Source organism: Scatophagus argus, chromosome 1 (assembly GCF_020382885.2).
Source record: "Scatophagus argus isolate fScaArg1 chromosome 1, fScaArg1.pri, whole genome shotgun sequence".
Classification (NCBI taxonomy): Eukaryota; Metazoa; Chordata; class Actinopteri; family Scatophagidae; genus Scatophagus; species Scatophagus argus.
In genome coordinates this window covers 7,036,841-7,091,750 of record NC_058493.1, presented here as the reverse complement: position 1 = coordinate 7,091,750, position 54,910 = coordinate 7,036,841, and the positions used below count along the sequence as shown (strand labels likewise).

Genomic DNA, 54,910 nt, shown 5'->3' with positions numbered 1-54,910 from the left:
CTGAAGCATTAAGATTTCCCTTCACTGGAAGTAAGAGGCCGAGCCCAACCCGTTAAGAACGGCCTCATAAAGAGGGGTGTCTGGATACTTTTGTCTATAAAGTGTAGCTTTGTTGAATTACACAGAAACGCCACAATTCCACTTATGAGCCTTTAAAACATAAATGACTGCACTAAGGATGATTTTGTCATAGCAAAAGGCACTCACATAATCAATCCTTTTGTTTTTTATATTTGTTCTTAATTTAGATTGAACACTTTTCACTTTGTCATGAAATGGTGCCCTCCTGACTTGTGTAAAAAAAAATATTACTCCATTGTGATTCAATGTTGTGTTACAAAACAACATGAAAAGGTCCACAGGTGGTGAACACTTTTTATAGACACTCAAATTTCTGTCAAGTCCTGGTGGTTTCAAGTGCTCCTTAGCAACTGTGCATGTGTTAGAAAAAGGAACACAGAGCAGGATCTTTATAGAGTGGTTAGACTTTGAATTCATGTGGTTATGGCATTCTGTTCATCCACTTGTTGTTAGATATGCTATCTCCTGTAGGAGTGAGCATAATGGAAGGACACAATCTGTCAGGCGGTGTTGGATACAGGGTCAGAACCGGTGCTCTAAAATTCAGAGCTGCGATGGGACTAAGTGGGATTGCATAAGAGAGAGATGAATAAACTTTTGTTCTCCTCTTTGCATGATTAGCAATTCAAAATTAGGAAGTCGTGATACCGTCTGTCTTTGACAGACAATATATTGGCTCATCTCCCAATGATTTTTAATAATTTTAATTTTAATACTGTGTATAATGACTGTTTGGGATAAGTACCACAAAATTAAACTATTACTCTCACAAGAAAAAGTTATATATAATTATAATTGAGGATAGTTTCAAAGTCGCAGCAAACCAGAATATCACAGAGACAGATAATAGCAAAACCAAATACCACCCTGGCTATTACTTATAATTGGGCAGTACCCATTGATGTATGAATAAAAAATTATGTAGTGCAGTAATTTAGCTATTTACTCCAGACTTGATTTTTTTTTTCAAACATAATAAGTAAGAGGTGTTGGTCAGATTACAAACTGAAGAGCAGAATTGTCTAGATTTGTATTTGGGCTTAGTATTGTAGAAGTTAGTTACTTAGTATCATGTCATTGTGTGTTCAGCATTGTGCTATACTAAATCATCATTACATTATTTATCATACAATTTTAGATGCATGTACCGTAAAACAATGAATACATATTTACAAGCCTATAGACAAATACATATACAAACACAATCAGTAAGCCTAAAATGTACACATTGACAGGTAATAAAAGTTGCCAGTGCAAACACAATCATACACTATATTTCAGACAAACTGAAGTCATGCTGGCACAGGCAGGAGCAAAAATCACAGGGAGTATCTAAAGTAAGGGAGAACAAAGCCCTTTGTCAGAACTGAATTACAGGTTACCAAAAGATGACAAAAATCACTTTGGTCTTCTTGCAGAAAATAAGTGGGCATTTCAAGTGTCCTCTTTAACTCAGATTACATGACAAACACTTGCATCAGTCTGTGGGAGGGAGGCCGTGAGTGGGCGGTGTCAGATTTGAGGAACTAGAATTAGGGTGGAGTAAATTTACAACAGTCTCATCAAAGTAGCCAATTGGAAAAGTCGACACAAAGCACAAGAAGTTACTAGAAAGGAAATGATTTTTTTTTTCTGCCCCTTCATATTACGTAAGATGAGTTCAGATGTGTCTACATGAACTGCTGAATTAAATAGTGCTCTTGTAGAAACCTGTGACGGATCACTGTCACTCTCTCATGTTTAACCACAGTCTCTGGCATTTCAGTGCCTTACACTATAGCTAAAAGGAACGATCCTTACCAGCTTGGTCTTGACCCCCCTTCTTCTGTCAGACGCCTGTGGGTAACGTAGGCTTCTGGCACAATTCACTGTGTTTAATATGAGAAAAAGCACAGATGTCTGTGAAAATGACCTCAGCTAATAATAGAGCTATGAAAACCTATCAGAGACTGCATGAAGAGCAGCATTCAAGAAAAAAAAAAACCTTGTGCTTATTTGAAACAGAGCACCTGCACAAATTGCCTCTACTTAAATGATCCTAATCTCTTTCTAAAAGATATTTTGACAGATTCAGAGAGAAAAAAAAACGAGCGTTTTGTCTAGGATGATCGTGTAGCTCAAGAAACAATAGTGCTTTCCTTCCTTCCTCTTAAATTAACACAAGAAAGGCTGCATTAGTCATAACTTTTGCTCTTTTGAATTTAGTACTGAAATAGCTTAACTGTCAGCATGTTGTTTTCAACACAGAGACAGTAGTGTGTTAGGTCCCAATTGATGGCTTGTTCACCCTTTCTAATCCCTTCAAAATTCCTTGGTCTTGTTGCAAAGTCTGACCAGATTGTGTACTCGAGCCACCAAAAAGCCATGGTACTCATATATCCACTGCCAAACCTGTTAGCACTGCATGTACAATTAGATAAACACATACAATATTTCACAATTTTATTTACATAACTTAAAAAGGTCATTTACAGTGTTTCAACAGTTTATAATGACCACACATTGAAGAAAGAAAACATATTTACATGACGTGAGAGGTGAGTGCATTTGTGCCACGCATTCTCAATCTCATCTTACAGTCTTACAACGATATCTCCAACACGGGAAACGGCAAGTAACTGCAGTTTGCTAGTGCAACACACTGAAGTGTTGCAATGTTTATCATGTACAAACATACTGAGAGAAATTATCATCTGTAATGATCTGTATCTGCAATTCCCAACAATCTGATTACACGTTGCAGCAAGTGACAGAAAGTAAAGTTCTTGCCCCTGCACTTCTGATTCTCTACCAGTTCCAGTTTGAACATAACGTAGCTCTTATATTATTTATATAACATATGTATCAATGAAATTTCATTTTTTCAACATTTGATTTGAGCTTTCAAAAAGCCACAGTATCATTTATCTAGACTTGAGAGCAATTTTCTGATGGTCGTGGCCTGCACTGCTGACTAAATGTATGGGGAAAACCTAAGTAAGAACCACTGAGTTCATCACCAAGAACAACTATTTGTTTTGAATAAGAACACCTGAACATATTCCCTTCTCCACATTCATGCTTACTTTCAAGACATAAATATTACCTTTCAGCTTTTCTACTGTGTCTGGTATCATCATAAATAGCTCTGTAGCCACGGTTAGCATTTCACCCCATCAGTGCTTTTACCTTGCAATAAACGAGAGGCAACACACAGCTCCAAGGTGACAGGATGTCCATGAAAGCAATGCTGCACAGGAAACCAAACCTATCTATATATCAGCATGAAGGAGTCTAACCACCAGTTAAGTCAAATCAACCAGAGAGCCAATAATTACTGTCTCCTCATCCCCCAGCACAGCTCCATCTGCAGAATCTCAACAGGAGACGGACGCAGAATGATTGGGATAGATCTGATGGTTGTGTGGGTAGAGTCATCGTTGGTGTAGTGAGGAAAACACTTCCTGCCTGAGCAGATGGGATGAGGACGTGTTGCACAGTGAGCTTGGACAGGCAAACGTGCTAAGAACACAGCATCGCAGATCTTCAGTCTTTGAGAGTCAAGCGGTGTGAAGCAGAAGAGGGCACAAACCATATAGCCATGTCTCCAGAGCTTTCCTTCAGATGTAGAGCGAACCGTCAGCAGGTCCCACATAACCGACCCCGATCAGGAGAACATCTATCAGAGTCCAAATGCCCAGGCCTCCAAAGCTGAACAGTTTGCCCAGACCCTCTCTCCACTGGCCCAAATAAAACCGATCTGCCCCAAAACCACCAAGTGTAATGCTAAAGAAAGACACAGGAGAAAACACAGATGAAACAAAACTAACAGGTGCATTAGTGGACACGTCTTGATTTCCTGTAGACAGTTTCCAGGATCTAAGATGATCATAACTCTGTGTGTGTATTAGTGACAGGTTTACCTGAGTGCTAATGCTGTTGACCACTTGTATCCACCAGTCCAGTTACAAAACAGACGTTTCTGAAATCGTCTTCTACCTACAGAAGATCAAATATTTAGTGGACAGACAGTGGTGTCCTGATCATGACATTTCTTAAACAAATGAACAAATCTAAAGCCACCACCACATTTCAGGAAGACAAATTAGCATGGCTGACGACATATTTCCCTGAACAAATGTGCAACATATGTAGGAATTAGAAAAAATTGTAAAATTGTAAAAATTTGGTAAATACTGTGTTTTTGATTTTCAGTTGGATTTGTGTAATAATGACAAGCAGATAAGCTCAGGAGCTACGATGAACTGAACACCTAAACTTTTCTTAATGCTACTAACTAAAAGTGTCCTTTTCTCAAAACATGTCACTTTAATCAACACAAGGACATGTCTTATGTTTCATGTCTTATTCCTGTTCAAATAATCAGCTGATGGCACACTCACGACAAAAATACTTCAGTACAAAAACTGTTGCCAAATCGACATGCAAAATGTGAAAAGTGATCTGGCTAATTATTATCTTGTACACCTTAGGAGTGCCATCAGCAAGCTTGTAGAAAAGAACACTGACTAACACTCTTGTGGACAAGGACTGAAAACAGCATGGCAATAGTTACTCAGAACTGAGTATTATTTTTAGATACCACAGCATCATAAATATCTGTGATTGTACATACACCTATATATTAATGTTTTCGCTCAGAACAACTGTTTTACCTACCATACTGTTCTGCATATATGTTGTGCACTTCCCTATGAAGCTGTGACATCGTCATAACGATGATGAATCATAATGATTAACAATTCACATTTTCTGTTTAAAAACACTTTCTAAACCGAATGAGGAAGTGTGTAAAAGTCCCTTCCAAAAACAACCATGCTTGTTGTGCTTGACTGAGATAGTCACCTCACTGAAAGTAAAGAAACTCAACAGGATTTACAGCAGAACCTCTGTCGTACCTAAACAATGTACGTGGTCTAACACGTCACAGGTGGCGTTGTAGCGCTTGCGTGGGCAGGACACTGTCATACAGTTAGTAGAGTTTGAGCAGCGGTATTGGGATGGGTCCAGTTGCCAGCAGAATTGACAAGAGATGGAGAGAGAGAAGCTGGTTTGTTGCTGTCCTGACTCTCCCTAAAAACACAAAACACAGAAGGCTATTACTGCACAGTTATCACTAAGACAAAGAGCCTCAGCAGCTGCCTAACATCTCTAATTCTATGACCACACACAACTACTGTATGTGTAGCAGGGACTTTTGTCAAGAAATGTCTGCATGACATAACATCATGTTTCATCCCCTTTTTAAATCTTACACCCTTACTCTACCTTTAGGCAGCATAGATCATCACAATATGAACTGTTACTCACTATACAGTGAACTCCTTTTTTGGGTTTACAAGTGAAAGAAGCTGGTTTCTTGTAGGTGCAGTTGTGTTGGTAATTGCAGTGAATGCAATCAGCTGGCAGACGGCTGCACAAACCCCCACTGGGACACTTGGACGTGTAGTTCTCTTCATCTGCAGGAGACACTGCAAAACAGCTGACATAAAGTTACAGAAGTTCTTTCATTTCTATCTAATATAATCTGTGTGATGTAACAAAACTTTTACTTAAGGCAATTTTATGACTTTATGTCAACAGGCTTAGGACTACAACCCTTTGAATCTCTTGCCAAACAAAGAAAATAAGGCAGTTGGACGTAAATGACTAACAATCTGCCGTCAACGAAAAAGGTCTTCAAGGAGGCCTTGAGCAAGGGATAGCCCCATTGTGGCAACATGTTGGCTAGCACCAGAAAATTGTTTTTAACTCTTCATAGCTGACACAAGAGTGATATTCTCTTTGATCTGATACGGGGGAATGAGGAAAACATATTGTAAGTTGAAAACAGAAAAAATGCACCTGAAATTCAACTCTAACTACTAACTGATACTCAGGTCTTGTTTGTATGTTGTTATATGGACAAATTAAGTTTAACGACAAGTAAGACAACTAAATTACTAAAAAATAAATACAATTACAGAGGTACGATAACCAGAGCGCTGGTATAGATATGCACAGATTTGCGGTTTATAAACACAGGACATCTACATGAGGAATCACTGTCCATACTATTGTAACCTCCCATGTAGGAAAATGCTCTTAATGGAGTTTGTTAGCATGAAAACAAAAAAAAATCAAATCTGTAAAATGTCAGCAAGTTATTAACCTGACAGTTAGGTTATCTACTACTCTCTCATCTACAATGTAACAGTGGGCCTCTGATATTTTGTCACTGTATCTCAAACTCTTGTTAGATAGATAGATACTTTATTGATCCTGAGGGAAATTCAAGCATCCAGTAGCGCATTACAGCAGTGTAGGTTAGTCAAAAAGTAAGCAAACAAACAAACAAGGCCTAACTGTTAGTAGGAAAAATAGACTAACCATACACTAAATAAACTAACACATGCTACATAAAGTACAACAGAGTGCAAAGAAAGCAGGTCGACCAGATTGACTGTGTGTATAAAACAAGAGACTAAAAGCTACAGTGTAAACATATGTAAACGGATTGCTACCCAGAAATGAGTTATAAAGCACAGGTTAATTGTGCAAAACATTTAAGTTAAGGTGCACACTGGATGTGTTGTGGAGTCTAATGGCCTGGGGAACAAATGAGTTACAGATTATAGTCAGTATTATGAATGCTGATTAGTGACTGGCGTTTACCTGAGGCTGCAGCAGGGACTACTGGACTGGTGATTACAGGTCCATGCTGAGCATCTCTGGTGTAGGGGGGCTCCTGGCCAACATGAGGAGAGCTCAGGTACCCTGACAAGCAAACTCACTCAATAAGGAAAAAATCCAAATCATTCATAGACACCTTATGGTGACAGCGAAAAAATGTTGATCAAGGGCCATCACATTCGCGTATTACGAGGCAGAGATGCCAATAACTTAGTTGTAAATACAGTAAATGAGCAAAGAACGTGTGTTAGTAACTGCAGATGTAGATGCTTATATTAATGGAACATCTAAGCTAGTTAATGCTTCACAGCAACTTTAGCGTTACGGCGAAGCGTTAAGCAGTAGTTCTTGAACATTAGCGGGGACAGTTAGCTAACAGTGTACCTCTCCTGTAAATTAAATCCTAGACACAAAGTTGACTGTTGAGTTAAATAAACAGCTGTTCAATCAGCACTATTCACTGTTTCCGTTGCTAACCAATTGGTTTGCTAGCTAACCAGGTTTTGCTAACGCCGTGGAAGGAAGCTAACGACAATTAGCACAAATGTAAGCTAGCCATATGCGTGAGCCAAGCTGTAGTAAATTTATAATCGGCTCCAAAAACATACCGTTAACACATTGTAAGACCAGGTCCATAAACAAAACGACAATGATTCCATAAGTTTTGAAGCACCGTCCTCGATCCGGTCTCCATATCTGACAGTTAGTGGCCATTGTTGCTGCTGGGCTAGGCAAAGCTGCATTCAGGTCATGTAGGAAAAAAGAACTGTGATCAATCCTCTGCTAGTCTGAGGCGTGGGAAGTTAAGAGCTCGTGAATATGGCACCATTTCACGGCTGTTTGATCGAAAAAGCCGTGGTTGTTCCAGTGAAGAAGTATTCCGCTGACATGAATTCCTCCAGCAAAAATTATTGTAAAGAAGATCAACATGGACATCTTCAAAGTGATCTTATTAATATAACTTCATTGTTGTGACTGTCCATTTTAATAATATTTTCTTTATCTCCATCTATGATTTCGGGGTGGTGGAATCAGCATTCAATAAGTTGCTAAAACTGAGTCACCAAAATAATTGTTTTAAAATAGAAAAACTAGACTTGTCCTCATGTTGCCACGCCCACCACGCTCCACCCACAAAACCCTGTGATCTATATATTACAAACTGTCAACATTTTATTCACGTTTTTCCTTTAATGTCCCATTTCTGGTCTGAATGTTACTTTTAATTTGGTGCTTGTAGAATTCTGCAAACGACAGTAACAGTCCTCTCATAAGCGCACAGAGCAATAATGTGAATAAGGGAAAAATGGAGAAATAAATTTCACTGTGTGACACTCATATGCCTGTCATCGCTGCATGCTGTGTAAGGATGTGGCTCTGTATTGCACAGCAGGTAACCACAATCACTGATCAAGGTTATATTTCCAATGAATGAGAAAACCAGTGAGGCACTGCAAACTCCTGGAAGGCTGCATGTCTCTACAAAACAATCCTACGGCTTTTTATCATCACACTTCATTCTGGTAGAAACAGTCATCTCTTCTGGTGTGAAAGTAAAAGAACAATTACTCACTTTCAGTAGAAGTATTTTATTTTTGAGTTTCCTCTTTGTGAAAAAAAATCAGTGCCAAATTCACAATCTTTATTATGACAATGATCACACTGTGTTCTTAATTATTAAGCAACGTCCCTTCAGACAGACTTAAACTGCTTGGCCATAATTTAATACCCACACCACATAAAAACAGTTGTCCTTTTTCTGCCCTTCACACATGATCATGTGGACATTCAGTCATTTCCATTTATTGCATTTACTTACAGAACATCAACTCATCAGTTTCCCTGTCTGCTTTCTGTTCTATGTACTACACTTTCACTGTACCATCTTGACATGAACAATCATTTGTCCCTTCACTGCTCATCTCACTGTAGTTGAGGTATTCAAATGCCAAAGTCTGAATTGTTCTTTGTCTTGATCAGAACTCCTCCTCTGCGTTTTGACAGCGGGATTGTTTGAGCAGGGTCAGGCGAGCCAGCACCTCGGCCACCAACAGTTCTCCGTGGACTTTGTTGTCCCTCGTGCGCACATTGACGCTCTTAGTCATCTTCTCCTTCTCTCCGACCACTGACAACATGTGAGAAGACACAACAGCTTGACATGGGCCAAGTCACACCACTCATACACAGCTACCCTAACACGTTCTCTGCTTTCCTTCGCTGAATTCAACAACTGTGGGTGGTAAGCCAGCTTGGAGGTCCCTTTGTTTTATATTCAGCCAATTAAGACTCATTATTATTATTATTGTTGTTGTACTAATGGTGAGCCTGCTGATGACTCCACATTTAAAAAAGAACCATAATAGTTTTTTTTCATGTTTTAGCCCATTTACTACAAATCACACATTCTGTACATTTCTCAAAAACAGCATCATGTCTTGCTTGAGTTGCCTCATCTTAACTGATCCAAAGCATATTTTGGTAAAGAGTGGTCCCATAATGTTACAGCCACTAAAACCATATATAGTATACATCCTCTATCGAGACTAATAGTTAAAAACAGACCACTTAAAAGTGGAGTGGATTACCCAATCAGTATCGCAAAGGAAAAAAACACTTGAACTACCTTAAAAATACAATAATACAAAAATAAACAGTTAATATTGTGGGAGTAACTACTTAAATGTACATTTAAAGTGATTGCAGGCAAACCACAGAGCAGGAAAAAAAAGGATGCAAATGCTCTCCAATCAGTGGTCAGTCAGTGCTACGAATGTACACAGGGCAGAAAAATTTTCTCACCAAGAATGAAGTTATATTGGGCCAACTGAGCGTTACGGATTTTCTTATTTAGAAGACAGCCTGAGTCTAGGTCAGCATCCGCCATAAAACCAGCTTCTGTAAACTGCTTACACACCTGACGGGGGGGATCGATCACAGATATTATACAAAGCTTAATGCCACAGATAACTATTCATATGATCATATTTAAATATGGTCAGAATGGAGCAGTGGAAGACTTACCCTCTTGGCGTAATCCTCACAGGAGGGGTTCACAGGCACAACCATCACCTGACGTGGAGAGAGCCACAAAGGCCTGGTGGAAGGACGGAGTATATTGAAACAATCTTCAACAGGGATACACGGTTATAAAGGTATTAAGGTTGCCTCTTACATTTCTCCCTGACAAGAAGAACCACTGGGTAAAATACTTTATGGTATGTTCAAATTATGCCAGAAAGAGAAGACCGTATTGTTGTCAAAATGTGACTAACAATACAGTGGACAGTTTGGCATTAAACAAGATGGCATGCCACTCAAAAACTACCCAAAAATAACACAAGCTACAATTTCATCTGCCAAAATGTCAAAGCACTAAGCTAAATCAGCTTTCTGGATTATGGTTAACTTTTTCATTTTTTGAATTAACAACATTGTGTAACTGACGTTCTCAAGTGCGCTCACCATTTCCCTGCGTAGTTCTCTGTGAGAATGGCAATCATCCTCTCCACTGAACCCAAGATGGCACGATGGATGATGACTGGTCGGGCTTTGTCATCTCCATCCTTCCTGTAAGACATTGCATCAGAAATAATAAGGATAACAAATGGTTCCTGTGAAATGTGTCAATATGAATAAAAACACGAGTTGTTCTTGACTGTGCGCATTTATTATTTGTCTTGAATTCAATTGGAATTATTTCTTTTACCATTAAGATCACAATCACCATATCACCTGCTTATAGATACTAGACCTAAATCTAACTGTCTGCAACTTAAGTATCAATATTTAATGACCTACACAGCTACCTGTTCCCTTTCCATATGTAATACTGGGTTGATTAGGCTAAAGCACAAGCCATTAATATTATTAACTGCATGCTGTCTATTGCTGTAAAGGTTGTGCATTTTTATCTCCTGCTGGGTGCACAAACTTAAGTTCTTGTTAAGGCGATAAACCAGCCTGCCACCTGCTCAGTAAATTCAAAGATATATATACAGCTCTTCACCTCTGAAATACACAACTGTGTGGAGCACAGAACACAAGCTGAGACATCTTATTCAGAAAGGAATTAACATATAATCCATGGGGCAGCAAAGCACATAGACTCAGCAGTGTGTCAGTGTTTTGATTAGGTGACTCACCCCACAAAGGTCAGGTTGAAACGGATGGGTAGCTGGAAGTCCAGCTGAATGGTTGCGCACTGGTGGTAACGTCCAATTGCATCTTTGATTTTAATGTCAATCTGCAATAGTACACAAAGAATTACAGCGCTTTCCAGACCTCGGTGACTTTAATCGATTTGCCGTTTTGCAGGAAAATATCAAGGCATTATCTGACCTTGGGTCCATAAAAAGCTCCGTCTCCAGGGTTGAGTTTCCATGGCTCCCCAAACTCATTCAGACTGTTTTCTAGTTGCTGCCAAGCATGAGGCACAGGTTAACATATAATTTAAGTTCAAACAATAGAAAGCAATTACTGTGAAATGGGCAGTCACACAGCAGTACATAATTCAGTACAGCACCATCTGCACCTTACACTGCCTAATGCACTAAACTACATTTACGCTTCAAGCGATGCCCTTATGCAGCAGACATCTGGACCGATTTACTAACAGATCATGTCACACAAATGAGAAATATCATTTATTGACAACATGCCTCCTACAGAATCCAAGGAACTTCACAATGACTCACAGACCTGATACTACTGTATGATCACATAGCAGTGAGCCATTGCTTTCATCAACAGTGCCAAGTCAGTGTCAACATGAGCATTTAATTGCTAAAAGCTACGCTGCAGTCCCTACATTTTATCTCATATGCCAACAAAGCAGTGTGTCATACTTAGACGACAAAGCCAGAACTTCTGCTGAATATTTACTAGAATTCAGGTGGTACCTGGAGTCAATATTCCACCAGAAATCCTAGCTACAATGCATGATGCAGTTCACCTTCTCAGCTTGGTTCCACACAGCAATGTCACCCAGATATTTCTCTGGACGTGTGGAGAGGTGAAGCTGGAAGGAAAATCCAAAGACATCATAAACACAGCGGAGGAAGTCAAGACAGCCCTTCATCTCTGACTCGATCTGTAAAAAAACATACGAGATGATTCCAAATTTTGGAAAAATGACTCATAATGAGTAGGTACTTGTTTTTCAAATGTGTTTTTCACAAGTTCAAAGTCCTTCAAATTGCGTGTAAACTACTGATGTGGTCACCTGATCCATCCTGCAGAAAATGTGGGCGTCGTCCTGCTGGAAACGTCGAACTCTGGTCAGCCCAGTAAGTGTCCCCGACAGCTCATTTCTGTGGAGGACCCCGAAATCTGCCAGCCTCAGAGGAAGCTCCCTCCACGAGCGAGGCCTGTGGCTGAACATCAGACTATAGAACAACCAGAGAGCAGGAAATCAAATGACTGATGTGAATTAAATACTGTACATTTGATTGACAGCATTTGGGAAACACTTTAAATGTTTACTCTGAGTGCACTAAATTTACCAGTGCCCTGGGCAGTTCATGGGCTTGAGTGCAAAGATGTCTTCTTCCACAGGGAAGGAAAACATATTTTCACTGTAGTGTTGCCAGTGGCCAGATGTCTCCCACAGTTTGCTGTTATAGATGTTGGGGGAGGCTACTTCCTGAAAGCCTCTTCTCCAGTACTCATCCTAGAAAAACAACAAAACCACGTAAACAAACTAAATCTGTCATTTGGCCTGCACAGGTACTTTGTTGAGCTGAGTTGCATCAAGACTTCTGGCACAAATCTCCAGCTACTGCAATGGAAATCAGATCCTGTGGGTTTTTTATTTGTACATTTGTTTTCCTTAAGCAAAACATTTCAGTCCAGTTGAGCTGTTTAGCAGCCAACACTGGTGTTACTGGAAAGATTTCAACTGCGACAAAAAGAAAGTGTGAAAATGAAATGGGAAGGAGCTTAAAAATATAATGTGTGCTCAGTCAGCTTCTACTGAATAAATATGATTTACCAGAAAAAGAGATAGAAAACCTGAAAGTTATGTGCCAATACAGTGGCTCCCAACGTTTTTTGTAAGATGTACCCTCATAGCCGAGACTGATTAACTCAAGTACCCTTCATCAGCAGCACCACCAGTTATATTCTAAATGTGTTTATTTGATTTAACTTCAAATTGGATGTCATTTAACTTTTAATTGTAAGCTACTCTACAATTTCCCTGCACTAGTTAACAACTGCCTGCAACTCTTCTGTTGCATTCATAACAAGTCAGCCTCCACCATCCATAAATATGAGCAGGGTTTCCTGCCCAGCAAGTTCTCGCGATATGTCATGGATGCAAATGCATAGCTTTTTTTTTTCTTTAAAAACACAGTGATAACAGATTGCAGTGACGTGATAACGATCTTGCACCATTTCTGTAAAGTCTGGTGTGTTGGTGTGTAATGTGAAAGTCTTCAAGATGTCAACACATCTCTGCAAGTACGTCACAGAGACAAGTTCCTGTACAGTCACTGAACCTGGCAAGAGAGTTCAAGTCATTCTCAAATATAAAGTTTGCTCAACTTTGGACTGTTCTGCTTTTAAATAAAATCTTGTGCCCATCCTTGCCATCATGGCTTCCAAAACGTAAGTAATATCCATGGAGTCACTCTGATCAAAGACACGCCACGATTGAGGACTGCTGTGCTGATGACAAGCCCATTAGCACCACAATCTGAATGTCTTTGCATTTTTGGCTTTGACATTTCTGAGCCTATCATGTTCAGTTTGTCACATATTTGATGTTTGAGTGAACAAAACATTTTAAAAGTTCAGACTCCATAAGGACTGGCCCAAGCATTTCCGGAGCTCTGAGCAGACTTTCAACTGACTGAGCAGAAATTCTTAAACTCAGGGCTTATCTTAGTCCTTCCTGGTGATTGCACGTTTTACAAAAGTTAATGGACTGCATTTCAGTGAGATGGCAATCAGGCCAAGTGGGAATGTTAAGCATTGCCTGCTCCTCATAGACTTAAGAGTGGTTCCAAGTAATTCAGTATCCCTGGAATAATTGTTCTTTAAAACAAACTCTATACAGATGCTGATTCTGTTTGTAGTTTTTTGCTCTCATATAAACTGGAGTTTAGTGATCTTGACAGTCCAGAATGTCCCCTGTCCCAAAAGAAGTGCTATATATTCTAAAAAGGTCTAACTAAACAGCCAACATAAATCATTTAGTGATAAAATAATTACCAACCAAAGCTTATTATGATGAAGAAAAGCATACTATAGGATATTAGACATCCTATTATATAACAGCAAAAAACAGACAATGGGGATCAAAGTACTCAAAATCCTCCTTCACATCTCTTTCTCAATTTGGCTATTGTAATTAATTTATAATATGTGCAAATGAATATAATAATATTTAGGTACAGTGAAGCGTTCACACTTTTGGAAAAAAAATAATGAGAAGGAGGAGGTCATTATCTGAAGGTTTCTGTACGTTACCTTTGTTTTGACTTAATTTGCTATTGAAGGTATAGTGAAACATTTCTTTCTGCAAAAAGAAAAAAAAAAAAGCACTAAGAGGCCCCCATTCCTACCCTGATGAACTCGACGAGGGTGTTGTAGATGTAGGCTCCACGTGGCATGAAGAAACAACTGCCAGGGCTCAGGTCATGGAAAAAAAACAGTTCCTGATCCTGTGAAGCAGACAAAGGTATCTTTTTAAAGACTTCACATGTCCTTATTATCTGCAGGTACAACCGGCAAGACACTTCTCCATGCACAGCAGAGAGTTATCCAATCATCACACAGAAGGCCATCTGTCAGGGACGGACAGCTGAAAAAAAGCTTAATGGACTAAGAATAAAAGAGACTGACAGGGTTTGGTAGCCTGGTGGGTGGACAGCAGGAAGACCATTTCCTTCCAGTACTGTGAACACATATCTCACAATGACTCTGAAACACTAACCTGAGATATCAAGCACTGATACTGATACACTGATACCAATACACTCATACTCTAACTTAATATTAACATGCAGATGTATAAAATGCAATGTACTGCAACAGCCTTGAAATCTCAATAGGACCCCAAGCAGATTATTAAGTTTATGGCAAGTTAATAAGAAAGTTAGCGTTTGTTAGAAACTAAACTGCCCGTCAGCTCTATCAGTTGGATTACATCAATGTTAGTTTGTGAGGAACATAACAGCCTCTATATGGTGGAAATTCTGTTCAAATATATTGGAACTGGCTGCCTGCTCTTTATATTTTTTAATAGATGGATATCAGAATATCCATCTCTTTGATTTTGTTTAAGACTCAAAAAGATACAAAGTCAGACTTTAAGAACACAGTAAGTGTAGCTTTCATCAAATATGGTAACTTTGTGTAAATGTGCAGCGACCTTTGGGGAGGAACGCAGTATTTCGGTCAGACAGACTGATTGTACCAATAGTCAATACCAACCTGAACCTGTCCAGGGTGATCTGGGCTAGTCTAGGTTATTTAAGCCTCCTTTATGAAACAGAATTTCTTGAAAATATGCCTGCTTTATGAAACACCACTCTGGAAATCTTGTTTCTGTTTTCACACACCAGTGCTGTTATTTTTTTCTAAATATGTCGGAACTGATGAGGTATAACATGTTTGATCATTTGATTATGGCAAATCGATATGCCAAAGAAGCATGATGTTTTTTGTTGTTGTTTTTTTTAAACTTCAATACTAATTATCGATTAAACTGGATTGCATCTAGAAGCTTTCAAAATGTCGTGCTTTCATGCTAATGATAAGGGTCAGCTTTGAATCCTGCCACAGAGCACCATCTTTAAAGCAACATGTCACTCTTGTCACCTCCCTCCAAATGGCATCAACAGCAGTAGCTTGACTCTCACGTTTAATATGGAACTGTGTTGTTACTGGTGCTGACTGAGGTGCTGCCGTCTGTGTCTTCCCTGCTGGGAAACCAGCTGGGGTGCTCAGATGACTCACAGTTGTCCCAAATGTGCCAGTATGAAGAAACACAGTGCCCTCAGCTGGTACAAAGTGGCATCAGTTGAGTTAAAGCAGAACAATGCGGTTTTCATGTTCGTGCTGTTATGGCCTACTGGTTTGGACTTGAAGAATTTTAAATAATGCCAACTGGGCTACACTGGGAAGATAATCTGTTTGTATACTGTTGCACGCATCGTTACAGTTTCATGTTTGCCTGAGTCTGTGTTCTTTGTCCAGGTTCTTTTCAGGGGTTCACCACATCTATAAAACCACAAACCTCTCACGAGGAACAACTCCTACGAAAACCTCAAAGGAGCTGTGTCAGCCATCACATTATACAATTACGAAACAAAATTCACTTTGTACTGGCTTCCAGTCATCAACTCTAGGCCTCAGCCAGCTGGGTGGGCTTGGACATGAATCCCTTCAGTGACTCACTTTGCCAATCTTGCGATGGTCTCTGTTCTTGGCCTCCTCCTGAAAACGCTCCCACTCCTTCAGCATCTTCGAGTCTGGGAAAGAAATTCCATAGATCCTCTGCAGAGTCTCCATGTCAGAGCGGCCCTCCCAGTAGGTTGAAGAGTTCTGATGACGGAGGCAGAAAAGAGTAAAATACTAACATTTTAGCACAAGACTGCCTTTCTGGAAAACATTCGTATTATGAACCTGGATCATAATTTGTATCGTGAAGTTCTGTAAGCTGTTCTTGTTCTCGTCCCTGTCTGGAGGTGGTGCTGTCTTTTCTGCTGTATTTTCTTGCCCTGTTTCTGAGTTGCAGAAGGCAACTGCTGATTGAAGGGGAGACTGATGGCACCTCCTTTAAAATGGCACTTTCAATGTGAGCTGGTGGCTCCTTTTCCTCCTGGCTTCTAACCTCACCATGATAATCCTGACTTTCGCTGTGCCGATGAGTGCTGTTTGCTACTACAGGTCGTTTAAAGCTTGCTCCTTTGTGTAAGTATTATAAATAGTCCTGACCAAACAGTCGGCCCGAGTATCCGTAGAGATGGGAAGCTCTTTCTGTTTAATTCTCCTTTTTCTCCTGTTGCTAGTTAGGGAGTTGGGTAAGTTGATTATATTTTATTTTGTTTTGTCTTTGAGCAAGGAAAGTTAGCTTGGGTTATTTCAAGATTGTTTTGCCTGTTATTTTGGGCCGTGCTCGGCCTGATGCTTTTACTTTTTTCCATTCATTGTTAATTATATCAATTTATTTTATTTTGGACTACACCTGCCATGGCACTGGTCATGCTTGGGAGATGGGAAAAAGGGGAGTCCATTTTTATACAATGCTCAGGTTTCCTTTAGGCCAGGTGTAACAATTTTTAAATAAAATCAGGGGCGACAAACTCATCTGAACAGCATAAATAAGCTTGAGGATTGTAGTTTAGGATCTTGTGTGTATTCCCCATGTACCTTGTAGATCTTCAAAGCCTTGATCTTGCCTGTATGTCTGACATGGGGACCTCTGCACAAATCAATCAAGGGCCCACATCTAAAAAGGATTTGAAAAATTACACAACAGTTAGCATTAATTAATTAATTAAGCGCAAAAAGCACTCGCACTTCTTAGAATACAAAGATTAAATCCTTTCCTATCCTTGTTCATCTTAACTTACCTATAGACTGTAGTAGTGGGAGTGCTGACTTTCTCATTCAGAATACGGCACTTGAATTTGTTGTACTGAAAGATACAAGCAGCTTGGTTTAGATTTGATTTAGAGATTTCACTGTGTTAAATACCCAAATTCCATGTATGCAGATAATATATATTCTATAAATCAGGCTATGCAAATTTACAGCTAGAGGACATTTTTCCTCACCCGTTTCCAGTTCTGACAAACACATGATGATTTATTCTTTCACACAAGCACAGGATCTGCTTACAATGAATGGGAGTTTTCTTTCTTTCCTGCTCACCTTAAACATCTTCAGCAACGTCTCCTTGCTGATCTCGAGCCTTTCGAATGGCTGCTTTTCCTTCATCACAGCCTTACACAAAGTCTCCAGGTCGCCAAACTCAGTGCTGGACACTCCCCTAGAAATGGGAAGCATACTCAGTTAATTAAAAGTGCTCATGGTAAATGCTGCTCTGATAAGCAACCTGATCTTTCTCTAATTAAACATGAAGATTTTGCTGTGTTTGATGCTGTAAGCACTCCCTTTGGGCCCAAAATAGTAAAACCATCAACAATTGAATTAAAAAACACTGAAATACACATGCAGTACACATCTGATGTTAAGATAATCCATAAAAATTTGCACAGATGAGGAAAGCTGGACAGAAAAGAGAAGACACTGATAGTGAAAATACTCACTTCTGTCCATCCAGGAACATGTCATAGTAGAAACCATTCTCAATGGGGGGTCCATAACACAAACAACCTCCATAGAAGCGCTCCATTGCCTCCCCCAGGATGTGAGCACTGGAGTGCCAGTACACCTGGAATATGAGATGAGGGATGTACTCAGCAAAAATCTGTTTAGTCTGTTGTTTGGATGCTGTGGTTGCCTGGGAACTTTTCGATATATCAGACAATAAGGTAGGACTGTATATTGCTGAAAAGAAAAAGTGAAATCCAATTCAATTTGCAATTAATTTGTCATTGAAAACTAGTTTTGCAGATCACCAAAACTGCAGTACAACTGAATACATCCCCAAGGTTTCCCTCTGCAGCCACAAGCAACTTGTTACAATATTTTTGTTTGTTTTGGTTAATTTTGATTCATTAATTGGTAAGTTGAAGGTACTCACAGCCTGAGCATCCTCACTGTCAAAGCGCAAGAGCTCAAGAGAGCAGTCCTGCTCGAAAGGTCTGTCCAGGTCCCAAAGCTCCCCATTCACCCGAGAAATCACAGCATTGTCAGCCAGGCCCTGGCTGAAAGATTCAGTGCAAGACAGTTTCCTCAGAAATGCTGCGTCAACATTTAACAGTGATTTCAACCATTATAATGAAAACAATTTATTGGACTGATCACATTTGCAGCCATTAATTGATGATGCAAATGTAGACTGAACATTAGATCTGGCCAGCTGTTTATGTACCAACCTGATATCACAAGCCAACTGGTATGGTGTGGTGATCCAAGCCTTGCCTGTCACCTTCCGTCCATCTGGCAGCTCCACAGTGATGGGTTTACTGTCTGCAGCTTTCTTTGCCAGCAAGGCATCACTCTCCCTCTTCAGCTCATCATATAAGCTGAGACGCTCTGAAATGTATCCAGGCCAGGGCTTCAGCTGCAGAGAAAAATAAGTAAAACAATAAAAGCCAAGAAGTTTTGTGAAAGACAGGGACTCTGGTGCTGTTTGTGATAAAATGAAAGGTGATATGTTATAATCCTATTGGTACAAAGGATGAACACAACAGCAAAATAACATCAAGGTGTTGTGCTTCTCTAGTAATCACCTCTTTCACACCTCCACCTCCTTGTCCCTTATCCTGCTTCTTTTCCTTTTTGTTGTCACCTGGTTTGGTATCCGGGGTTGCCACCTGTCCACAAACAGAGAGGGGTGTGTGTGTATGTTTAATCCGACAATAGGCGCTTATCATTATTTCCTTTTGAGCCACATTATCAGCCCATTACTAATCGCAGAGGACATGTTAAGTATTCAGAGTGTGCACACACTGTGACACTGAGTGGACAGCTATTTTTGGAAATGGGGTGGTACAGTTTGTCATTTGCCTTCAGAGGGTAGAGGCCCGCTACTTATAATGTTGCAGCACTACTACTACTACTACTACTACACAAACGAAGCTGTTTAAACCGGGTAACATTTACTGTCCCGGTCTTTATTAATACCTTATTATGAGCCCGGTTGTTTGTCTGCTGCACTTTGCTGGTGTTTTTCTCCGGAGGTCTGCCACACTTCACTCCTTGTTGTCTCTGGTTCTGCGCCTTCTCCAGCTCCAGCTCCGCCTGCAGACCCCGTCGGAGGTGCAGTAGCCGGTACCTGAGCTTCTCATTCTCGGTCCGCAGGCACTCCAGCTCTGGAGAAACCTCCACAACGCCGGCAGCATCTCCGCCTCCACTTAGGCCATCGCGGAGAGTGGAGATTTCCTTAGTGAGGAAGCGAATTTGCTCCTCCTGGGCGGCCAAACGTGCAGCCAGGCACTCCGCCATCTTTAAATGACCACCAAACTCACAATGACAAATTACTTCCGGCGAGGGTTTTTGAAAATAAAACACAAGCAAGCAACCAGAATAACAATCCCCGTAACTGATATTGAAATAATATGAATACGCTATTCGTTGTTTTTATTTTTTATGTTTTTCTGTATCATAAATAAAACTGATCACAATTTTATGATACATAGGACGTCGCTATGTGTTTCAGAAACAGACTAATCAAATTACAGGTACATTTTCTGTGGACCAGGAGAGAGATTTATTTGACAAAATATTATGTTATGTATTGTGAATTAATTAGATTATTATCATACTATGCGCCCTAACTATGAGGCACTAACATTTTGAGGTGCACGTAAGAGGGTCTTTCAATTTTAGACAGATATTTCTGGTTTCGTGCTGGAAAGAGGTTGATATTTTGCAAGCGTCGCATCTTGTTTCATCCACATTTCCTCTGGTAATTTGCAGTAACGGATAACCAACGTTAGATGGCAGTAAGATATTTTCTGATACATTTTACTGTCAGTGTGACCAAGCTTGTCAGCAATGTAAACATTGACTTTTCATTCATGCGGTTTGGATTTGTTAGCCGACAGGTAAGTCAGCTATTTTCATGTCTATTTTAAAAACTTTTGAGTAAACGCGGGAAGTTCTAACTGCTTCTGTTTCAGTTTTTGGCTAACGGTGGAGTAACACTACGTCTACTGTAGCAGTATACATGCTAACTTAGCTAATTCTTCACTGTCAGCACAGCAAGTGATACATTAGCTTGCTAGCTCTTGTAGCTAACTCCCAAACGGATGTACACAAATACTAGCCCTATAAACTGTCTGTCTGCGCTTATCCTGCTCATCAGAAGACAAATTCATGTCAGAATAAAACTATTTCGAGTCTGTCTGAAATTCAACACGTATTCGACATACACGATGTGACAGTAAACTAAACTTTGAACAGCAGAATAAGAGGCGCTCCTTACATTAAAATCATGCATTAGTAAATGATGATGACGTCTGTTACCTTGTTACCTGTGCAGGACAAGAAACCCATAGTGTGTTTACAGGTCAGCGGATAGCGTCACTCTTCTGTAACTGACCTTGACCGTTGACGTCCTGATAGAAAGGAGAAGATCAGGCCATTAATTGGGTTTGATATGCGTATTGATCTTAATTTCCAGCTCAGATCTGCCAGGGAAATTTGATGTTGCTGTCGTCAGCATGGCTTCAAACTCCAGCTTTGCTCCACCAAAACTGGCTGACTTCATCCTCACAGAGCGACTGGGTAGTGGCACCTATGCCACAGTCTACAAAGCCTACAGAAAGGTGAGTCTGTGAAAGAGTCAGGGGAAAGAAATCACATCAGGTTAGTCTCATGTTTGTATTTGAGTTGAGAACAATGAGGTTCCCAGTACTTGACTTGACTTTGCTTACCATGCTCAATAAATATTATATTGTAATGAATGTGAAAAGTGTGAGTCATTGTGATTTCTGACCTCATAGTTTCACTGTCCACACTGAATGTATTTGCAGTCTCACCGGTATTATAAGTTGAGTAGGGTTTTGTCAGTAAAACTGAAAGTGAAAGTTGAAGTTTAGTTCTTGACTGATATTGCAGGGGGACAGCCGAGAGGTGGTGGCAGTGAAGGTGGTTGGGAAGAAGACACTAAACAAGGCATCTACAGAAAACCTGCTGACAGAGATTGAAATCCTCAAGACTATGCGTCACCCTCATATAGTCCAGCTAAAAGACTTTCAGGTAAGCTTATTTAAAGCTATGAGCACTAAGTTAGTTCATACAAGGGAACTGAAATTCTTTTCGGTCCATAAGATGATGATATCTTATCCATGCAAGCTATATGTTGATTTTGGGAGTCATGACATCATTTATGGGGCTCTGCTGATAGAGATCGTTGCAAAGTTTATTTGTACTGAAATAAATGCAACAGTCCTGGTCTTGCTTCTAATCTTTTCCCAAGTTTCTCAATTCCTCTGTCTCTCTTCAGTGGGATGCTGAGAATATTTATCTGATCCTGGAGTGGTGTTCTGGTGGAGATCTCTCCCGCTTCATTCGCAGTCGTAGGATTTTACCTGAGAGGGTGGCCCGGCGGTTCCTGCAACAGATAGGTCAGTCATGTTTGTGCTCAGTGCAAACTTTAGGACTGCATGAAGTGGGCCAAGTTTAATATCACAGTGTTTCCCTCATCGTGTATTTGTATGTGTGTCTGCACACACAGCCTGTGCCCTCCAGTTTCTTCATGAGCGAAACATCTCACACCTGGACTTGAAACCCCAGAATATTTTACTCAGTGGCTCTGTCCTCAAACTAGCAGGTGATCTCATGCCCACTCGCACAGCAAACCCATACTGATTTGCATGTGAGTGAAATAATTTCAGCTTCATACCAGACTGAAAACAACTGAATCATTTTGATGTTATTGTTCTGTTACATTGACAGAGTAAGAAAGTAAACTTTTTCTTATTCAGCAGGCCACAGTTACTTGTTCAGGTTGTGTTAACGTCATATTCTTAAACTTAATGTGAATGTATGGCTCCAAACAAAAACACCTTTGTACACTCTGCATTATGAACATATAAGGTGATAGAGCTATGCAGGAGTCTAACAGTTTTGGGAAGATTGTATCTGCTGGAATCTCTGAGTGAACATACTGTTTATATTCTGGTTTGGTGTCAGATTTTGGTTTTGCCCAGTACATGTCACCATGGGATGAACAGAGTGTCCTGAGAGGTTCTCCTCTTTACATGGCTCCTGAGATGGTGTGCAGACGCCAGTATGACTCAAGGGTAGATCTCTGGTCAGTAGGGGTCATTCTTTATGGTGAGTACTCACCTTTTAATCTCTTTTGAATGTAGAATGCCCTCAACATAAATTATACACAACTTCAGACAATCTGATAATTGTAATACTGTTTTATAGTCAGGTTTGTTTTTATTGGGACAAGTGTTTTGCCATTTGGGCCCTGTATATCACCACAATGAATCTGAAATGAAACACTCAAGATGTGAGCGAAGTGAAGACTTTCAGCTTTTATTCAAGGGGTTTGACAAAAGCGTGTCATTAACCACTCAGGAATTACAGCCATTTCTATGCACCCACTCCCGTTTTTGGTGGCTCATAAATGATGGGATGTATGTTCTGTTACCTCATTTTTCAGTATTAAAATGCTTCAGACATACTTGTGCCATTATTCATGAAACATCAGCCTAGTTTGTTCACTTCCTAATTGGGCACAGAAATTGTACAATAATAGTACAGTAGATCAAGCTACAGTGATGGCTGTGTGTGGAGGGTCAAATAGCATGTAATTTACACACTGTTGGCTGCAAATTTCTCAATAAAGACCAACATCATTCATGTTAATGACAAGTTAAGTGTAAGAGAAATTCAAGGAAGATAAACTAAGATCATTTTTAAATACAGTAGGAGCGTTTGAGCCATAACTACCCTGTAACTTAATGCCTGGTGGGTGTATTAGTTTTCACTGTTGAATACTCTAACATAGATGAGCCCTTTGGAATAGTCTAGTCAACAGTGTTTGTGTGCGTGCAGAGACACTGTTTGGGCGAGCACCATTTGCATCAAGGTCGTACGCTGAATTAGAGGAGAAGATCCGGAGTAACCAACCTATTGAGGTAAGAGTTGAGCATGAATGAATGAATCGTTGGACTGTCTCAGACAGTCAGCAGTCCTGCTTAAAAAAATGAATGACTCACAGCTTGCACTGGTGCTCTAAAGTGGGGGGGGGTTCTCTCAGTGTTTGTGATTTTTCATTATTTAGCCACTTGATGGCATACTTTCACAATATATCCCTCTAAACTAAACCTTAAATGAACAATATGTGATACAAATGATAAACAATCTTTTACATCTGTGCAAACAGGTGTATATCATAACATTTAATTACAAAACACAAATAGGTAATGTCTAATCTACATGACAGTTTATTTAATGATTTATATGTAAAAACCACAGCATGATTTAAAATGATAACTGCATGTTTTAAAGACTGTGAACAATTTTTGTCTTGAGTTAAATATGTTGAAATGAAACTGATCTCTTGCAATTTAAAGTCATGGTCCTGATTCACCTGCTGCGTACACAAACCAAACTTGACTTACAACAGCACAGCAGCAATTAAAGTTAACAGTATGTTTAATGATAGAGGGCTTTCAAAACACTTGAATTCCTGTGTCAGACATTAGGCTTGAGCTCAATGGATTGTATTAGCATACGGTCCATTACCCGGGAGTCACATAGAGAGACTTAAGGTCATCTTTTGATGAAAAGTGGTGATGTGAGACTAGAAGGTCTCTGGCAACAATCTGCTGTCCTTTTTCCCTTGGATTGTCCTGTGGATTGAGTGAAACATAATAAGGTCATTTTCTGTGCATCAGCTCCCTCCTGGGGCCAGGGTATCCAAGGACTGCAGAGACCTTCTGTTGCGGCTGTTAGAGAGAAATCCAGATGCCCGGATCACCTTTGCAGAGTTCTTCACCCACCCTTTTGTGGATTTGGAGCATATGCCGAGTCCAGAGAGTCTAGTGAAAGCAGTAAGAGAATAAGTAGAAAGGGGAATGTGTGCATGGCTTCTAGATGACCATGAGTAATGTGTGTGTGATTGACCGAGCACATATGCACATGTGCTGGGTTTGTGCTTATGCCTGCCCCACATGTGCCTTCACACATGACTCTGTGTGCATGCATAAGCAATGGAGAGCTGCTGCAGTTTGCATGGAGTGAAACCACTTCCTGTTTCCTCTTTTCAGAAGGAGCTTGTCCTGCAAGCAGTTCAGAAGGACCAGGAGGGCGAGAGGTCTGCTGCACTCTCTCTTTACTGCAGTGCCCTTGAGCACTTTGTCCCTGCTATTCACTGTAAGAGCAACAACCACTCTTATATCCTGTCTGTGGATTAAGCCCTTCAACATTAGCCTGGCTTTGTTCCACCACAGTAAACTGGCCAAGTAAACACACTAAATGTAAAACCAAAACATCTCTTCTCTCTGCCCTCTCCAGACGAGACAGACCGACAACGTAAAGATACCCTCAGGCAGAAGGTAGGCCTGAAAACACTCCCCACATTCACTTTCATTTGGATTTACAGTCCAGTGGCTTTCAGTTGGAATGAATTCTCCTCTATGAATACCATATGGTGTGGATGGAGAGCATATGGCGTGGTTGATATGATTAAGTTGAATCAATGTAAGAGGACTTCCCGCAGGTCAGCCAGTATGTGTCCAGAGCTGAGGAACTGAAAGCCCTGGTGGCCTCAGACAACAGACTGAGCTTTGAGGAGGCCCAGACCTCCAGGGATGTCCTACGAGGTAATGAGCTGCTCAGCTCAGAGGCAGGAGCAGGGCCATTGTATTTGGATGTTAGCCTCATCTGGTCAGGAGCTGTATGACAGGACAACTTGAGTAGTGCAATGTGTGTTGATTTTAATAAAATAGATTAAAGATTATGAAGCTGTATGATTATTACACACATCCTCAAAAATGTGTTTTTAGTAATGGAAAATTCCATTATATAAGAAAGCAAAAATGCTTGATCTATTTTACTTCTTTAATTAATCTAAGTAATGTTTAATTTTCTTTTCCGCTGCCTTAGAGGTCAGAGTCAGCTACAGAATGGTCTCTCAAAGACATATGCTCAGTTATCCCTAAAATAAATATTATAAAATCTTAAGAATCTCAAATCTGTCTGTCTTCTACTGATAGACAGTAGAACTAGCATAGTGTAGTGTTTTCTGTTTTCTTTCATCTCCAGAAATGTCTCGAGACCAACCACGGCTGCTGGCTGCACTGGAGATGGCCTCTACTGCCATTGCTAAGGTTAGATTTTACCACTGCTATAGAGACACACACAAAAGCTGGTTGAAGCAGAAGTAATACAACAGAAAAAGACAAATTGGCTGGGCACAAACCAATCCCATTTCATATTTTCAGAGACTGCTTTTCAGACTGTGACTTTCTGATCCTTTACATTGCATCCTTGGATGTATAGTGCACCTACATAACAACACAAGTATATGCCCAAAACAAAGTTAATTTCATTGTATTCTTACATCAAAATCTAATCATGTTTTCTTCCTGTAAAAAAACAAAAAAAAACAAAACAACAACATGTGCTTACATATGCTTGAGCAATAGTATAATGATTAAGATTCACTGGTTAGCTAGCTAGCAACAGTGTCTTTGTAGTCAGATTTAAAGCAATATTATGGCTCATTTTCAACCTTCCATTGTAGGAGGAAAGTGGACTGGAAGCTCACGAGGCTCTGGATGTATACCAACAGTGCCTCGGAGAACTATTGTTGGCACTGGCAGGTAAATTAAACCTCTTTCTTTCTGTACAAGATTGCTTGAATCAATGTCTTTTACTGCTGTTGGCTACTGAAGCCCAAAGTCTAAGTGCCTTGCTCATGGACACCTTAGCAGTAGTTGGTAGCTGAGCAACAAATTTCAAATAATATTGTAGTCCTACATGTGGTACATGGTGCATTCAGAGACATCACTTCAGCTTGGAGTGCTTCAAGTATTTTAGGGAATGGCTGGAAAAGAGAGACAAAAATAATTTGGTAAGGGAGTAAATATATAGAGATGCTTTAAGAGAGACATAACTAGAAAGAGAGAGAGAGAATCTGAACAAGACAGGGAATTTGAGAGAGATAAATGTAAAAAAAAATAAATAAATAACTCAGCGAAAATATTGGAGAGGTGGAAAATAACTTAGAAAAGTCATTCAGAAAAAGACAAACTGGCAGAGACAAAGACAGACAGAGTGAAACAATAGACAGGGAGAGATGTGGACACTTAATAAGCAAAAGACAGACAAACAGACCTAGGAACTACAGAAGAGAATCCAGCGACTTTCTCTGTGGCCTGGCGTCCATTAGGCCAGGCTCATGAGCTCATCTGGAATATCAGCCTAATGGAAGAGGTGGGATAGAGTGATCCAGATGTGGCTTTGAGCCGGGATGAGACCCAGTGCCAGCACCCTGTGTGTGGTATGAAAGCACGGCCATCTGCTTCCCATTCAAGCAGCACACTTTACTTCTTTGTGTTATTACACACTAGCATCAAATAAAAACTATTACCTCTCTTTATCTGTCTTTAACCATTCAGCCAGTGCTATCGAAGTTCATCTAGTGGAGGTTAAACAACCGACACTCCTTGACTTTAGTTGGGGGTAGATTACATTTATATGTATATGTATGTATTAAACGTGTTAAACAGAACCTCATCCTGTCAGTCAATCACTAATGTAAGACATACTTATCTCATGCCATCCTAACCAGTCTCTCTCCCCAGTGTCAGGAAGCCTTGTTGTGTGGCACTGCAGATACCAACAGAGGGATTGTGGGGAGAAAACATTGGTTCTTTGTTTGGCTAAGGGCTCTTTGTTGCACAGCTTCCCAACATGCCTTGCCACCAGAGAGCTCTCCTCCTCGTCCTCCTCCCCTCTCTTGTCCCTCTCTCTCCCCTCCAGTATGGCTGGCTGTGAAAACACTGGCCTACATTAGAACCATTTCCAGCCTTGAGCCCCCAGTCTACACGCTAGTGAAATCCAATCTTGTATTTGACCTCTTCTTGAACAAACAAGGTGATTAGGTAGGAGACTCTCTTATTCCTTCCTCTCCTCATTATTCTCTGTGTCCTTTTTTCTCCCTCTTGGTGAGCCAGCCGAGCCCCAGGGCCGCAGGAGAGAGCTACTCCACAGTGAGGTGAGTAGGAGAGGAAGTGCTCCTGGTTGAGCACTCACTGTAGGAACGACTATCTGTCACCTCCAACTAGCCTTTGGCAGATCATCCAGCACAGTGGATGCTCAGTCACGTGATCCACGTGAGCCTTTCTCTACCACTCACATGTGCATGGTTTTTGTGGTGAAGGCCAAAAAGCATAATCCATCATCCACATTACTGTTACATACCCATAGATCACTGTCCACTTTATAATTGGATCTTTAAAATGCCTGTAATCATTTTTTTTATAACAACAGTGGATCTTGTGATCAGTTTTATGAGAAAAGACTCACATAGTGACAGAGAATTATCACCAAACTCTGCAGTTCCCAACAGCTCTACAGATTTTTATAACATCTTGCAGCTCATTGGTTTGGTTTCATGGCCCACAACTTAAGTCCTCTGGTTCACTCTTACTGCACTCGTTAGCGTTGTCTTCGGCTGCAGCAGGCAGCGTTCAGTGAAATAAGTATAAATAGATGAACAAGGTTGGTGATAGTTGGTGAAGATAGTGGAACATTTAGAAGATAAATGGCTGGATATTTTCCTCAGGCGCTATTATGTCAGTATATTATGTCAGTATTGTATTTACAGCTTGTTTCTACTGGCCAGTAAAAAAAAGCAGGTTTAAACTCCCTAAATTAAAATTGAAATGATCCATTTAGCTTCTCTTGCCATATTGTACTAGTAGGATCTTTACTCTAGAGTACATACATGCTTTTGGACACCAACTTGAATATATTTGAATGAACCCTAAATTTTGATGGTCTGCTAAATGTTCTGGCTCTAATTTTCAGGATTTAAGACCCTGAACAGCAAGCTTGCATTAATACTGTACTTTGACAAACATGCAAAGGACTTGTTCATGTGAATTATTAATTCTCCAGACCTTGTTTTTGTGCAATGTTTAGCCAGCAACTGAGCCAACAACAGACAATGGTATTTTACCAACAAACCCCAGAAGGAGGAAGGGGGTTTGAGTGGGCCTCTTAGACCTCCCTATTTGAAGTTTTATGGGTGCTTGTCTTAAGTAAATTCAGATGCGGCTGTAATAATCTAACACAGCATTAGAGAGGCGGGGGTAGGGGATTCGATAGAAAGCATATGTGTATGTGAGAACCCAAAAGAACCAACACATGCAGACATGACTGGCCTCCATGTGCTTTCATATCTACTGTAGAGCACACATTAGCTTTTCAAGGCTGTAACTCAATATCGTGGTGAGCTTTGATGTTTGACTGAATATACATGAGGTCATTTTGTAACCTGTGTTTCAGTATATATACCTTTAAAACTCTGCAAATCATCAATACGTCCCACGAACCATCCTCACCCGTGTAGATTTCTTCCACATTTATTGTGCTCGTGATTAAAGGGATTGTGATTAAAGTGCTGTGGTTACATAAGGTTGGGGTCAGAGCTGAATCTTAAAATCCTGCGGGCAGAATGATCATTTACTGCAACAGATTGGTGTTTGAAAGAGAAATTATGGAAGCCATCACTTTAGGTCTGCCATGATTATGACCCTCAGATGTTACTGCAGTAATACCCAAGAGGGCTGACTTTACACGATGACAAAGTTGTGACATAACTAGGTATGAGATGGAGCCAAGAGCCTTCATGATCACTGAGGAGTGATTACCACAGTAAAGAGCGCCCTCAAGCATATGATGACAGCATTTACTACCAGCACATGTGTACCATATGAAATGTTTTCAAAAAATAACAGAAAGCAAGACATATATCAACAGAGCGGATCATTTTAATCTAATTTGATATGGGATTTTATGTCCCCACACATCTTAAAGTTACTGTGTTTCCTGCTGCATGAAGACATCACAGATACAGGGTTATTCCACAGCCATGCTAGGCTGAACTTAGATACAGCAATGCTTTGTGCTAAATGCTAATGTTAGCATGCTAATATGCTCACAGTGGTAATACTAGCATCCTGATTTTTATTAAATCTGTCTGCTGTGTTCAGCATCTGAGTAGGCCTTTTGGGGGCATTGTTGATGCCTAAAATGCATGCCTGAATTCACGATTTCATTATTAATTTTTGTTGGTACATGTCATGTCAGACATTCAAACATGTCGCATATCTGCATCTTCATCATCATAAAAGAGGTCATGAGCAGTGAGACTTACATGTATGGCTAAGCACTGTTTGCAAGGGACTGCCATGATTGGTGAAACTCATGGGAAAGTATAAATTGTAATTATATTTATTGCTATTGTATGCCCCTCACCAGATTAAAAGCCTCATGAGCAGAGCAGAATACATCAAAAAGCATATCAAGGTAAGCATGAATTCTTCAGAATGCATGAGTAAATTTGCCACTGCCATTGTTGATTGCTTCTTAGTTTTGGGTGGTAGCACGTATGTTGTGATTTTTCAGATGCAGGAGACTCAGAGGGATGTGACTCTGGATCGAGAACCTCTTGCAGACTCTGTCAGAAGCTGTGAGTTTCCCTGCCACCATTATATAAGTTGTTGTTCTGTGTTTTTTGAGAACTTGCTAATAATTGACTGCATGGAGGTTTGGTTTAGGAAGGTGGTGGAGCTAAGTAATGAAATGTCCTTTCCTTAAAGGGTTTTCCACTAGTAAAATATGAGCCATTCTCTTACTGAGCTGGCCACCTCGCAGACTGTCCGGCTCTTTGATTTCATTTCAGTGCAGCCCTGGGCCACTCTGTCCTCTGCCCTCTTGTAAAGCCTACCTTGTGAAAGTGAGACCTGATGCTAGCAAAGAGTTACCCTCCTAACACACAAACACCAGAAACAAAGACAGAACACACATGTAGGCTTCATTCCTTTTGCACACTCACACGTAAATGTGTTTTAAGAGAGGGATTTTTTGACAGAGAAGCAGTCTTCAAAAGGCAGTGTAAAATATAGCATTTAACCGGAGCTTCCCTATCTGAACGCCATATAAATAAACTGCTAAATTACGGTATATTAAAAGTGATGTGATGTATTATTAATGCACGTTACATCAATTTGAACTTGCCAAGCTGTGACCTGTATATACAGCCTAATTCCCACTTTCTGAGATGCTCCTACATGGTTAGTGAATACCTAAAGCCTAGACAATATCCGTTCACAGCAAGAAATTCCTGGAGAATCATGAATTTAAAAAAATGGGGAAGGGATGGGGGAAGGACACGAATGACTCTAGAGACAGTTCAAGTTTCATGAAGAATGCAGCTTCTTATTTTGCTGCTGTTATTTGAATAAAACCACACCGCAGTCAGCCATACTGCCTGGCACTGGTCCAAGAACAGCTGTACCAGAGAGGGTCGCAACAACGCTCAAGTCCGCCTGATAACCTTAGAGTATATCAAAACAGGCCGTAAAGTTTTGCTGAGAACCGTCACTCTTTAACCCTCAGAAAATGGTACTCCCTGAAGCCTGAAGCACTAAACCCTAACAGAATAAGAATTTCAGCACCTGCATGATTAGTGTGAAGGGTAGACAGGGAGAGGAATTCTAGGCAGAGGTATTTTCATGCCATGCAATATTCATGAAGAGAAATGATATTTGTTCTTTATGTTTTGTAAATGCTGTTCGTGCGTTCTCGCTAATCTGTTCAGATGTTTTACTTTAGGTAGTGGTGGAAAATGTGGGCTGACTTCTCCTTCAGTCAGTATACAGCCCACTGAAAAGTAGAAAGGACTATGATAAGGTTTCATTATGGTTTCAAACCCTCATGACAGACCACCCACACCTGCGCTATGAACATACAAGTTGTATGTTATTCTTACAGAAAAAGGTTGACATTATTGGAGAGTTTTCATTGAAAATGTACTTCATAAAGAAACATTTTTTCTGTTTTCTTTTCCCTTGTTTAGTTATTGAAAATTATTATTGTACACTCTTATTTTTGCCAGGGGTAGTCATACTGTGAAGTTTTACCATATCAGTTACACAGTTACTTGTTAATAACTGCAGTTATTAACAGCAACCATGTAAAATCAACTGATTTGAAAGCGTCAAATGTTTTTAAGGGAAATTAGTGATCAGGATAGGCTGAGATAAAGTAGGAAAACACACAGGCCGTGTTTGTCAATGACTGATGGAGTCTTTGAAATACAGTAGGAGTTTTAAAATTGGAAATGTGTTGTAATCTCAAAAAAAGAAAGAAAAAACAAAATCTAAGCATTTCTGTTTTCTCAGCTTGCTGTTTGCAGTAAGCTTGACAGCCACCGTGGGAACTGATGCCCAGCACAGCATCAGACTGCCTGTCACGCAGAGCCTTCACCTGACCAGGTTTCTGCTGGGGCCAAATCAAACCTGCACCACACCTCGCTCTAACCAACTGAGAACGCTGTCCGGGTGGGATATTCCTGTTGCCAGCCAAATGTGGTCAATGTGCTGGTTGTTGCAGAAAAGCTGATTTGGCAGATTGAGAACTTGTGTTTATTCTTTTTGCGGAAAAAAAAAAAACATTTGGATGGTGAAATACTGAAAGTAGCTCTTGAGTTTTGAATTTGCACATTGATGAATGTGAAAGTTAGCTCCCTGCGTATAAGATTGTGTTGCTGCACTGCATGGCCCCATATCTCTCCTCCTGATACACCATTGATATGTAAATGCTGGACAGCTTGTATGACAATAGCACACTGTAAGGGTAAATCAGTTAGACTGTTGCATGTTTTGTTGCTCCAAACATCCAACAGTGTTAGCAGCACACTTAAAACTGTGAAAACTTTACAATACAATCAGATGAGAGCTGTGACATTAAGGAGCATCACAGTAGTTTGAAACTGTAGCATTAGGCATATTATTTTCGAGGCCTCTGCAAACATGCACATACTCCCTCATCCCCTCCTTCCCCACTGCCTTTACTGTGGGTCAACCACAAGCTCACCATGCTCTCTCCGCTGATGGAGCCCTCTCCACCACTATGAGGGGAAAACTGGAGAGGTGCGGCCTCTGCCTTATTTACACTAGACTTGCATTTTCTTAGGTTTGGCACCGGTTGGGTATTTGAAGGATACAGTGAGTTGTGGCTCTCAAGCGAAGCCTTTCATAACTAGGCCTCTGTGAGACGGGAAAAAGCTTGACAGTCAGTGGCAGGCCGATAATCCTCGCTGTTGTAGGTCCACACGGACTGTTTTCATTTCAGACAGGTATACTGAATATTCCACAAGGGAGCTTTACGTTGTGAATATAATCTTGAAGTCAACTGGAGGAAAAAAAAAACTGAAACAGGAATGAAAGGAAAAAAAAGTATAAATATGTCTGCTGGCAAGATTTCCACACTGCTGTGTTGTTTTCTTTTTTATTTGAACATTTGTACAGCTGTGATTTTGTATGTATTTATTAAATAAGAAATTCAGTGGAAAGCAAAATGGCAATATCTGAAGTTTCTGTAGTGTGCACGATTTGTCAACAGCACAAGGCAAACGCTCATCTTTCAGGACCTATGGAAAGATTTATGTGTCGTCGTGGGAGCTGTGCTGCTGGTCCCTCGCCACCGTCATCATCTGGAAGGCTGCTCTGCAGGAACAGCTGGCTCATGTCCACAAGGGTGAGGAAGGCGGGCATAGGAATGTAAGGACATTGGATAATTATATGATTCATAAAGAAGGCTGGAGTGCTATGGAAACTGAATTTGAAAATTTCCAAATCTCAGAAACTATAGGAATTACACAAAAACAATTCATTGAAATGATCTTTTTTTCTGTTAATTGCCCGTGTCTCCTCTGCAGTGATAGATGTAGCTCTTTTTAAAGTAATATAGTAGTTTTACTACAGCTACAGCACAAATTGCTTCCAGACAAGAGAAAAGCAACCCGAAGGAGAAATTGAGCTTTTCAAAAACTGAACTTTTAGAAAGTTGTGGAAGCATAAGTTATTAGGTAAGAGTGGTGCCACCTGTGAAAACAGTCACATGTCTTCAGTGTCCCTGCAGGTTCTTTAGCTAATAACTCTGATGTCATCACAGTGATGTCATCAGGGGTTGAGCTATACTAGAAATTAAAAGCTGGGGTATTTCAGCCCCTGCTGTTTCAGTTTTGACCTCTCTTTTCAATCTGTTTTTGTGAATCCCTTGCTGGAGGGACCTTGTGAAACTGTGATTCAAAAGGGAAAATCATCAGTGAATTTGGGAAAAACTTGCCTCATTCTCCTAAAAGCAGTGAATTACAGAGTGTGGCTGTAGTCGTCCTAGGTTTAACAAGTGGTTTTCGAATCTGCCCAGGACTCACAGTAATGTTTGTTTTCTGCCCCGCCAGCTGGTTAATCACATTCACCTGGCATGCCAGGTGTAAATCACTCCCAGACTGTATGGTTAGCACAGAGAGCAGCATGGCCCCCTGAGTCTTGGAGCAACAGGATGGAGAACCACTGGGCGCTGCATTTGTGGCTGTCCTGAAGAGGGGGGCTCTAATTGGTTAATGGTGCCCATGGTGTTGGCTCAGCTTCATTGCTTTAATCATGACATGAGTATGTTGCTGCCAGGAAAACTTTGGATGCAATTTTGACCCTTGTACTTGCTTTGTTGCTTGTTTGTGGGAGTCCTGCCAATTTATATTGCCCCCAAAAAGTGCTGAGAAAATCTTTACAGTAATTCATCCCAGAAAGGAGGATTCTGAAATGGAAACCTTAACCCCTCAACAGCCACCCTGCCCCCCCGTCTTCTTTCCCTAACCACAACCTATGGCATTGTGGCTTTATTTGGCCCATTTGCCTATTCCCCTTCCCGGCTTGGTACTGTTAATGGGACAGCAGGTGAGTCTTATTGGCGCTAACGTCTCCCATAAAGAAGGTCTCTATGTTCTAGACCTAAAGCCACTGGGTGCCCTTGACTCCAGCACCCTCTGCCCTGCAAACAGCAAGCAGGTCAGCTGTTCACTGTGGCTCGATGGTTATCATGAATGGAACATTGTACCTATGAGAGACAAGAGCCTCCTAAATCCTTGGGTCACTCCCCGCTTTGGCACGGTGAAGAGAGAGTGGGGGTCGGGGGTTTGTTTCGGAGAAACCCTGAATAAAGATAATTTAGAAAAAGGGGCTCCAGCACAGTGCAGCCTCTGTATCCCCCTGTTCCCTCCACACTCTCAAATCCCCTCGGCTGCTCTGCTCATGTTTGTTTTGATTTTGCTCCCAGAATCGGGGTGGAGGTGGGTTGTGGTGGGGTTTGAAGGGGACGGGGTAGTTATGTTGGAGGAATTTAAAATGCATGGCAATGGTTAAGACATATTGGACCAAAGACAATCTAATTAAACTAAAGGGAGTCACTGTAATTGCAGGCCACTTAGTTTCACTATCTTGCTGTTCTTATGACACAACAGACAGTTGGAAGAGCTTGAGGATTCCTGTGGTTAACAAAAAAAAAAAAAAAATCAGGAGAAGCTGTGCAAGTTCTCTCCAGGCTGGGAGATGGTGAAAGTTTCCACCTGTACCTCTAGTAACAAAAATACTAATTGCATGTAGGTCTATAATGTCACACAAGGCTGAAGGCATCCTGATAAATATGGGCCACAGAAATGCTGTATGTCTTTTCTGTCAAAGGTGAGAGGCCGTAGTCGATGTGTAGAAATGTGGGTAACACCTTCCACTGGTTTAGTTAAATCTTTCATGTTCTTCAAAACACTTCATATTTTTCTCACACTTTGTTACTTATCTGGTCCTGCAACTGCTATTTGTACCTTTTGGATGCATGTACACCTCACACCTAGCTGTAATGCTAAATGACTCTTTTACAGTTTGTTAATGACTTGTAAATACCAAAGTAAGTGTAAGTAAGTAAGTGGAACAAGCACCAAATGTTTGCTTTCTCTGAAACTGTTGGTTTATTAGATTTCTGGTCATTAGCGGGTACTCTGAAAAGCACATAAGTCCTCATGTTGGATCAAATGCCTTGTTCATTGACTTTCTCTCTGCCTTCTCTCTGGTTTTATTTACAGCCTAAGCATTTTTTTTATTATTATAATTTCTTCTTATTATATTATTATATGTTACTCATTTTATGTTTTATGTATGCACCGATCACTGAAGCAAATTCCCAGTAATGTGAAACCTCTTCATTTACATGGCAATAAATACAATTCTGATTCTGATTCTAATTGTAAGTAAAATCCTCTTTTGTCTTTTTGCTCCACTGAGAATTTGTTGCGCTTCGACTAGACTTAAAATTTCTCTCTAGGTTTCGGTTGCACTGACCTAATCCCTTAAATATTAGATGGTGAAACACAGACACATGCAGTGCTTTGGAGTCTCTTAGCTGACTTGAGAATGACATTTTCAAAGCATAACCTCTGCTTTGGGTGTTCAGATACAGTATATAACATCTTAAAAAGGCAACATATATCTTATTTAGTTAAACCTAATATGGAGAAGTATCGCTGCGCTCAGATGAAAACCCGACTTTTCAGGAACTTGAAAAACAAAACCTTGTCTTGAATTGTCTCATAATGCATATGTAAATGTTATGTGATAAATTGCAAGGTATATGCAGGTATAGCAGATTACAACCACTTCCTTTTTCACACACACACACCCACCACCACCAAAAAAAACCCCAAAAAAACAAAAGCACTGAACCATATTGTACCTCTTTCAACACAATCATTTAACACACACATTCATAGGCTCCAAAAAGTTTCCCTGAACCTAAGATAAAGTACGTTTAAGGCTCAAATGGTGACATGGATTTAAAGTTAAGTTTAACGGGACTTACAAGACTTGCCTGCATTTTCTTGATCCCTCTTTGGACAAATGACACCATTACACAACTTCAGCTCATAAACATTTTATTGTAAAACTGATTCTCCCACAGGGAAGACACTGCTCTGGAGTGTTTACTGCGAGGCTCCCACAAGAGAGATGAAAAAGTGAAAACTCTAAATCAAATGCATGTGGCTGGCTTATTTTACTGCATATAATTGTAAAATATATACACATTCTTCATATTCTAGCTTCATAATTTAACATTTAGCGACATTTTTCAAGATTTCATGACAAAAAGATTAGTTTTGAGACAATTTCAAGTGGCGAAAACATAAAATGGCAGTTTCACTCCAAGAGATCAGTACTAACAAAAACATTGTTTTTGCTGAAGCTTTATATGGAGTCATGGAGGAAAGAAGTGATACTGCAGGTCTAAATACTGGAACTACCAGTGTGGACTGGTCTGGACATTGGTCTCAAGAATAAATGTGATGCAGTTTTCCGACATACTCACGTCTAAAAACATAAAAAAGAAAAGTACGCTTCCAGAGGAGAAAAACCTTCTTAGGACTTTGTCAACTGAACTAATATCTTGTTTTGATTAGTTTTTTCGTATTTGTGCATTTCTTTAGAAAGCACATTGTGACATGAGTGTTAAAAGCACTCTACACGCAGCCTACAGTCACAAACACTCTGTGACACAACATAACTAACACACGTTCATCCACGCTTAACCATCCATTCCAGACTACTGCTCACGAGTGAATACACTGTTGTCACACTTTGATCGCTGCGTTGTCGCTGCACTGGACATTCTCGAGCGTGACCAGGTGCTTGGTCCGACAATCATCCATCTTTGTTTGATTAGCTCATGAAAATGTATTGGAACAGCATCCATTTGAATCACGCAGTCTGAGTAAGATCTTAAATTGTATTCATCCATAAGAAAAGCCAAGCAGCTAAACCTCTCACCATGAGCGGTATTGAGGACGAACTCCAGGTATGACATGTTGGCCTACCCACACCAGCAGGAGACAGCTTTTCCTGGCCTGCTGCTTCAGTGTGAAAGCAGTGATAGAGACTGGGGTCTTTTAAATGCGTAAAAAGGGGTCAGGCAGCAGAGAGGAGGAAGAAGGGGGTTGGGGTGGGATGTTCTCAGGAAAAGCTCAATAAAACAATCTCACATGGGGGAGGGGCCCCAGATAGAGTGCAAGAAAGGCGCTTCAGTTAATTTCAGTACATTATCACACACCCTTGCCTGTCCTTTGACTGTTCCAACAAATATTTGAAGTGTGGTTTCTGCAACAATGCAGAGGCCCCTGAAGTGGAGTGCAGAGCAAACAGAGACTGGATGGGTCCAATGTTTGTCTAAAGTCTTGATAAAGCCACACTCCAAGTACCATTGAAACCAAACTAAACAAACAGGGGTGGGTTAAAGGCACACAGTCTGGCATGATGGTTCGCTTCCTCTCATTATCAGCTGAAAATAGTTTTGCCATTTGTGATACCAGGCTTCACTGTAATGTAGCAACAAGTGAGCAATTAACTCAGAGTGCTGTAAGGCCGTCTATGTGAAGATTTGAATCACAATTTTTTTTAAAAAAAAAAAGCAGTTTTCCTGAGTGAGATGTCCACCATGAAGGATCACTATGTAAACTGCACAGCTGTGGAAAGCCTACACAAGTCACTACTCCCTGCTCACTGTCACCCTGCAGCTGAAATGAGAAGGCAGGCAGATCTGAGTGTGGAGAGGTAACTTCCCTCCTCCTCCAGCAGACCTGGGTTTGAGTCCTGTGCTGAGGTGTCTTTGAGCAAGTCACCGATTCCTCCATAATCATTTAACACTGTCCGACAAATATTTCAAGTAGCCATCATCTCAGTACAATGTCCGTGCCAGAGGAAGAAACATGAGCATCGTGCAGCTGGACAACCTCTGTGAGGCAGAGGAGGGATCAGTATACACCTCCTCTCTGTCAATTCTGTCATTGTTTTCATCCTCATACAAGTCATCCACATCCGGTTGGTCTGAAAAAACAACGTGGTCCCCTATGGAGCAAAGCTTGCTCATGTTCTCCTTGACCACTTCACAGAAAGGCCTCTCTACCCCATCGCAAACACAGCGGTTCAGCAGCATGCCATTTGGGATGAACAGCATCTGCTGAATGGTGGCTTTACATTTGGAGGAGCACTTCCTGCCGTTGAACAGCTGCCCGCAGTATGACAAGTAGGCCGTGAGGGAGGCGTGGCAGTTGCTGTCTTCCTCGCAGCGCTGCCGGGCCTCCATGCACCCAATCCCCCCTGCATCGCTCGGGTGTCTGCGGGGGAGGCACGGCTCTATGGCTCGCTTGGCGCTGAGGCACTCCTGGTCCTGCGCGCAGTCGCAGCTCTCCAGATCTGGCCCGCTGCGGGTGTGATTCAGCCTTATCAGCGCGTTGATGCAGTGGCTCGGACACTGCCTTCTCGTGCCCCTGATGTTACCTTCACAAGCTGCTAAGTACTGACTGTATGCAAGGTCGCACTCGGGCTCGTCGTGGCACCGAAGGAGCGCCTGCCAGCAGATTAGCTGGGCATCTAGGGCCACCAGCACCCATGGGAGAAGTGCCAGGGCGCTGCACCAACATTTCATGCTTGGATTGAGTCCTAGTTCGGTGACGTGCACTTTCTCCACCAGCACATTAGGAGCAGCACAATCTACACACTGAATTTCACAGACTGAGGTTCAGAAGTATTCCATACATTTGTTTTCGGTCGGTGGAGATACACGTGGTCCTTTAAAAAGTATCGACAAACTTGCACGTAAGTTAAGTTTGCCTCCTGCCGATGAGCTCTGCGACAGTGGGACGCAGGATCTGACTGAGTGAAATCACCACGCGTGGCTGCAAAAAAAGTCAAACAATGCAGTCGTTTCGGGAAGCACGTCCGTTTAAAAAGGAGGAAACCATAGTCCAAAGTGCAGCCTGAGTCTCTGCCATGCCTCCGGTGCACACTGTGAGGTGGACACTAAAACGCGCCGCAGCGCTATCCAAAGTTAACACGCACTCGAACCGCACTTATTGTCCACGACTCAGTTTGTACACTTGAACTCATCTTTCTTGCCATCCCAAATTTCTACTCTTCTCAGCTCTACCACGTTTAACATCCATCCACGCAGTGCCATGTTTTTTTTTTTGTTAGTTAGTTTGTTTTTTATGTGGAAGAGTTGTCTGTCTGTCGCGCTTCGTCCCGCTATGTGCGTCTTTGTCTCTCTTCTTGCTGTTACGCTTCACGGTCCGCCGAGCATTTCCCCACAACACCCCTCCTTCTGTCGAAAACAGAAAGAAAACTTTTCCTTCCCCCTCCTCTCTCTCTCACACACACATTTACAATCCTGGCCACCGATTGGTCGTCATTGAGGAGGCAGCCGTGGGACTCATTTCCAGGCCTACAGCAGCACGGCGCTGCTCACAAATCCTCTCAGTACAGGACGAGATAGGCTGGATAAAAATGTTTATGATTTTCCTTGCTGGAAACCCAGGATCTGTGTGGTCCACTCTTGTCTTTGGCAAAACACAAGTGGAAAGGAGCGTGTGTGTGTGTGTGTGTGTGGCTTGCAAAACGCATTCCTTTGCAACAAGCTCACATCTGCATCTTCACTGCTGCAATTTTTAGATAGATAGATAGATAGATAGATAGATAGATAGATAGATAGATAGATAGATAGATAGATACTTTATTGATCCCGAGGGAACTTCTTCTCTAACCCTGAAGACAGCAGAGGGAAACCTCTGTGATTACAGCCCCCAGCCGTTCACTTGAAGGTTTTCGCTAATTGTCGCTCTTTCCCCCTCTCCCTGTCCTGCCTTTCATTCTACTGAGTTTGTAAGCCCCGATTGACAGAAAAGAATGGGAGAGAATAGTATTTTCTGGCCCGTTTCACCCCAATTGTGTCAGATTGGCCATGCAGCGGCCCAATGTCTGTCCAGGCTGCAGATTGTCCACGCACTGCGGCCTATCAATAGAGAGGGGTTTCAGCATCAATATATTTTACAGCTATCCCCTTTCACACCGCACTTGAAAACTACCAATAGCGCAGGCGTTTTTTTCCCCCCATTGAAATGGTAACTAACTTGATTTTTCTTTTTAAAGCATTTTCAGGTCTGCCCCCACTGAGAGGCTGTGCCAGTTTTGCACATGCACCACAAAACGAAAACAATATGACAGATAGCTGCTGGTTACACTGCAGTAGCTAACGCATGCATAAAGTTAACATTGCCTGCAATATATGCCACTTATGTGTGTGTGTGTGTGTGTGTGTGTGTGTGAGAGAGAGAGAGAGAGAGAGAGAGGGAGGGGGGCTTATGTATGTATAAGTATACCGTGAAGTGTAGAATGTTGTCCTGTTTCGGTCACCGTTAAAGGCAATGCTTACCTAAAAGGCACTGAGAGGTGTTTACATGCATAAGGTGGACAGAATATTAGCAACCCCTCAACAACACCTTTAAATTAACACATTGTTCAGGTACCTGATCAAGTGGCCTGTGCTACATTAAAGATTAAAGATTAAAAGATTAAAGTGACATATCTTGTCATTGGAGGGAACTCACTCCAACGAAATTTGTGCTCTGCATTTAACCCACCCAAGTGACGTGCACACACACACAGCAAACCCGGGGCAGTGGGCGACCGCGTGCAGCGCCCGGGGAGCAGTGGGGGTTAGGTACCTTGCTCAAGGGTACCTCAGCCATGGACACCGGGACGGGGAATCGAACCAGCGATCCACCGGTTACGGGTCCGACACCCTAACCGCTGAATATGTCCTTCTATTTCTTATGTACATGTGGAGTATGGCTAACCTAAAGAGCTAACCTAAAGAGCTGGCTCATGCTGTCAGAATGGGAATGTTTCCCTCCTTATGAAATGCTTAATTGTATCATTTATCTTTTAATGCTATAACCGACCACAACCTCCTGTTACAGGCACGTATCTCTATCTGCCTTTATGTGCGGCCTTGCCTCTGCAGATGTATTTTTGTCTCCATCTGGTGGTTTGGATGCTGCAAAATGCAAGATTTCTAACAAATCACAGAACACTGTAGAGCTGCAGCCACTGTGCAAAAATCACACAAGACCGAATGGAAGTTCATTATCCTAAAAATCAGTTTATTGCAGTTAAAACCCCAAAATCACTGAGAGACAGAGTGATAGAGAAACAAAGAACCAGCGAAAGAATGAGAAGAAAGTGCGTGTCATGGCAGCCATATCCTGAAAAATCAGTTCCACGGGATGACAACACAAACAATACACTTGTACCTTATTGTTACTGAGTTATGAATTGTTATTTCAAGTGACACACACTCATACGAAGCAAACTGTTTGCTTTATGGCTTCTGTTCCACCCATTGATATTATCTCATGATCAAACATGACAGATAGTAGCTCTTTAATGAAAGGACTTATTGCAACTTTTCTTCTGATTCATATTACTGACATGTTACAAATATACAGTTCATCTATCACGTGACAGTAAGCACTTTACTCAAAGTGTTTAAGTGTTGCCTCTGTTTTCGTTCAGCTGTAGTTTGGCACCTACAGCGAATTACCACTCATCTGAAACAGTTTTTTTGCCTACATTTACTCTAAAATCAAATGTGTACATGTAAAGTGAAGGACTTTTATGATCATCGAGTACCCAAAAAACATGTTTTTCTATAACAGGAATCAGGGGTTTGGACAGATATGAGCTCAAAGCTGACATCACCCTCACTGCTACGTAAAATCAAACACTGTAGCCTACGTGAATTTAACACAACAGCAACAACATCTGTTCTTGATTCGCCCCCACATCTTCACTTATACTCGGCGAGGAAACAACACAGACAGGATACTGAGCTACGCAGCAGGCCCACAGTGACTGTGTGCTGTGTAAGACCAACCCCTCCAGCCACACGGCGAGCTTGTTTGTTTTTGTTGTTGTCATTTTTTTTTTTTTTTTTTACAAAGATACCACTTGACGTATCACGTTGGCTAAACGACACGAAATCCACCAGCACAAAATGGCACCACTGAGACACAGGGGTCAATGAGATGAAGGACGGGTCAAATGTCATGGGACAGTCGACAACACTACAAGGAGCGGCGAGGTTGATGAACGACCTGCTGTTGACAGTACAGGCAAACAGCGGATACATTTACGTCCTATACAACATAAATATTTGTATGTGGGTTTATACTCACACTGTAGTTACACAGTTTGACAAAACTTATGCCATTTTCTTTATATTGGTCAAACATAGGCTTTGGCATACAGTTTCACACAACACATTTATATTTCTCTCATCTGAGCAGCATTTACTCTTTAACCTCTGGATGCAGCACAAACAAAGATTTGCCACCTGTGTGGTTGACACTGACACTGGATTCAACGCTTACTATGCGCCCTTCAGTGTAAATTCTAACAGCATACACAGTGCAGCAAATCTATCCTGCCCTTAAGTAATAACATGTAACTCCTGTCTACTGCTGCTCACAAAGTATTTGATGCTTTCAATAAAACTTAAAGTAAGAAATCTCCTGCAGAAACAAACAAATGAGAACGAATATTTCATTATAAGAAGTAGCTTAGAGATGTCGGAGCTCTATAGAAGACAAGCTTGTACGGACATCCACGGCACAGGAAAAGAAAATGTTTCGGAAATGAATAAATCTACGATTAATGCGGCTCACAGGGAGCTTTCGTGAGGGTGCCACAGGGCCAACATAAGTAAGCTACTTCTGACAAAACGCAGCATCACTTGTCGTTGTAAATGAATATTGCCCATTTCTAAGATTTTGTGCTTTTGTACTCGGGGTATTAACAACCTCACAAATGGCCAACTTTCCTAAACTGAACATAATGCATATATGGGCTCCTCACACAAGCTAGTGTCAGTCAGTCTTTTGTACATGTGTTTTCATTCAAACCAAGCAGCTGATCTCAGTGATCCTCTCTTGATGCCCATTTTCATCAGTGAAATCATCTGCTGTGTGTTTGGGAGTGAACTGAAAGCTGAACACACACCTGAGACATCTGCTGCAGAATCATGTTGTTTCACCACAGGTCATGTGAGGCACGGAGAGGGAAAAAGGATAGGAAATGAAAGGAGTAAAGGTTTTAACAACATTTCTCAGAGGAGGAGCTGCTCTACAGGCAGAAATAATCTCATTGGTCCAATCTCAGTAGGAGGTCAGAGAACTACAGTCTGTCAGAGTGCATGTCTAGAACTTTCAATAAAAATATGAATGACATTCATGATTTTTAGGATATCTGAAGGTTAACAGGAAAGCTAACTAAAGTAGCTCACCTAGACGACACTATGGCTTTATTTCTTCTTTTCCTCTTATTAAAGACAATCCCCAGGCTTCATATTATCAGCTTTCTCGTGCTTACTTTCTTTTCTGCAGGGCCTGCGTCTAAGTCTGCGCAGCAAGAAAAACTGTTATTATGTGGCTCTGCTGATAGATGTCCCACCCAAGCAATAAGGATATTTCTACTTCCAGAGCAGCTCTGCCTTTGAAAAATATTTGTACAAGTATAACTCTAATCTTCTGGGAATTAGAGCTGGCCAAATCACATGAGACTGCAATTCTCCGTCTGCTTTTTGAGGTCTTCCAGTGTGGCCTGGGCTTTGTCTTTCAGCTGGTCGATGTCCACATTCTGGATGTTAGACAACTGGCCCAGCATGGACTGCTTGTGCGTCTCCTCCTGGTTGTCCTCAGCAATCATCTTGGCCAACTCCGTGGGCAACACCACATCCTCCCCTGCCTGCTGGATTTGGGTCTCGTCTATCTCATTCTGAGGTCCACACACACACACACACACACACACACACACACACAAACATATATTTATGTCCGTGTTTACACACCCAACAGGAACAACACTGTTATATAGAAAGTACTCAACTACAATAATATGTGGCTTTTACAAAGGTGATGCTGTTGGAGACATTTGTATGTGTGTCATGACATTGCCAGCCCTTCAAAACATGCATTGTCTTTCCAAAAGTGGAGCCAATTACCTTACCTTTGGTAGTCTGTACTTTTCCCGGAAATGACTTCTAACTGTGGCTCTCTCGGCTTTCTTCTGGGCAAAATTGGCTTCTCGTTCTTGTCTGCAAGAAAGCAAAAAAAAAAAAAAAAAAAGCAAAAAAAAAGGTTTTGGCAAAATTTTTCACTCTGCCACTGAACATACAAATTTAGATCAACTTGGTGTCCAGTCAAAGCCGGCTCGTAAAGGTTTTTTCAGCTGTGCATACATTCACCTGTGTTATCGTTTGGAATAGAGACGTGGACTCCAAGCGCAACGTATTTTAGGGGGAATCTCTGCCAAAATATTACATACAAACCACGCATATTATCTGAAAATGAGGAAAATTGATACACATTTTTGCCATTATATGTCATCTCTGCTTTATGAGCATCATAAGGCTCCTGCTGGATTTGTACTGTGGAGCTTAGCATTCCCGTGTCTCCTCTTAAGGCTAAATACAGAGCGTACAGCCAGCAGAAGGTGGAGCAGCAGCAGTGAAGCTGTGGGGGAAAAAGCAAGAGGAGACGCTCGGCTTATGCTTAGGAGCCTCAGATGCTGCGTCCTGTCAGTCCAGCGCTCCTCTAAGGGATTTCAGCCTCTAATAGAGGTAGCCTACAAATTGCAAACTCACTACCACTCCCCCACTTTCACAACTGTCAGCCCATCTGTACGTACTCTGAATTTATCTCACATTAACCAGTACTGCAGTCTGCCTGCCTTACTGCACTTCAGTGTCTGACTTTTCAGCTGTTTCCATCTTTTACGGTTGGAAACCCTCAAAAGAACTTCAGACTGTCTTTGCAAAATGGGTAGTTTCAAGGAAACCATCTAAGAAACTAAAGATGACACTCCAGCCCTCTTGATAATTGCCTTAAGTCTGCCTCTGCAGAGAGTAGTTTAGGCATTACCAGAATTCCACATCTCTCTCTCTCTCTCTCACACACACACAAGCAAATGTTGGACAATGTCCAATGCCATCTGTCTGTTTTATACTCTTTTTCTTCAAACAATTTAGCCTACAGTATGTGATGCCTCCAGCAGGGGGCAGGCAACAGGCTCCTGGTAATGCTCTCTCCACTCAGCATCATTAGAATATTTATAGTTTCGGTATTGTTCAAATTTTCCCTCATAAATTACAAAATTTGCTCAAAAGCCTCCAGCATCATGAGTCAATGACATAACATAGTGCTTAACAAACTTGCTGGTGTGGCTTGAGGCCAAACTCAATGTGAATACAGTGAGAAAAGACCACAGTTTATGAGAGTCAGTGAAATACAGAAGGTGCTTGTAACAAAATCAACACTATGGATGATATTCTTCAGTGACAGAAGTTCTATTTTACGCCTACGAGGGTCAAGTAAGCAGCATAATGGAAAGGCAGGGGGACGTTGGAGGACCAGGGGCATGGTGAGCTTTGCAATGTGTCCGGACCCAATGTATCAGGGGAAGGTCATTTTATCTGAAGATGCAGCATTCATGGTGCTGTCCGTGTGAGCCCGAGTTCACTATGTGTTAACATGAACAGCCCAAACACCAAATGGCACATAGGCCCATGCAGCGCTCACTTGCAGCCAATGAGCACAGCGTTGTGTCTTCTCCTCTCAAGGGCATCAGATGACTCGGGTTGTCAGTGTGGCCCGGGTGCTGAGGGTGATAAAATGTCTACATGTGACATGTCAGTCGGCGCAACCCAACCGCCCCCAACCTTGTTCTGTTTTAATGTGAGCAGTATGTGCTTCTCAGTGATCTATGCTCATGTTTAGCACCTCTGACTAATAACTCACTTCCACTGAAGGTCACATTGTGACGGCGGAGCGTTAAGCAACCCGCCATGCCTCCTGTAGAGCTCAGTGGGCTGAGCTGAGCGTTAATGCTGCCAGTTAGGACTTCACTTCCCGCTCATGCTTAAAATGTCTGCGTGTGGTACTGTAAGGCACTTTGGATCAAAGTGTTCATCAAATGTGTTTGTGCTGATGAGCCAAGGACTGGAAACAATTGGATAATTCTGTTAAACAATGTGTGCTCTTCCCAGCAAACAGCATGCAGTGCTGATGTAGATGCCTGTTGAACAACCGAAACATACAGTAAAATCAGAAAGTGCTATTTTTCTGTAGGATTCTGGTCTGAATTTTTGATTCCACATTACAATATTTGAATATTTGATCTGGGATGTGGAGTCTTGCTCTAAGTGGAGCATCACACTAATCAATCTTGAGTTATTGTCTGCTGGGTGAACCCTGTTTGCCAAGTGACCTTCTTGTTACCTTAAATTATCCTCCGGTGGCTCAGGGAATAAACACCACAACAAATATGTAAATTAAGAAAACATTTAAAAATTGACTTTTGTAGCTGAGGCACAGTGCATTTAAATGATAGAAGCCAGCAAGACAAACGAGTGAAAAAGCGCACATCAGCTGTCTATAAAAATCAACTCTCAAAATTTAGACTGTAGTTCAAACTTAATTTAATCGCAGCCATCTTACGTAGTAACTTTTGTATGAATGGTGTAAGTCGGCTAAGAAAGAAGCAGCCTTAATTAATATTAGTTTGCACTGTTGTTTGCGCTCTGAGTATATTCACACAGAGGTTTTACTTTAGCCACAGTCTGATTCATTATTCAGCCACACGTCGCAGTAATAGGAACACGATTCGCCTCAGGCACGAATCCCTGTGGACATTTCCGTGGAAGAATGGTTCCAGGAAACTCAAATTAAAAACAGCGCTACACAATTTGCCGAAGCAAAGAGACAGAGAGCTCCCTGGGCGAGAGCAGCAGCTGTGTGCAGAGCGCTCATGTTATTGCATTGATGCGTAAAATAGCGCGCGGCGCACAGGGAGCGCTCTGCTATTTACACACAAAACGCACTGTTTAATTAAGCCATGCTTCCGCTTCTGTCTATACACATACTTCAGTTTTTCACATTCACAAGCGCCAGTCGTTGCCTTACTTTTCTTCCTCTAACTGTTGCTGATATTGTTCAAATTCCTCTTGAGTCATCCCCTGCGCGGCGGCCTCTGATTTCTCCCCTTCGGGCTTCTCCTCCGTCAATCCGCCTGTCAGGTTCTTCAGCTGTCCTCCCACCATGTGTTTTACCATGAAAGCCATGGCTGCGCCTCGGAGAGTCCTCTGTTTGATCGGCTAAGAAGTTGAGGGCTTGGTGCGCTCCTGGAGAGAGCGTTGACGGTGAATAAATATCCGTCAAATGACGCTTAAAACAAACGTCTGGGAATGTTACACAAGAGCATTTAAGTTTCAAAGGCTCAGTAGGAGCAATCGAACCAGCAATAAAAGACAGAATTATTCCAACGGCGCGTCGGAAGCTGGCAGTTTCAGCACCACTGGCCCTGGACAGCTCCGCGCCGTGAAGGATGGAGAGGAGCTGCTCAGTTATGAGTCAACAAGTTTGGCTCTGAACTCTACCAATCCTGTGACTCCGTCCGCAGCCACCACTCCCTCCACCCAATCCCAGGCACCGCCGGACTGGGTGTGCGCTCGCATGGCGCGCGTCGGCATCGTGGGCTGCTCCCGTGATTCGCCGTCTGATTATAACTCACGATGGAGTCGAGCAGGAGTCCGGGAGGGACAAACAACACGTGACCAGCCTCCGTATCTCCTGGCTGTTTTGGTGCCCCTGTCTCTCTCAGGGTCATATGCGCGCTGGGGGCAAGCAAACGGCACAGTTTGTCAACACACAAAGAGTTTCCTAATTGCGAATTAGTCAAATGGTTGTCTGTTAACCCACGGCATGAGCTCGGTTTATTGGCTTAATCACTCAGAAAAATGAATCACTGCCTTCTCTAGTATGCTTTGTTTGATGTACACGAACAAGCTCACTTCCACAAGATGAGAGGTGACTGAAATGAAGGCGCGTGTGCCGTGCCGTGCCGTGCGGTGCGTGAGTGAATGCATCTTTCAGTCTGAGCTCATCCTCCACGCGCTTTTAATACCCGTGTAAATATTCCCTAACATTCAGGAACTGGAAGCTGACGTGCTAAAATTAGAAATGTTGTCTCCAGTAACATCACGGTGATGTTCCTGTCGTGACTCTTGTGACTGTAGTACCCACAAGTGACTTTATAATATAAGTGTCTTATGCTTATTATAAGCCTCCTAATAGGATTTTCGGTGCTTCTTCAGCTCACGTTTTTTTCTTTCTTTTGCGTGTTTGTTTGAAGAGGTGGGTGAATAGTTCAACTCCCATCATCAGAGAAGATGATTGTTTTTGTTAAAAGGTTGGATGACACAGTGTGACGCAGTATTCAGATGGACAACCTCACTTCTGAATGTGTGAGGAATATTTTAAATCTCTCTCCATCTCTCTGAGGTTCCTGACATCCAAAGTGTGAAAAGGAACTTTGATTACAAGTCAACAACTTGAGCGTGCTGATCCTCGCAGCAGTCTGACACCGAGCCTGGCCTACTTTCCCGGTCCCTGTGGATCAGGAGAGACAGAGCACGTCTCAGTGTCTTTTTTGTCACAGGCTTAGCGAGGCCCTGTTAGACTATACCTGACTCGCTTTTAAATCTCTCTCCAACTTCAAAGCTGCCACCGGTGAATAGACTGCAACGTAACGCAGTGAATAAGATCGAAACTGTAATCTGTGTGAAATTTAATAGAAGGAAAGAATTTGCCTAACCAGCATGTTTCAACATGAAATTATATCTTTTCGCTTTTGATATTCACACCCGTGCGATCTGTTCCCATCCCACGTCTCACTCACTTTTTTATGGATTATCACTGAGCTCTGACTGCAGGTGCTGCAGCAGGCACGCAGAAGGAGGTTTTAATCCAAGATGATGTAAACACTCAACCTTAGTCACTCGTTTCCCGTGAAGAGGACTGCAGTGTTCACATGATGACATGTCCTGACAGCTGAGCCTCACACAACACTCCCGTTGGGATGGGAGTCCTCACCTCACATTCTTGCAGACTCACGCTTTCACCCTCTTGTAGGTTCATGTGTCTGGCCAGTGGAGCTCGATAAACACTGGCTGGGCAACTGAGCATTCAGATGAAACTGCCCATCAGGCCAGTCAGTGTGGGTTAGTCAGAGTGGATACAGTGCAGACAGATGCCCTGCTTTGGTTAGAAATGGTTCAAAAGCATTTTAAAAGTACTTTAGGTTAGCATCGTGGTCTGCTGTTCACTGTGAGAGAGTGGAGTTTTGGTGACACAGCCTGATGACCATTGCACTGCAAAACAACGGGTCAGGACATCATTTAATGTGAATTCTGGTCTGGCATAGGAACGTTCACCCAAATGTTGGCACAGTTCACAATGTGACGTAGAAAACCTTTAACACTCCAGTGTATTTTCCACCCACATTCCAGTCAGGTGAATCAAACCGAAATTTCCACATGAAATTAATACCAAATGAAAGTTACAGCCATGACATAATCTGGTCTTATTAGTTGGTTCAACAGAAGTGTACCTGCATATACAAGTAAATGTGCTTTATAAAAAATAATAGATAATGAAATAAGGCTCACTTTACATTCTAGTGGTTTCTGGCTTTAAAGAATATGCAATAATCAGTAAAACTGCTCCACGTTGCAGAACATTTGTGTGCTTCAGAGTATGCAGTTTTTGTTAAACAAGAGCATTAAAATGAAACCCACACTGTCAAATGCAGAAAAAAATCCATCATTACTCACAGCACCTGATTTAAAAATAGGCTCAAATTAATGTCGTTTGGCACCTGCTTGTGCTCAGTTAATCTCACTACCTACTCAGCTTTGATTGATGTCTCAATGTACAATGAAAATGACAAGTTATGGTCTGTGTTAAGCATGTATGAAGCATTAGAGCACACAAAGCCTTTATACAGGTGTTTGCTGTGCAAGCCACGCATGGTGGCACACAAATCTGGCACGTTACTTTCCCGTTCTGCGTTAGCATCTGTTCAGTGTTCAGGAGTGTTTTTACTGCTATTAGTCAAAATGTCATTGGTGAAAAATAAGCCATAAAAACAATGCATATGAAGAATGGTGATGAAAAATGCAGACTCTGAATGTAAGGTAGTAAATTTTGGCCTTTGAATAAAAGAGTGTTTGAGCCAAAAGCAACAAAAGGTTATAGAAGCATGACATACTGTGGTTGTTGTGAGGCAGGAGTGATCACAGCATGAGTCAACACAACTGAATGCATCATGCTGGCTCCAGTCAAGTCACACTTCCAGCCTGGTTACACTTGATCTTCTACAATCAGGAGTCTGCGAGGGGTCGGGACAGATGGGCTTATGTACACCAGCACACGCACACTCGTTGATCCTCAGCAGCCTCACAGTGTGCCACACACCTTTGTTTCTTTAGACACGGGATGACAAGGGATTAGACTCATCAAACAAATGTCCCCTGGAGCAAACAATAAGCACATTCGGGGAGTTAAATTCACACTGCCGAGATGACGCCATTAGCAAGTCACTGGGAGGCCTGTCTGAAGGGAAGCAGTGTGTAAGTGGCGCAACCCCCCCAATGAGATGACAAAAAAATCATGGTAATCTCATTAGAAGTGAAAAGTGCTCTGTGTACACCATGACAGAACTAGTTTTTGTATCAAGAAAGAAAAAGAAAGAACCTGAGACCATGTGGATAGGCTAATGCTTTGCTGGAATTTATTCCTACCTGCATCAGGTCCTGACCAGAAATCCAACAGGCAGGTGGGGTCACAGCAGCATGGCACCATATGGTGGTTGGTGAGTCGCCCCAGCGGAGGTGGTTTGATGCCCCGCAGGCTGTCTACAAGGTGTTGCGCTACACTACATGTTAGCATGGTAACTGTCCCCCTAGCTAACATCAGCTCCTTTCTCATGAGCTGGTATTATGGCCCTGCAACAGAGCAAACGAAGACTATTTAAACTTTTGAACTTGACATTTAAAACAAAAACTGAGTTGGAAATCTGTTTTTGTAAATGTTGCCTTTAAAGGGTTGGTTCAAAACACAGCAGAAAACGTGTTGAAGCTGGTATGGTATACCATTTATCGAGATTGTCTTTTTAAGTATATTTTTTATATGTTTTGAGCAGCCCAAACTAAATTTATTTCTCTGTATTGTCATGGGTGGAGGCAGAAACCTCAGAGATGGATATTTTAAATTCAGAGCAAATAAAGCTAGAACTTATCCATAGCTTTTTGTTTTTATTTGTCCATATCTGCAGGTACTGACACCACATACCACAAGGGGTAAGTGACAAGCTAGGTTTTATGTATTTATGTGTACTTAGGTGTAACATTTTCTTTGCCCTTTCATAATGAGTTGAGTTGAGCCTTGTTTAGATGGTTTGGTTTGCATGGATGTGAATGAAATAAAATCCAACCAATTGAGGTATGATTTAAACAAAGCATATTTTTTAATTACTTCAATGTGTATTTTGTGATTTCTTTTGCATTTAACATGTACATTTTCACAGTGAGGCAGTGGCCTCTTGCAACACAGAAAAAAATTACTGGAAATTGGAGGTGGTGACTGAAAAAAAGGAATGCAGACTGGGATTCTAATTACACATTGGCGTGGTTGAAAGTGTGAAAAAAAAGCTGCTAAGAGACACAATCAGTGACAGAATTCACAGCAGCAAAATGTGCAGATCAAAAGTGAGAAAGATGAAACACAAATGTTCAGAGAATTGGCTGAGATAAGTTGTGAAATTGAGTGTGAACAGAAAAAAGGCCCAAAATGGTCAGAGACATTGCTGAGCAGCTGCCGGCAGAACTGCAGTAACGCAGAATCGGGACTGCACTGCAGAAATCAGAAAGACAACTCATCACTGAAACAAGTGGAAGGTTTAAATTGTTGACAAGCTAGATCAACAACCTGCAAGACTATAATTCTCCAAAACATCTAACTAGGTCCCATTTCCATATATTTTTTTTTTCTGTTTCTCAGGTATGAAACTATTTTGTATTTTACCACAAATGCTTGTCTATATGCACCGTTGAGTCCAGACTGACATGATCTCCAAAAGTCTGGTGCCCTCGTTTAGCCATTAAATTTTACATTTCCCTCAAAGTGCAGTGCTGTCATAATACTCTCGTTTACACATAGATCTTATTTACAGCGTCTCTGACTCTCTGTCTCTGAAATATTACTGTTTGTAGCCAATGCTTTAACAAGCATTGTTTAATCCTTTTACTGTGTATTTTCTATAAAACTGCCAACCTCTTAAAACCACTTTAAAGGAGCCAGCCAACATCAAATGCAGCTCATATCTCCGTGTATGTACGGACTAGTATTAATATCAGCTGCTCCACTTCTGTGCATTCAAATGCATGAACTTGTATTAGTGTAAGTAGCTCTGGTGGGTTTAAACCTTACAAGCATTGCAGCTTTATTGCCATCCCGTACCCACTGGGTTACAGAGTGGGATAAGTCACTGCACAGTGAGACAGTCAGTGATATCATCTGTGTGCTGGACGTCAGATGATAAAAAGGAGGGGATTTTTATCCACATTTAATTAAGTGGTCAAAATGACTCTTAGCTGCAGCTCTTATCCTGCAGAAGAATTACAAGCAACTAGTAGTACAGAGTGAAAATGAACTGTAACAAATAAAATAAGAGATGTTAGTATGTTATATAAGGAAAACTGTCATTTTATAAAAGACATTTTCATTTTCAGGAGACAGGAAAGAGAGGCAAGAGAGGGACAGACAGAAGATGGCAAGCAGGAAAGGTCATTTCCAATGTGAGTTCACATTATGAACATATGAGCTCACTCACCCACTGTGATATCCCTGCTAATTTGGCTTTACTTTAACACTGTATCTCTTTTACACCTCTTACTCACTGCTCTCACACATTTCCTTTACTCTCTGCCTTAACCCTCTTCTAACCTTTCCTTCCTATCCTTTCTCACCCCAACTCTTTTCCTAACCTACCCCAAATCCCTACCATCCTTTCTCCCTCCCTCCACTCTTTCCCGTCTTTCCTGCCTGATTTAGACCTCTTGCCTGAGAGGAACATCAGAACACAATGGGTTAGTGCTGGCTGAGCTTAAATGGAATGAGAAAACCGGAAAATTCTTTCATGAATAGATGCAAACAATCAGCAATGTGAGGGTAAACGAAGGAGAGAAGGATGAGATAAAGCAGGCTGGGAAGTAAAAGGAGTGAGACAAGAATGGAGAGAAAAGGCTGATGAGACGGGTGGGGATGGGGTGAAGGTTGGTGGAGAGGGGGCGGCAGGGGGTAATGGAGAATGATGAAGGTTTTTAATTACAAAACTCACCCTGACAACAATTTTTTTGTGACATTTGTGTTGTAATAAAATTCTCTAATCCTGTGCCTGTGTATATGGAGTCTTAATGAGAAAAATCCTCAAATTTCAAATACTTTAAACAGCACTATGAGTTTCAAATGAAGCTTTACAAGTATTTCCTAAGTTGAGAAGACACCATCTTTTCCTTATGTCTCTATACCTGGTTTTATTTTGATAATGTATAGGCCTACATTTTGTCACAACATAATGAATCCACTATCATTTAAGGCTAACTTGATGACATTGTAAACGTAATGATCACATTAGGTTGGACAGTAGTTAGCAGTGGTAACAAGTGTTAAGTATCCATCAAATCCTTCAATATGTGACACATTCTTCTTTGGAAATGCAGTTTGATTGTGTTTGATATAAACAGCCATAAATTTCAAGTGTTGATAAAAGACCTCAAAACAACAATCAACACAACAGCTAACCAGCTATTGTTAGCTATTGGCAGCAAAGTTTCGATTGATATCTCTGAGTAAGAAAGATTTTACGATTTTGTTAACTTGGTTCTTGATATGACCCTCCTCTACATCTGCTACATTTTAACATATAACAGATAAATTTTTCTTTGCGTCACATTATGACATTTGGACAAGGTACAAAGTAGTTTTACAACACAGGAAGTCAGAGCTAGCTGGTTAGAATGCTAACTTCAGAAGATATCTCTGCAACACAATACATTCTTCTTCTTCTTCTTCTTCAACTTGATCTGATCAATACACTCAGGGGTTTTGATGTTTTTGGACTGGTAAGACCATTAGTTTATGGTGACTACAGTTAGTGCTGTTAGTTAATATTAGCAAACTTATGGTAGGTATCACTGTGGAACTGACATTACATGACATTAGTTAATTTTTCTGACTATATGACTCTTCCTATACTTTTGTTGCGCTAAACCTACTGGCCATAAGTGTCAACATAGTTAACTGCCCCTGCAGTTTGGGCACAGATGATTTGACTCCTTTAGACCCTGTCTTGTGTTGATACACAAACTACTGTGTCAAATAATCTTTTTCAGAGCTATTTTATGACTGTTAAATGCCGTCAAATTACATCCAACCTGGCATGATATTACTTTTTAGCAGTATTTGTATCATTTTCAGTTCATTTTTAAATGTTTCAACTATTAGGAGGAACTAAACATGAACCTGCTGTATAATGTGATTCTCAGTGCACTCATTACCCATTATACACTTTATATATTTCCCATGATGCAGTGTGCCATATCCTCTCCACACATCTTGTCATCTTGTCATGACCTTAAGGTCTGCCTGAAGCCTCATACTCCATCTGTTTCTTGTGTGTTAGAAAGTTTCAGCTCTGTTTTTCCTCTC

General features: G+C 41.3%; 5 protein-coding genes across 7 annotated transcripts; 1 reads left to right on the top strand and 4 right to left on the bottom strand.

Annotated features, from left to right (window-relative positions):
• Positions 1-2,506: 2,506 nt before the first annotated feature.
• Positions 2,507-7,684, bottom strand: tm2d3 (TM2 domain containing 3). Its single transcript, XM_046410904.1, has 6 exons — positions 7,362-7,684; positions 6,736-6,837; positions 5,392-5,552; positions 4,980-5,154; positions 3,984-4,059; positions 2,507-3,846 (listed from the first exon to the last, which is right to left on the bottom strand). Exons 1-6 carry the CDS (start codon positions 7,465-7,467, stop codon positions 3,681-3,683), a joined length of 786 nt encoding a protein of 261 aa, XP_046266860.1. The 5' UTR covers positions 7,468-7,684; the 3' UTR covers positions 2,507-3,680.
• A 638-nt stretch (positions 7,685-8,322) lies between these two features.
• On the bottom strand, positions 8,323-19,871 carry tars3 (threonyl-tRNA synthetase 3). The gene is made up of 19 exons (XM_046410479.1): positions 19,516-19,871; positions 19,122-19,205; positions 18,765-18,952; positions 18,470-18,593; positions 18,033-18,157; positions 17,635-17,752; positions 17,334-17,398; positions 17,131-17,209; positions 16,156-16,302; positions 14,319-14,417; positions 12,255-12,421; positions 11,975-12,137; positions 11,705-11,842; positions 11,092-11,169; positions 10,896-10,996; positions 10,216-10,320; positions 9,775-9,847; positions 9,553-9,667; positions 8,323-8,878 (listed from the first exon to the last, which is right to left on the bottom strand). Exons 1-19 carry the CDS (start codon positions 19,834-19,836, stop codon positions 8,730-8,732), a joined length of 2,439 nt encoding a protein of 812 aa, XP_046266435.1. The 5' UTR covers positions 19,837-19,871; the 3' UTR covers positions 8,323-8,729.
• Positions 19,872-20,189: 318 nt separating this feature from the next.
• On the top strand, positions 20,190-32,950 carry ulk3 (unc-51 like kinase 3). Of its 3 annotated transcripts, XM_046410599.1 has the most exons (17): positions 20,196-20,438; positions 21,017-21,161; positions 21,454-21,594; positions 21,842-21,962; positions 22,073-22,168; positions 22,531-22,674; positions 23,407-23,489; positions 24,252-24,407; positions 24,624-24,729; positions 24,871-24,911; positions 25,076-25,178; positions 25,621-25,685; positions 26,102-26,180; positions 27,537-27,577; positions 29,848-29,895; positions 29,995-30,058; positions 31,773-32,950. In XM_046410599.1, the coding sequence occupies exons 2-17, from the start codon at positions 21,057-21,059 to the stop codon at positions 31,787-31,789; spliced, it is 1,410 nt and encodes a 469-aa protein (XP_046266555.1). In that variant the 5' UTR covers positions 20,196-20,438; positions 21,017-21,056; the 3' UTR covers positions 31,790-32,950. The 3 variants fall into 3 exon arrangements, with proteins under 3 accessions (XP_046266732.1, XP_046266647.1, XP_046266555.1); XM_046410776.1 differs by lacking the exon at positions 24,252-24,407 and having other exon boundaries at positions 20,190-20,438; XM_046410691.1 differs by lacking the exon at positions 22,073-22,168 and having other exon boundaries at positions 20,193-20,438.
• Positions 32,951-37,876: 4,926 nt separating this feature from the next.
• On the bottom strand, positions 37,877-39,609 carry si:ch1073-459b3.2 (growth arrest-specific protein 1). The gene has a single exon (XM_046410356.1). The coding sequence runs from the start codon at positions 38,896-38,898 to the stop codon at positions 38,149-38,151; it is 750 nt and encodes a 249-aa protein (XP_046266312.1). The 5' UTR covers positions 38,899-39,609; the 3' UTR covers positions 37,877-38,148.
• A 1,647-nt stretch (positions 39,610-41,256) lies between these two features.
• Positions 41,257-47,871, bottom strand: cplx3b (complexin 3b). The gene is made up of 3 exons (XM_046410230.1): positions 47,267-47,871; positions 44,313-44,400; positions 41,257-44,081 (listed from the first exon to the last, which is right to left on the bottom strand). Exons 1-3 carry the CDS (start codon positions 47,422-47,424, stop codon positions 43,857-43,859), a joined length of 471 nt encoding a protein of 156 aa, XP_046266186.1. The 5' UTR covers positions 47,425-47,871; the 3' UTR covers positions 41,257-43,856.
• Between the last annotated feature and the right edge of the window lie 7,039 nt (positions 47,872-54,910).

What these genes read in the sequence shown, in the direction of transcription:
- tm2d3 (XM_046410904.1), bottom strand. Translation starts at nt 7,467, where the DNA reads ATGGCCACTAACTGTCAGATATGGAGACCGGATCGAGGACGGTGCTTC. An exon ending in GGTCTTACAATGTGTTAACG is followed by an intron (nt 6,838 to 7,361) that starts GTATGTTTTTGG and finishes TTTGCTTGTCAG; the next exon opens with GGTACCTGAGCTCTCCTCAT. An exon ending in AGACCACGTACATTGTTTAG is followed by an intron (nt 4,060 to 4,979) that starts GTACGACAGAGG and finishes GATCTTCTGTAG; the next exon opens with GTAGAAGACGATTTCAGAAA.
- tars3 (XM_046410479.1), bottom strand. Translation starts at nt 19,836, where the DNA reads ATGGCGGAGTGCCTGGCTGCACGTTTGGCCGCCCAGGAGGAGCAAATT. An exon ending in ATGTTCCTGGATGGACAGAA is followed by an intron (nt 17,753 to 18,032) that starts GTGAGTATTTTC and finishes TCCCATTTCTAG; the next exon opens with GGGAGTGTCCAGCACTGAGT. An exon ending in CCCTCGTCGAGTTCATCAGG is followed by an intron (nt 12,422 to 14,318) that starts GTAGGAATGGGG and finishes TTGTTTTTCTAG; the next exon opens with GATGAGTACTGGAGAAGAGG.
- ulk3 (XM_046410599.1), top strand. Translation starts at nt 21,057, where the DNA reads ATGGCTTCAAACTCCAGCTTTGCTCCACCAAAACTGGCTGACTTCATC. An exon ending in TCTACAAAGCCTACAGAAAG is followed by an intron (nt 21,162 to 21,453) that starts GTGAGTCTGTGA and finishes CTGATATTGCAG; the next exon opens with GGGGACAGCCGAGAGGTGGT. An exon ending in AAGATACCCTCAGGCAGAAG is followed by an intron (nt 24,912 to 25,075) that starts GTAGGCCTGAAA and finishes GACTTCCCGCAG; the next exon opens with GTCAGCCAGTATGTGTCCAG.
- si:ch1073-459b3.2 (XM_046410356.1), bottom strand. Translation starts at nt 38,898, where the DNA reads ATGAAATGTTGGTGCAGCGCCCTGGCACTTCTCCCATGGGTGCTGGTG.
- cplx3b (XM_046410230.1), bottom strand. Translation starts at nt 47,424, where the DNA reads ATGGCTTTCATGGTAAAACACATGGTGGGAGGACAGCTGAAGAACCTG. An exon ending in CAACAGTTAGAGGAAGAAAA is followed by an intron (nt 44,401 to 47,266) that starts GTAAGGCAACGA and finishes GCTTTCTTGCAG; the next exon opens with ACAAGAACGAGAAGCCAATT. An exon ending in AAAAGTACAGACTACCAAAG is followed by an intron (nt 44,082 to 44,312) that starts GTAAGGTAATTG and finishes TGTGGACCTCAG; the next exon opens with AATGAGATAGACGAGACCCA.